The sequence below is a fragment of the Acartia tonsa genome, chromosome 10 (assembly GCF_053477335.1).
Source record: "Acartia tonsa isolate MP-2025a chromosome 10, ASM5347733v1, whole genome shotgun sequence".
NCBI classification, from domain to species: Eukaryota; Metazoa; Arthropoda; class Copepoda; order Calanoida; family Acartiidae; genus Acartia; species Acartia tonsa.
In genome coordinates this window covers 21,956,300-22,028,388 of record NC_137269.1, presented here as the reverse complement: position 1 = coordinate 22,028,388, position 72,089 = coordinate 21,956,300, and the positions used below count along the sequence as shown (strand labels likewise).

The 72,089-nt window shown below is 33.5% G+C and overlaps 1 protein-coding gene across 1 annotated transcript; it reads left to right on the top strand.

Moving 5' to 3' along the window:
- The first annotated feature begins 26,251 nt into the window (after positions 1–26,251).
- Positions 26,252–46,321, top strand: LOC145329632 (uncharacterized). Its single transcript, XM_080173950.1, has 2 exons — positions 26,252–26,515; positions 45,372–46,321. The coding sequence occupies exons 1-2, from the start codon at positions 26,363–26,365 to the stop codon at positions 46,185–46,187; spliced, it is 969 nt and encodes a 322-aa protein (XP_080030076.1). The 5' UTR covers positions 26,252–26,362; the 3' UTR covers positions 46,188–46,321.
- Positions 46,322–72,089: the final 25,768 nt, after the last annotated feature.

Genomic DNA, 72,089 nt, shown 5'->3' with positions numbered 1-72,089 from the left:
TTTTAAGCATCTGCAGCTTATATTTCCCAATAAAATTTTAAAAGATTCATATGTACTTGTTCTCTATAATTTTCTACATCAAAGGATATCAAAATATTTTTTTTACATCTATTAAAAGCCGAGATTTTTAAAGCCAAAGTTTGGAAAAAGTGCTCAAGAAACTGGATATTGCTAAATATTTCTTAGTTTTTTATTAGTATATTACTTTTTATCAACCAATTAAAAAACAAATAAGAAAGAAGAGCAAGTTTACAATTGATACATTTTTTATTGCATTAAAAAACGTTACTTTTTTCATATAAAAAACTACTTTTCAAATTTTACTGAATACATTTTTCTTACAACCATTTTCCCTCAAATCTTATAATATCTCCCACTTATTAATATGACCTTAAATAAACCCCTCCCCAATTTATGCTCATTACCTGAAGGATTAACGCCACCTTTACCAATAAATTCACGCCCACTCATCAAATTAATCTAAGACACCTAAAAATCATTTAAATTATTAAATGTTTAATAAAAGTTTGTAGCTGTAACTTTTTGGTTTTTTAACTTATTTTGATAAAATAAAAAGTGTTTGATTTCTGTTTATGTAAACTTTCAATTTGCTACTATTTTTTATAGGATTTCTTTCTGTAAGGGTGTTTTTGCAATTTACACTAATCTAAAAATGCCTTTTAGAACAAGTGAAAAAAGTGCTTTCAGCATGAAATAAATTTCTTGGAAACATCTTTATATAAGTTTTATAAAAAGTATTGAAATTATGAGGAAAACACGTCATTTCACTTTAAAAAAACATTTTTCTTGAAAAGTTACTTTTTCCTCAGCCACTTTTTCAAAACTTTGGCTCTAAAAATCTCAGCTGTTAATTGATGTAAAAAAAATATTTTTATATCTACTTATGTGGAAATCTACAGAGAACAAGGACATATACATTTTTTGATAATTCATTGAGAAATATGGGCTGCAGATGTACATTATAAAGTGCAATCATAACTTTAGCGCAATTCTCTCGTGAATCATAGTTTAAGATGATATTATTACTTAGAAAAAAATTCCTTAAAATAGTTTTTTTCTTATAACGATTGTGTGAAGTAAATAACGAACTTTTTTCACACCTATTAGGTTTTAGGTGTTTTTTCTTTACAAATAATTTATTAATTAAGTTAAAAGAAAACTACAAAAAATATCTTTGAGTAGTGGACATACATACAAATAGTAGGACCAAAATATCTTGCAAACCGCTGGACCAAAATGGATCCAATTCTAATAGTAATTATAGGTCACTGAAAGTTTAATCTGATCTATTTTGGAGGAAAGTTCCTCCGCTATTCCATAAGATACTGCCACTAGAAGAAAAAATCACCTCTTCAATTTAATTTTTGCCTTTTTTAAAACTGAAGTGTCATTTGAGGCGTTGTCGATAGCGTTAAAAGAGATGTCAAGTTGATTACTAATACAACAATACAAGTAAAAAAGGGGAATGCATTAGCAAATAAACAGCGTATCTGTAGATAGAATGACACACGGAAAGACAGAAGAAGCTTTTTATAGTGCCTTTACAAAATAACGTCATACTGGCCTAACATTGGTCAATTAATGTGTATACTGGCGTACCATTGGTAATTTAGTCTGTTTATGGCCTATCAGTGGTTCTTTTTAATACATGGCGTCATTTTTTATTGGCACTACAAGGAGCTTCAGTACAGACAAAAGTCATTCGACTTTTTTTTGTGGGAGGTTAAACTTGAATCAATAATGAGAATCTGTTTTTTGCTATCTTGAATCTAAATATTACCTATTTTGTTTGAACATATCTTATATTAGCAATATGGTTTCTTCCCACGTCTATATTACAAAATATATCCTATCTATAATGATAGAGGTTTAAACAGAAAAATTCTTCCGTCCGTTCTTCCGTCCATATCAAGATAAACTTCCCATTGTTATAGAGCATATTTAAGTTTAAATCATCTACTTTTTTGCTACTTTTATCTTTTACAAATTATTTTTATAAACTTTTTTTTATTTTGATTCTGATTTTAAAACGTTTTGTTTCTCTAGATTTTGGGTATTTTGCATATCTTGGGTGTGTATGGTCAGGTTTTTTTCACAATTGTCGTTAATTGTATCTAAATTAAGTTTCCTGCCGTTCTTGGGGATTTTGGTGTCTATAGTTGAACGAACAAGTAACTTTTTTACAATGTTTTTTTAATGTTTTTTATCCGATTAATGGGTATTAGTATTCAAACAAAATTTCCAGAAATTCAATAGGATTTTAGAAATTATAAGTGAACGACAAATATATTTTGAGTTACTTTGTTGATACTTATGGATGTTGTCATCCTTGTTTCTTATTTATTACCATGTTTGATCTATTTAATGTTTTATAATACCGTTATTTAAATGTACATTTGTCTCTGCTTATAATGCATGAAGTAATCTAGTTATTTGACAGCGCAGCAACTCTGTAATTTGCATTATGTTTTTTTAAAGGGGTAGTGGCACGAAATGCATTTAAACTTGAATTTAGTGAACTGCATTTTTTTCTGTTCAATAATTTATTCCACATCTATAGGACTAATATTTGAAAGAATTTTAGTTTTCTACCAGGTAGTTTTCAAAATATCAAGACTTGAAAATCATACTTTTTAAATATATGTAACTGTTCAAAACAACAGCAAGATGACTATTTTGGTGGTGCCTAATTGATTGCTATTTATTATAATACTATTGGGTATATCATAATTCAACAACAGAATTTAAAAACTCTCCTTTCTCTTCTTTACCTTCCTCCTCTATCTCTTTATTTCAATCTTTCTCTCTCTCTCTTTATTCAATCTTTCTCTCTCTCTCTCTCTCTCTCTCTCTCTCTCTCTCTCTTATTCTCTCTCTCTCTTATTCTCTCTCACTATCTCTCTCTCTCTCTCTCTCTCTCTCTCTCTCTCTCTCTATCTATCTATCTATCTATCTATCTATCTATCTATCTATCTATCTATCTATCTATCTATCTATATATCTATATATCTATCTATCTGTCTATCTATCTATCTCGCTTTCTCTTTATTTCATTCTTTCTCTATCTATCTATCTTTCTTTCTTTACCATTCTTCCTCTCTTTCTCTCACTCATTATAACTACCTATCTTTTCTTTCCTATTCTCTCCTTCTCTCTTGATTCTGCGGAGTAGAAAAAAGAAAGTTTCAGAAAGTTATATTATTATTAAAAGCTACAAAGTCAGATATTGAGGGACACGCGTACATATGATAATACAGAGATGCTATGCATCTAAACAAACTCGCCTAAATAAGTCTAAAGATTAAGAACATATGCCCTTAACAATTAAGCTCTTACACTTGAATTAACATACATGAAGAAATTACTTTTTAATATTTCACGTTTACCTATAAGCAGGTGCCAATAGGTTATAACAACCATTCTCTACTTTTCAGAAACAAGGCTACTCTACAATTCCAAATATACACCCGTCCGTTCGTCGGTATGTCTAATACTTTTCTCGGATTTTATAGAATAAATTGAGCTGATTTTTTTGTCAAGATTCTCTAGGCCAATGGGAATCTACTCTACAGCTGTCTGTGGTAACAACATAGAGGAAATTTAATTTAAATGTGGAATATAAATGCATTTAGCTTATATTTGGATATGGTTATGAATTTATTTTGTTATTACGCAGGCCTAGCTGTTCTAAGAATCAATTCTACAAAAAATCACGAAACCTTTGGAAGTTATGTGGGGGTATATCTTGTTTTTTATGTAACTGAAGAGGGGTGGGTAAGAAGGGGGGAGGAAAAGGGGATGGGGGTTGTGGGGAAATTTTCCTTTAGAATTGTTTGTCAGAATCACATTCCCTTTACCCTGATTTTTATGCCCTGTTTTGTAACCTATATAATATATTTCTAATCCAGTATACCACTCGTTTTCTCTTTTAAAATTTTTAACAATTGTAACACATTGAATACATTGATGAAAACATCAATAAATGAGGTGCTGCCACTTAAACAACTAACAAAAGCACAATCACGGTATTTTTGACAAAAAACAAATAATAGGTGTGTTTTGTTAAAATCAAAGGGTTTGTTGTCTGTAGGATGTACCACTATGCATGCCTTTATTAAGCAATATTTTGTTCATATATAACCTTTGTTAGAGAAAAGCTTTGCTATTAATAAAGTTTATTTTCTGACATGCATTCCAATGGATAATGTGATCCTTGTTTTGTTTTGATGGAAATAACATTGCATAAAGTCTTTGCTTTTTGTATTCTCATTGTCTTAAACATTTAAATATTTCTTTAATTTCTTCTTATCCAACTAATTTTTTTAAACAAGGATATCATTTTTATAAGCAAAGCTTATCAAATCATACAAACTTCCTATGCTCCTTGTCCTCTAAATAGCGAAATCCACCCTATAATTTCATATTTCATGGACGTGCAAAAAATTCGCAATAACGTTTTTACTATATTGTATAAATACTTTATTTGTTAAATATATCTCTAAGTAAGCATATCAAAGTTTATATCTTTTAAGCAAAGTATACAAATAAGAAAGGGATATTTATTAGCAAAAGCCAAAGTAATAAACTATTTTATGTATTAAATTGACTAAATATTTCTGTTCTATAAAGCAGTAGTTTTTTTCCGTTTGAATTGAGATATATCTAAAATTCATATACAAATTGGGTTTGTCTTTTCAGGGATGCTGCATATAATTTGTTAGTTGTAGACTAAATCAAGTTGTTAGTGCTTATATGCAAGATGTACTAGCGGATGCAACCCCAGCATTTAGGGGTTTATAAGCCAAAGAAGGAAAGAGGGCAGTAATACAGCCTAAAACCATCCCAGGATCTGTATAAAACTACACTAAAATGGTAAACTCAGTAGCGAAATCTTAGAAAAACAAAATACTATATAATAGGATAGATAAGATGTCTATTTGTAATTATATACCTATGTCTTTTAAGATCTCTATATGACCATCTGGACCAAATGAGATTGCTTTTCAGGTTAGCTTTCTATTTGTATTAAACAAGTAAAATTATTCAGTCCTTATCAGTAGAAAATAATTAATAAATCTTATATTGCTTGTGTATATAAATAGTTTATAGAATCTTTGTAACCAAAGCAGCATAAAACAAAGAAACTATTAAAATACTTGAACTCAGGATCTGAAGGGGTTAGGGATCTCAATATTTCATGCTTAACATAAAAATGAAGCTTACCTGAAAACCACACCATAATTTGTATATGCAGTTAATCACAATTAAAATTATAGGTTAAGGACATAATAGAAAGAACCTTTTTAAAACCGTTTTTAAGCCAAAGAAAAACTAGTCATTTTATAGTGTTTTTTGAGTTAATTTTTAAAATATTCAAAAACTTTTTTCAAAAATAGTAAAGCAAGATATACAATCAGTCATCTTACTACTTAAAAAGAATTGTATTTGTCTGCAGGGATGATAATATGAGAGGTGTTACTCAACCAATGTTTTATCTGTTTTAGAGATCTCTGTGAGCAAATCAACAGAGAGAGAGAGAGAGAGGTGGGACAATGTTTATTACACTTGTCCCCAAAGTTTGATACTAACGTTTTCTTATTCGATGGCTTAACAACTTTGGGGACTTTATTGAATTTTATTGGTTCATTCATTAAGATCAGTATTCAAACGTTTCAACCACTAATTTTAATCTACAGAAGGGGTAATTTTGTGTTACAAAATTGGGGATGTTCATCAATTTATCGGCCATTGTCTTATCCATTTAGATCTCTGTCAAATTAATATAATCTAAAGCTTATCCATTTTAGCCAGACTTGAAATGAGCACATACCACAACAAAGTCATACCAAAATATTTAGCATTCAAATCCAAAATACCAAATCAGTTGCGTGCACAGGTTTTTTGCTAGGGTGGGCACGAAAGTTTTACATTTCACCAAAATTAGAATTAAGTGGGATGTAGTGCTTTACAATGAATGCTCGGGGGAGGGGGGGGGGCAGGGTAACCTATCAACATATCGTATAAGAAGTAATTTTTTTGTCTGTCTTCTATTAAAACCTTGCTTACTACTGCAAAAATAGAGTTTTTTTTGTAATTTTATGGAAACTTTTTATGTTTTAAGATATTTTATTAATTTTAAATCTAGGTCTAAGGACGGTTTTATCTGTTAGCTCTTTTAGGATAATTTTCCTGCCCTCTGTGTCTAAATGTCCTAGAGGAAAAATAATTTTGCTCATTAAAAAAATATTTTCATTCTTTAAATAAAATTTAAATTGTAGCATGGTGTCCTTATTAATTTTCATATTTACTCTTTGAAAGAAACATAAAAATAATTTTTATTGTTCAAAATTAATTTTAATTTTAAAAGTACATTTATCTTAATTAACATGCTTTAAAAGATGAATTACTAAAATGAACTGTTTATGACACATAATTGATAAACTACCTAAAATATTAAAAATATTTTGTATAAAAAAAGTTTATGATGTAAGAATGAAAACTATTTTTCTTTGTCAGCGTGAAATAATAGTTAAAATATTTTTAGCAACTGTTTAAAAATTTCTGTCTATGCATCTATGTACCTATCTATCCATCTATATATCTATCTATCCATCTATATATCTATCTATCCATCTATCCATCTATGTATCTGTCTATGCATCTATGTACCTATCTATCCATCTATGTATCTATATATCCATCTATGTTCCTATATATCCATCTATGTTCCTATACATGCATCTATACATCTATGTATATGGCTATCCATCTTTGTATCTATCTATCCATCTATGTACCTATATATACATCTATGTACCTATCTATCCATCTATGTATCTATATATCCATCTATGTTCCTATATATCCATCTATGTTCCTATACATGCATCTATACATCTATGTATATGGCTATCCATCTTTGTATCTATCTATCCATCTATGTACCTATATATACATCTATGTATCTGGCTATCCATCTTTGTACCTATCTATCCATCTATGTATCTATATATACATCTATACATCTATGTATCTATCCATCTACATACCTTTATAGTATATATCCATCTATGCATCTATATATCTAAATATCCATCAACGTACCTATCTATCCATCTATGTACCTATCTATCCATGTATGTATCTATCTATCCATATATGTATCTATCTATTTATCTATGTATCTATCTATCCATCTATGTATGTATCTATCTATCCATCTATGTATCTTTCTATTCATATTTCTATCTATATATCAATCTATATATCTATCTATCCATCTTTGTATCTATCCATCTATGTACCTATATATCCATCTATGTATCTATCTATCCATCTATGTATCTATCTATCCATCTATGTATCTATCTATCCATCTATGTATCTATCTATACATCTATGTATCTATCTATCCATCTTTGTATCTATCTATCCATCTATGTATCTATATATACATCTATGTATCTGTCTATCCATCTTTGTATCTATATCTATCTATGTATCTATATATACATCTATGTTTCTATCTATCCATCTATCCATCTATGTATTTATATATACATCTATACATATATGTATCTATATATACATCTATACATCTATGTATCTATATATACATCTATACATCTATGTATCTATATATACATCTATACATCTATGCATCTGTCTATCCATCTTTGTATCTATCTATCCATCTTTGTATCTATTTATCCATCTATGTATCTATCTATCCATCTATGTACCGATCTCTCCATCTATTTACCTATATATCCATCTATGTATCTATATATACATATATGTATCTATATATACATCTATGTATCTATATATACATCTATGTATCCATCTATGCATTTATGTACCTATCTATCCATCTTTGTATCTATCTATCCATCTGTGTACCTAAGAATTTACCTTTTTATATAAGAAATAAATATTCGAATATAAAAAAATTAAAAATATATTGTGTTTCATAAATATTTGAGAGTCTATGAAAAATTTTAGAACAAACTCGCCTTACTAAAACCATCAGTATTTAAACAAAAAACAGCAATAATCATTATTTAGCTATTTTAGGAATTTAGAAAATTGGACAGTTTTCAATCAAAGTCATCCGAGTAAAATATTTAATTGCTGTTTGCTTATCATATTGTTTGATAACCAAGCGGTTTTTTAGAAGCTGTGGCCGCTGTATTACTCAATCAAACAGCTTAATTGATATTGAAGTAGCAGCCTTAGTGCGGATACGAGCCAATCTGCGTCTCAGGCCACAGCCAGCCATCCAAAGCCACCCTCATCCAAAGCTGCAATCTTATATTCAGCTGCAACCTCAGCTATCCTGCAGTTTAAATCAAACTTTCCACGCATTTAAAAATTTTAAAATTGACCTCAAATTAAAAACAAAATATTATGATTTTAAAAAAATTTATGTAACTTTTGTGGGTTTGTCATTCTTGTTATAAGATTAAATTATGTATTGTATGTTTTGCATATTTCCCTAACAACTTATATTAAAAAAGTAGTAAATCTAAGATATTCTTTTAATGAACAAAACGAACATGTAACATAAGAGAGTAGATTTGACGATAAAAAATATTTAAAACCTTAGGTTGATGACTATATACAATATATAATATACTAATACATTTTTCTGCTGTTTTGTTATAGCGTTTCTAAAGCACACAATACTATTTGAAGGTTACTAAAATATGAAAAATCTTCAAAGAATTTTGGCTCCACCAATACATTGATAAGGCGTAACCGGAATTTTAGGCGAAAATCTGACATACATGCTTCTTTTAATTTTTTTTGTTTTTACTTACTAAAAAATTTTAAACGAAAGGCAAAGGAGAAGGAATAACTCTTCTTTGATACGAATAAAACTTACAAAAATTATGGATAAATAAAAAAAACCTTGTCTGATAAGTAACATCGCTGCCTTACTTACAGGCAGACGGACCAATAACAATTTAGGTTGCTAACATGTAAATTACTTATTGGTCAGTTAGTTTATCCAGGAGGGGAGGGCATGGGGTAAAGGTGAGTTGATGGGGGGGATAGTAAGTTTAGCCAGCTACTAGTTTATGAGTACATGACAATCATAATAATAAATCCATTGCTATAATGGACTATGCTAGAAAAAGTATAAATTTCCAACAAACATTTTTCTTTAAAAAACATACCATATTAAATAAAGAATTTGACTTTAAAAAACTGGCCATTGGATAATGTAATCCTTATAGATCTATCAATTTTACTAATTTTCTGTGGCCAATTACAACAGCCTGAAAATCAGTTTTGAAGAAAGAAAAAAATATTTTTAACAAAATTTTTTGAGCAAATCTAGGACTATTATGTTCATAATAAGCGAAAATTTAACTAAGAACTGTAATTATATGAAGAAAGAAAAAACTGTGTATAAGGACCATTGTTATCTATAGCATCTTATCGTTTTCCGCGGATGGTAAAATTGAAGTTTTTAGGATTGATTCCAGTTATGAATTCTCTAAGGGGGATAAAACTATATTTAGGTAAAGGGCGTTCGGACAATTAGACAGACCTTCTGACGTACAGATATCCATTAGTTACAGAGTTGCTGCGCTGCTGAGATAAAGATGGATCACAGGGTGAAACTTGGCAACTTAATTTTACTCAATCATCTCTCAAAATTTGTATATTTTTAATTCTTTGGGTAAACTTAAATTTTAAATTGGGTTCTTTTATTAACTTTAGCGACTTAGCTACTGGCATCTAATACATAATAACAAAAACCATCCTAGGACTTTTGTGAACCTTCCCTAAAATGGAGAACTCAATTGGTTCAATAGTTAAATTAGGGATATTAGGTGACAAAAAAAAACTTATTGCTTTATATAAAAGAATGTCATAAACTTTTTTGCATTTACTATATAAGATCAATTTGAATATTTTGTTTTTATCTATAATACAAAGTAGAACGATGTCTGTCTGTTTGTTTGTGTGTTTGTTTGTAGCGAAGGATCTCGCTAACCGCTGAACCGATCGGGTTCTCCTTTACAGGATAGTTTCTCATAGTTCCCGGGAAGGTTTATAACTATTTTCTTGGGGGTTGGGACACCTCCAACCCCCCCAAAAATGAAAAATACCCCCCCCAAAAAAAAAAATTTCTTTTAAAAACTAAAAATAAAATAGTGGGGTCGCCAACCCCCCCCCCCCCCTAAATTTTTTTTTTTCTTTTTCTTTTTATTTTAAATCTAAAATACGAAAATTGGTTTGATCAAACCTCTTGGGGCAAAGCCCCTAGAGGCTAGGGGCGAAGCCGCTAGTCCTTATATAAAGTAACAGGATGTTAATCTTTAGACTAAGACCTCGCTAATTGATAAATAGATATAGTACTACTTTACAGTAAAGTATCTTATCGGTCCAAAGAGATTATTTATTTGTGGGGGAGGGGTCTGGACACCCTCCCCCCTCCCAACCCACCCTAATTTTTTGGGTAAAATAATTTTTCGATTCAATCCTAAATCATTGTCGCCCCTATTCTACAATTTGTTTTTCCATATGCATGTCTATGAACAAGATATTCAATCTAAATTATTGGCTGTAAACCAATTTAATATTTTCTCAATGGCTTTTGATCTGTTTTCAAGGCAGCATACTATGCATCACTATAATAGTCTGGTTCGGCGGACTAGATTCAGGCTTTTACTTTATGTAATATCTAAAAAGAAGACAAATTTAATTGGTCACAAAGCATAGGATAAGACTAAGGGCGATAAATTGATGTACATCCAAAATGGTGAAAAATAATGTTTTTGGCTGAAAGAGAATTTATTGGAAAAAAACATTAATTTTGTAAGCCTAAACAAAATTATGCAAAAAATTGTTGTAAAACTGCTTAAATATTGAATACTGTATAAGGACATGCCTTTTTTTAGGATTTATTAATAGCGATACTTCGCTTAAAATATTATACCTTGTTGTCCTAGGAATAATTATTACACAAATTAAGTTTAAATTATTCCCTTTTTAAAGTTTTCCCATCAGGCCATTTTTGGGATTTTAATGGACAAATAAATACTTTAGTATAGATGATTACGATATATTTTTACTCCACCTAAAATTTATTTGTATGTGTGTGTATAGGTATGTGTGCGTGTGTGTGTGTGTGTGTGTGTGTGAGTGTGAGTGTGTTTCCTGTCTGCTAAACCACAAAGGTCAAGTCTCAAATAATTTGCACCTCAGCCCATCAAAACAGCAAAAAAGATCTTTTGAAATAATTTGAACGATAATAATCCATGAGAATCAAATACTAAAAAAAATTTCATGTTAAAATTTTGCCTAATGTGTTCTATAAGTGTACAACTTTTATTATTTATTATGTAGTTAGTAATTGGTAACCTTTTTACTATAAGTCAAATCATCATCTACATAAACACTCAGTTGGACCGCTTATTATTTTTCTGTGCCTCGCTACTTGCGGTAAATGAAAGTGGCCTTCCATGTTTTTGTTTTTGTAAATTGGCCTTAACTAATAAATGATTAGATTACATTTGATGATATATTTATAAAACATCTTTTCCTCGCTAACATTTATTGCATTAGCATATTGGTATTCTAAGAAAACCACAAATTTTTTGAAAATAGCAAATTCATGTTACCAACTTACCACATCGATAAAGATACAAATATCTTTAACCTTATTATAGTTTATGATAACATCGAGGGTAAATTCTTAGGATAGTTTTAGTAGCCCCTCCCCTTTTCCCCCTTTCATTTGAATACAGAGTTCTTGGAGGCTAGAGGCGACGCTACTAGAAAACACATAATTCAACTCGGGTAAATGACCAAATTATTAAATCTACACATAAGAAATTTCTTTTTTTAGCTAAAAATATTTTTTTGATTTTTTGTATAAACATAATTGCATACATCTTAAGCAACCCAAACTTGTTTAGGACTCCGCATATTTGTGCTAATTCACAGGGAAGGGGCATTTTGATATAAACTAGTGGCTACGCCCCCTAGAAGCCTCTAGGGGCACTGGTAGGAGGGGGAAAAGTTGACCTTATCCCATTTTAAACTTGAGTTTCAAAAGAGTTAAAAAACATTTTTTTTTGGGGGGGTAGGGGGGTGTAGAACCCCCCCCCCCCAAAAAAAAAAAATAGTTAAAAACCTTCCCAGAACCTATAAGAAGCTTCACTGCAAAGGAGAACAATATCAGTTCAGTGGTTAGCGAGATCCTTTGGGACAGACAAAAAACGTTTACTACTTTATATAATAGGATATTTGTATGTTTATATGTTTATGGTATAATCAATAGTTCTGGTAGTCGGCTGTGGATTATTGACTTTCTTAGCGGGCTGCTTCTACCACGGATTTTGCTGTGAGCTGCTGTTTTTAATCCTGTGATCTCACCTGCTGCTTTATATTATTAAAAATAATGCAGCTTGAATGCAGCTGCAAAATGTCCAAATAATTAAGATGTCTGCGCTTGTTTTCTAGAATGTTTGACCCTATCCTTGTTAAATATTTGCAATGAAAATTTCTTGTCTGATAACTTTAGCTTTAGGCATCTTGTTAAATACGAAGCTTCTCAATAATGTGGGTCTGTACGTCATTTTTTGCCATCAAAGAATGGTCTTATATATCAATAAGACTAGTGGTGACTCAACACACCCATTCTAGTTTGTAGGGCAAGTCTTCCCCTCGATTCAAATTTTTTTGGTTTCACATCCTTCTGGTGAAGCTATGTGCACGCCACTGAATTAACCTATTAAAAATTCATGAGAATTTATGAGAATAAACTTTTTACATTTAATTTGTAACTGGACAAATTGACTCAAAATCCTCCATGTGACGTCATAAAAATTAGGGAGATGATAGGAGAAGTGAGATAGAAAACCCCCCTAAAAAAGAGATGGATAATCACTCATTTGTCCAGTTACTTTAAATTGTCAAAATATACCATAATCAAAGTAGTTATTCTATAATAAATTTGGTAAATTTGTTAAGTTTCGCTTTTATTGATTTTACCATCCTTGTTTTTTAAATGTATATGTTACAGGTATAGTGGGATTGGAAACTATAACATACATTATATTACAGATGCGAGGAATAAATCCACAGTAGAGCATATCTTATTTGTAGTGTAACTGTGCTAGTAAAAATGTGTTTGTAAATAATAATATTACGAATATTTTGTGATTTACTGATCAGTTTATCCCGTATGAAGGCCCTAATCTGTGGGCCAAATCAAATTGGCACAACAAATTCTAGGATTATTGTATACACTTTTTACTAATACTAGCGACTACACCCCTAGATGCCTCTAGGAACACATGAGGTAGTGGGGGGGCGATATTCCTCCCAATTTTATATTTTAGTTTTAAGAAGAAAAAAGAAAAAAAGGGGGGGTCATTTTTTTCCAAAATCGTTATTATTTCTTTCTTTGACCTATGAGAAGATACATTTTAAAGGAGACCATAAAGGTCCAGCGGTTTGCAAGATCTTTCGGTACACACACAAAGATCCTGTTACTTTAATATACTAGGATTTTAACGTCCTTACGAAGCCGTCCTTTTTCTTCAATGCTTTTTGTTTGTCCGACTGTCTGATTTGCTTAGCTTAATTAACATAACATTTGCAGAGATATAGCTTGAAACTTAAACAACTTTGATAGGTACGGATCAGTAAGGGAGGGAGGGGACATTGGGCTGTTTTTGTCACTAATCCCCAAAATTTTATAATAACGTTTTCTTTTCGGTATCTTCCCAACTTTCGAGACTTTTATTGAATTTCAATTAGTTGATTCAATATATCGAGTGACCAAAAGTTTCAAAAACTAATTGTAATCTACAGAAGGGGTAATTTTGTGACTCATCATTGAGATGTAAATGAATTTTTAAGCCATTGTCTTTTAGATACCCGAGTACGGATACTTAATTGTCATGGTTTGTTATATCACATAGGTTTTTAAAATTTTGTTTTTATTCCAATATTTATGAATAATGGCAAACTTTTATATGTGTAAAATTATTATTTTAGTAAAGCTACTTTGTGATGGCAAATTGTAAGCCTAATAAACACCCTAGCTCAGCGCAAAATTCTATGTATGGATACTGGATGTAATAACACTTCATTTTAAGGAGCCGGCTTCAAAATCCAGTTGACTCCAAAAAAAGTGAGTCAGAGTATAGTAAAGTAAACAATATTTAATGACTTATGCCTTTAAGTCCTTTCGATTAATATATAATTTAAATTAATCATGTTTTCTAAATGGGTTAAATAATATGCGGTAGTCTATGGCAAAATACCAACATGTTATTTTTTAAATACTTATTTTTGGCAATATGTACGTTAATATTATGGCTTTTTAAAAAGTGGTAAATACTGACTCGATATCGACAATCTAATAACCTCCTAACTACATTATAGTTAAACTCCCATGAAAAGCAATTAAAACTATCAAAAAAAATATTGCATATCCATTATTTCTAGATCTTCTATAGCGTACATTAAAGAAGTCTAATACTTAAAGGTTGAAAATATGGGTATAGTCCCTTTAGTTTATTTAAAAGTTTTTTAAATTGGAAGGCAGTTTCTTTCCTTTTTTTAATTGGACCACAATCATTTTTTTTTTAATTATTATGTTTTTTTTAGGTTAAGTAGAGGTTAGAAAGCCCTGCATCATGCAGGGGCGTCCAAGCTTTTTTTTTGGGGGGGGTAAAAAATTTTAGGGGGGGGGGGTAATTCGTGTCTGGGGGGGGTAAAATGGCGCGCAAAGCGCGCCGAAATTTTTTTTTACCCCCCCCAAAATTTTTACCCCGGGGGTAAAATTTGATTGGGGGGGGTAATTACCCCCCCTAAAGTCTGTTGGGGGGGGTAAATACTCCCCCCAAATCTGTTGGGGGGGGTATTTACCCCCCCCAAACTAATTTACCCCGGGGGTAAAATTTTTTGGGGGGGTAATTTAATTATGTAAAAAAAGCACCTACCTAATCTAGGTATTAAGTTAATAAGTACTATCCTATAACATAAAGTAGTAAGTAAGGTTTATTTGACTATAGCTTCAGATTTCATTACTTTTAATACTGAGTTCTCCTTTTTAGGAAAGCTTCACATAGATCCCATGATGGTTCCACACTATTATAGGTCAATCCTTTGAGTGGTTTTAGGCTATTTTTCTCCTCCCTTTTTACCCTTTAGAAAACACGAGTTCTTAGATGCTAAGGGCGCCACTACTATTCAAATATATAGTAGTATCTCATTCTTTAGAACATAAAAATACAATAATTAACTCACTAACCAATGAACCAATATGATTATACTTTAAAGTGAAGCGTCTTATAGGTCCTGGTAAGTTTTATAACTAGTTTTGAGACACCCTGACATCCTCCCAAAAGAAATCGCCTATAGAAATTCTTTTTCATTATTTAATGAAATATTTAATTTAGTTAGGTATCTATTTTATGGAATCTTCAGTGCTTTACAATTACATCATAGATCCCCCCCCCAAAAAAAAATTTTCAGTAAAATTTTTTTTCATTCATTCAATTTGGGGGGGGTAAATACCCCCCCCCCCAAAATTTTTTTTTAAAGAACATTTATTTTTTTGGGGGGGGGTAATTACCCCCCCCAAAATCGTTGGGGGTGCCTACGGCACCCCCAAGGTAGGGGTAATTTTTTTTTGGGGGGGGTATTGTTCAAAAAATTTTGGGGGTGCCTACGGGCACCCCCAAAATTGTTTGGGGGTGCCAAATGGCCCATTACCCCCCCCCCTTGGTCAGTACCAAATTGTTTATTACCTAACCTCTTCAATTAAATTATACCCTATCAAATCGGAAAGCATTGTATCGACATAATATTTTATTTTATGGCGAATATCGAGGCGTGTTCAGCGATTCGCTAGAGTAAAGCTTTTAGGGGGAGTGTAGTTTCAACATACAATATTTTATTTTTTAGAAGTTTATTGCTTACTCATACTGTGAATGTCATTCACTTGAAAAAGCAACTTACATATACTTTTCACAATCTAAAATTATTGAATGTCTATATTTTGAAACCTGACGTAACTAGTCCATGGAAATACTATTGCAAGGCAATGTTTGCAATCTTTATTGCTTGGCTATTTTCGTGGCAATACACATTGCCAATATCCACCTTTTTAGAATTGGAAACCTTTAACAACCACCTAACAACCTTAATACGCGCGATGCTGCGAGGCCGCCATGACACTCTAACGTCATGTACAACAAAAAAGGATAACTTAGAGGAGCGCAAATCTCTCCTTTTTTGTCCAAACACCCGGGTTATTGCGTTAAGTAACACCCAACAGACAACCAACTCTTTTATTGCAAATCTCTACTGTACTTGGTAAAGAGTTGAGCCTGTTTTGGGCCAAGGCAATTCCCCTACTCTAACTATTGTTGTTGCAAACCCGACATAGTAGTAGGAGAAACCGTTTTTCACGTCATTAGTTACGACGTGGTGTTAAGCAGCTGTTTAGCCTTTTGGCCGCCATCAGTCTGTAAAGTTCATAGATTTTTGGATATATATATATATATATTTGTGTATAAATAGATAGAAGTTTAATAGATATATGTATTCAGATAGATAAATTGATTATAAATTATAGAAAGAGTGAAATAAAGCTACAAAGAGAAATAAAAAAAAAAGCTTTAGGGAGAAGAAAATAATTCAAGTGATAGATCGTGGAGTGAGTGAGAAAGAGGGGGGGGGGGTGTCGACACGACTTAAATTTTAAATTGGATAATGCCTTTACATTTCCATATACTCTTTTAATTAAGCTATAAAGTAATTTATTTGCTTATCTAGAACAAAAAAAAGGCTTTTTTGGTGACATTACAATATATATGCTAAAAGTTTTTGTTGAAATTCAAAAATCTTCTTGAAAATTTAAAATAAAAGCTGGAGTAGTTTTAATTGATAAGGTTTGACTCATAATTCATTTTTTGCATTATTTTATAAAGGTAAGTGTTGAAATCAGGCTTTAACGGACTGGACTAATAATGAGTCGTAAAAAATCTGCCCACATTCCTGAAGTTTCTAATGGATCTTAAGGGATAAGACAAAATACCTTAATTTTTTGTATCTATAACCCTAATCAACTTTTTTTGTGGAAAAGTTTGGACACTTTTAGTTTCTACTAACCAATCGAGTTTTGATGAAAGTTCCTTAAGTTTGTAAGCCAACGATTAAGAGAACTTTTGAGACCAATAAAATGTAAGACCCATGAGTATTTTGACACTTTTTAGTTTTAAAAAATCTCGCAACCTTATCCAAATGATGTTCAAACTTCAAAGCAGTAAGAAACTCAGAATAACAGGATAACAATAGTATTGATTTGATAGAAATAGAACAGTATACTGTAATACTTTTAAAGATGTCCATTTGGGTAGAGTCTGTGTTGTATCATATAAGTGCTGTACAATTCAATAGTTATTACGTTCTGACTTATAGCGGTGGGGGGACAATGTGTCTAAAAATCAGCCATGTGACGTCATAAAAATGAGGGAGATGAGAGGAAAATAAGAAATAAAACTCATAAAAAGAGATGGATAATCCCTCATTTTTAGGCACATGGCTGATTTTTGAGACACCTTGTCCTTACTTATGGAATATCTATGCTACCAAAATAGCATGATTTGTCAGTACGGACTAATAAAGACATGCAAACGCATAGAGTAGCAACGCTTAAAAAATTAAATGAAAATTTGATGAAAAAACGCATAAAATGTGTTTTTAATCTTTCCAAAATCATGATGTCAACCACCTTGAACTTTTCAGGACTTTTTCAGCAGAAAAAATGTTTGGAATCTAAAAATTTTGTTTAAATTTTGAAGATAAAATGTCTATTATTTAGTAACCAAAACTATATACTTTGGTAAGCAGAAGCATTTATTACGCAGGGAAAGTATTACAATATTGTCAGAAATCATTGTTTCGGCCGTTTTAGAGATATAAAGTATTAAACAGCCAGACATCCTGTCTGTTTCATTTTATTATTTATACAATATACAAGTTGCTTGTTGAAAAAATGTGGAAATGAAACTTGAAAAATTGCAAAACAGCTTCCAGACAGAGCGGCACAAGTTTTATTATAAATAATATCCAAGTTATTGAACTTTGACCAATCTGAACCACCACTCCATTGCATTGGTTAGTGGTTACCGAGATCTTAACTGACATAATAGGTTAGGAAGCAATATTAATATCCTATCCTATTATATAAAGTAGTAAGAATTTTTGTATGAAGCTTAAGATCTCAATAAGTATTGAACTGATTAAGTTCTATGTATTTTTTAAGGTAAGCTTTACATATATAGGTAATGTGATGGTTTTAGGATATATTTTTGTAAAATTTATGTCAGACTCAGAAAGTTTTAAAATATTACTTCAGCTTCTTCGAATACAGAGCTCCTAGAGGGACGTTGCCGTTCCTGCAACTGGCAGAAATACAGTGGATGTATTTTTGTCAAAATTGTTTGTCTGGATGTAAATTCGTCAGTAATTTGCCATATATCGTAGGTACCATGACAAATATACATCTAACACAGGCATTTAAACATCCAAAATTGTCAATTATACATCTATTTCTTGCCAATTTCACATCTAAATTTTTTTATATGTCAAAAATACATCTTGTACATTTTTATCAATAATATACAATAGTAAACTGTATAGTAGATATTTATACTACAAGAATATACATAATTAATATATTAGATTATGGCTAAATGTTTAAAATCTTTATTCTATAATTTATTCCTTTTTCCCTGTTTACCCATTTCACGACCTAAATCATTGACACATAACAACAACAATTTGTACAATATTTTACTCATATAATAAACTCTATTGGCGGTGAAATTGTAAATGTATATATACTTAGAATTATGATAGTTTTATTTAGTTTGTTATTATGTCTGAAGAAGAAACAATTCCATTATTTTATGTTGTTTTTAAATTAACAGGCAAACAAGTGCATAAGTATATAGTCGGAATACATCACTTTTACCGACGTGATTTGAAAGCAACAGGCTATGCCACTTTTAGTTGCAGTACTGCAGACTGCAAAGCTACAATGTCCTGTAGATACAGTTCTAAAGAATCTGGTCAGGAAACCGAAGAAGAACCACAAATATTAAGGTGAAAGTTTATTTTCATAGTAAAATATATGTACAATAAATAGTATGTCGATTCTTTGCAATTATAGTTAAGTGTAAGAATATTGTGTACATTCTTTCTATTATGTTTACAATTATAGTTATCAAAAGTGTAAGAATTATAGATAATACTTACGTAAAATCTAATCAGTGAATTACAGAAATATCTATCTATCTTTTTAAATTCTTTATTTTTTAGAGTCCCAAGAGAGGAAGATCATATTTTAAGAAATGGGTTGTTGCATTTACCTAGCCTTGCTGCAGAAAAAGTGATAGAAACAAGAAGGAAAATAAAAGAAAATATTGAGAAGGAACCTCTTGGGTTCGTAACAGCGATTTATGAAAGAACTGTATCAGAAATGGAAGGTCTACTTTCAATGAATCATCGTAGTAAAGCACTGTCAATCATGGAAGTTAGGGCCAGCCTAAGGGAAAGACTTAATGCAGGACATATTGATCTAAGAAGATTTCTTAGATCCATGGGATCATTAACCTCAAAAATTGATTCACATTCCAAGTATGTATTACAATGTGCACGTAACACTGTAGCTACTACTAATGCTCCTACTGAAAATGCTGCTATTAGACATGTTCTAACAAGTGTTAGTGGCAATTCTAACTTTCTAGCTAATGGGCGAGGCCAAAGGGGCAGACGGGGACAAGGTCGTGGACGTGGTGCTATTAAAAGTGTAAGGCAAGATTGTCAAACCTGTGGCAAAAACTATTCAAGGGGTTATCTGCCACGGCACAGAGTTATATGTAAAGGGCCAATTACTACAGATCCCACCACTGTAGAAGATGCTCCTGCTGCTCTTGATAATGTGACTGCAGAGTTTGAAGGTGTTGATAGCCGTAATGTTATATTTTCATTTGATATTGATGATGCCATTAACACTGACATTACATTGTCTCAGATAGATGAAGATGTGTTTAATCTAGAGCAAAGCATTATCCATCAACAACCAGGGCCTAGTGGACAAATACAACCTGATTTTTACCCACCCAGGCAACACAATAGATATGGTAGTGGGGACATGAGTGATGTATTAATTGATGACTTTGGTGTACCCATTGGTAGAATTATGACAAGATCTATGTAAAGGTCATCACAATCAACTGTATAAATTAAATTTTGATGATTTTAAACATTTAACTATGATTTTAATATAATATTTATTCATGTTCTTGTATTGATAATAAATGTCTACTATACTGTTCACTATTGTTTATTCTTAATTAAAATGTATAGGATGTATTTATGACATATAAAAAAGTTTAGATGTAAAATTGGCAAGAAATAGATGTAAAATTGACAATTTTGGATGTATAAATGCCTGTGTTAGATGTATTTCTGGCGGTTACTTTAAGTATGACTGTATTTTTGGCAGAGGTTTTTACATTTTGACAAAAATACATCCAGCTGTAATTCTGCCAAATGCAGGAACGCCATGTACCCCTCCTAGACAATACAGGCGTTGCCGCTAGTTTTATTATATTAATATTAATAATGCAATATTATTAAGACTTTCAGTAAAAAAGTCTTTTATTTAAAGGGTTTTTACATATATAAATTTGTTTAGCGTTTTTCACTATTGGAGGTAGGTTTTTATAGTTCAACTTAAGTTAAATCGTCATTAACTTAACAGGTTTTTTCAATAACCTACGTCTATGGAAATGGGCAATCATTCAGAAAAATATTATGTAAAAAAATCAATGTTTATATTAGGTGTTTAAAAGAAACCATCCCCCATTTCAATATAATTTTTTTAAATTCCAGCGTCTACCCATTCCCTCCATCAACTTCTCTTCAAAAATTCTTAATTTAATGAATTAGTTGTTTTCATTATTCTAAAAATATGTTTCAGAATAAAATTGCATGTCTTTTCAAGCATCTTGCCATAAAGACTTGGGTGTGTTTTGTTTTTGTGTTACTCTTAGGGGATAAGACGTTGAAGCAATGAATGCCTCCAATTATAAGAATAGTTTTTTTCTCGCATCGTATTATAAACGGCTTTCCGCGGATATAGAATGTACAATTATAAGATTAAAACTAGTTTTTTTAGCCCCGAGGTGCCGAAGGCACCGGCTACAAAAACTGGTTTTAATCTTATGATTGTACATTTTTATATTCGCAGAAAGCTGGATATAATACGATGCTAGACATAGTTTTTTCGTATGGATGAGAACCGGTTCCTATCCACTGGATTCGAATGAATACGAGAAATAAACTAACTATTATTGGTAAAGTTTTGACAGTTTTTGTTTGATTCAACCAATCACAATTTTAAACCAACGAATGAAAACGTGTTTATGAAACTAGAATACGACAATGGAAGATAAATTAATCTTACCCTACATATTCTAGGTCATCATTTGCATTTGATCCCTTTTCAATATTGGATGGAAGTATTGGATCATCATTATTTTATCTGCCAATGCCATTTCCCTTCCTCCCAGGTTTTGTATACAAGATTTGTCTGGAATTTTAAAATTGAAAAATGCACTTTCTTATTTAAAGCGAAGCTTTTCAATAATAATCAGGGTCGGACCGTACGGCGTCCGTACATCCGTCCGGGATAGTTAGCTGTTTTAGCCAATTTAAACAGGTTAAAATTGTCCTATCGCCTTTAAACTGTGCATGATGATTCTTATAACAATTAGGCACGATTTAAGAAGCATAGCAACTCTATGATAGTTACCAGAAAGTCCGAACTTCCATTTAAAAGATTTACTTACAATTTGTTTAGACTTGTGCATTAATATTCTGCATATTAGTTTGTCTTACAGTCTCATAGCCTCGCTTTTATGGATTTTATCATACTTGTTTTTTTAATACTTTAAAAACATGGACGATTGTGTCTAACAGTGACAAAGACAAATAAGTGAAAAAACAACCAGTGGTGAACACATTTGCCGTTGGGAGGTGAACCTGAAGGGGTAAAAAGGGAAGGCTCTGAATTTAGGTTTTTTTCGGGGGAGGGGGTGCAACACCCTACACAAACACTCTTCGCACATTCCTGAATCTAATCCTGTACAATTTAAAACAGCAAGTACTATGTTACAATTAAGAATGTGCATTAAAGACAGTCTGATCAAAACAGTACGAGTAACAGAGAAGCTTTGCTACAAAAACTGTTTATATATTTTACGAATTTAATTTCTAACAAACCTTTTTTGAGGCCTCTTATATTAGAAGTCTACCATACATATGAGTTGCACAGCGCAGCAATTGTATAATCAAAGTCTGTCCGTACGTAACTATACGTCATATTTAGTTGATAAAATTTATCAGAAATTCCATATTTAACAGTGAGGGAGAAGACATTGGGTTGTTTATTAAAATAGTCCCCAAAGTTTTCATATTCGTTGGCTTAACAACTTTGGTCTTTAATTGAATTTTGATTGATTGGTTCATTAAATTGAGTGTTCAAACGTTTCAGCCACTAATTGTAATCTATGGAAGGTGTAATTTTGTGTATCACTATTGTAAATGTACATTAATTAATCGGCTAATGTCTTATCCCTTTAGATTCCTGACCTTTAAATGTTTTAAATCAATTTTGTCACTTATCTCTAACATTAAATGAGGTAATGAATGATCTAACTAAACCCAGAACCACTTCATTATGCAATCTACATTTTCCTGGATATTTTGTCTATGGTAGTCCATAAGTGTACAGCTTTATAGTACATTGTTTCTATTTGTTAAAGCAACACGTATGATAAAAGAAAAAAAATCTTTTTAAAGTAAAATGCTTATATATCAATCAAAATCTATAATTTTGTATTTTTTACCGATCCACTTCATTATGCAAATCAAAAGAAAATCAATGAGAAAACGTTTGTTTTGCCCTTTTCTCCTATTTTAAAAATTAATTCTGATAAAATAACAATTTTTTAAGGGATTTATGCATTAACTATAATGAAAAACAGTTTAAGGTAGATTTTATTGATTTTTCTAAATAAGAAATAATTGAAATAAAGAAATTCTATCCCTATCACTTTAGAGGACAGCTGCCGACCCCCAGTCTTATGGATGAAGCTAAATACATGTTAAAAATAAAAATTAGCCTGAAAAGTATACAAAAATGTTTTTGGATGTGTTAAAAAAATCCATTTTAAAATCTTGATTTTGAGGATGATGGCCTTTAAGATGCTCTTACTGGTGGTGATGGTGAGCTAAATGTTATCAAAGTGCATGCCCAAGAAGAAAACTTATATATTGAACTATGGTCCAATTTTTGTAGTCATAGCAGCCTCCAGCCAAGCAATGTTAAAAAAGAAAAGAATTGTAATTTTAATTACTAAAATTCATAAAGTAAATAATGTAGTTTTTAGATAATGGTTATATTTCATGTCGAGAGGCTCCACTGGAGGCTGCTATGACTACAAAAAACGGTACATAGGTTAATAGACAAGTTGTTGTAATGGTCATGTACTTAGATAACATTTAGCTAACCTTCACCACCAGTAAGAGCATCTTAAAGGTCATCATCCTCAAAATCAAGATTTTGAAATAAATTTTTTTAACACATCAAAAAATATTTTTGTATACTTTACAGGGTAATTTTTATCATAATAAGACTGGGGGTCAGCAGCTGTCCTCTAAAGTGATAGGGATAGAATTTCTTTTTTTCAATTATTTCTTATTTAGAAAAATCATTAAAATCTACCTTAAACTGTTTTTCATTATAATTAATGCATAAATCCCTTAAAAAATTGTTATTTTATCAGAATCATTTTTTAAAAGTGGAGAAAAGTGCAAAACAAAAGTTTTCCCATTGATTTTCTTTTGATTTGCATAATGAAGTGGATCGGTAAAAATACAAAAATATAGATTTTGATTGAAATATAAGCATTTTACTTTAATAAGAATCTTTTTCTTTTATCATACGTGTTGCTTTAACAAATAGAAACAATGTACTGTAAAGCTGTACACTTATGGACTACCGTAGACAAAATATCCAGGAAAATGTAGATTGCTTAATGAAGTGGTTCTGGGTTTATTAAAGCAAAATGAAAAAAAAAATCTTTAAAAGCCAAGCTTGCTAAAAGACACAGTTGTCCTTGTTTATTCCATGCCTACGCTAATGGTTTCCTTTAAATAGGCCCATCCCTATACCTACATTTTTAGGATAAACGCCCAAAACGGACAGACAAACAGTAAGACAAGCAGTCATGCATACATTAGGCCTTACGCACAGTCATAGGCACTAACAAACAAGCGCGTTTGGATAAAACAGAAAACATCATTCGAGAAAAAATATAGTGACTTATTTTTAAAAATTATAATTTTGTTCTCTGCTACTTAAAGGTGTTGTCATCCTTGTTGATAATAAGAACAAGGATGACAACATCCATAAAAGCGAAGCACTGAAACGGTAGGACAAACGGACATTAACACTTGTATAGTAACTGAACTGAAAAATCGGAACATAATTGTATAAATGTCGAATCAAAATTGTAGGTAAATTTGTTAAAAAACTGCTTAAAAACAGGATAATGTTTATGGACATACTTACATTTTTGGACTTGATTATAGAGTTGCTTCGCTTATAATATTGTTCTTTGTTGTCCCAGGAATCAATATACCAAAAATCAGATCAAACGGATAATTAAAACACTTGAAAATTTGTTGTTAAAAAAGTAGAAAAATCAACATGTTTAAAATGGACATTCTGGTAATGATTATAGAGTTGCTACGCTTTCTAAATCGTACCCAACTACTACAGGAATCAACATGCAAAGTTTGAAATCGATAGGACAATTCTAACATGCCTAAATTAACGAATAAAAGCTATCTATCTCGGACGGACGGACGAACGGACGGACGGACGGACCTACCCTAATTATAGAAAAGCTTCGCTTTTAAAAACTATGCCATTATGACACTGTCATATTAGGTAATTTTGTTTTCAGAAAACTAGTCAAAGCCACTGCTCCAAATAAAATTGTGGAACTCTTAAGTTTTCCTCGCTTGGTAGTAATTTTAAAGGCAAAGCCTAAAACGCGCTTTTAAGCGCATATACACAAACATACGCGCATAGACCGACAGACAGACACATATACAAACATGCAGACCTTCCTTATCGAATTCTCTCCCTACGAGAGGCCAGAGACAAATATTCCTAATAACATTTTTAAAACAACTTGCATCAAATGAAATAATAGTTATTTCTCGCATCGTATTACAAACAGCTTTCCGCGGTTATAGAATGTACAATTATAAGATTAAAACCAGTTTTTTAATCTTATGATTGTACATTTTTATATTCGTAGAAAGCTGGATATAATACGATGCTAGACATAGTTTTTTCGTATGGATGAGAACCGGTTCCTATCCACCGGATTCGAATAAATACGAGAAATAAATTAAATTTCATTATTATTATTAGCATAAATGATACAAACGCTCACATCCCGAAGACATAAAAGCAATACAATAGCAAAAATCAAACATTATAGATGCAGACATTTAGAAGATATTACGAAAAACAAGGAAAAAATAACACTAAAACATCCAGCTTCCAAAATATCAGGTTAAGCATGCTCTAGCATGTTTTTAACTGCAAAAATATGGAAGCTAGGCACTCTTTTAATAATTTGCAGCTGCAGTTATCTGCCCCTCAAAAAAACTGCCATACATCTTTAGGATAGTTCCAAATTTCATCCAACCCGTTTTGTTTTTTAGAAATTCCTTCGCTGTCCCTGAAAATTGGTACAAGCACCCTTTACACTATAGGGCCCATGTTTTTATTTCCCCCATTTCTCGCCCATTTTTAACCAAGGAATGGAATTTCAAGAATTTTTCCACTTGCACTTTGGGCCATTCAGAGGAAGGGGGAGTGGGCTTAAAGTGGATAGTGGGTGGGAATGAGGATAATGGGGGAATTGTGAATGGATCAAAAGAGGAAGAAAAGGGGAAGGGCGCGTTGGTCTATTCACTTAGATAGAACTCGGAACTTAGTGGATAGATAGATTAATAGTTACACCTCCGTCCGTCTGTCCGTCCGTGACGTGTGTGTGCGTGTGTGTGCAGTTGTAGTGTGTAAAAGAATTTAGTTTTACCTAGACTTCAAGCAAGTCTACTGTGAGCGAGCAGTAACACAATTTAATTTAATATTATTAAAAATATACAAATGTGACTTACTAAAAAACAAACAAAGTGAATAATAATGGGTCGTTTTAGCCTGACCCGGCTGTTAATGTGCGCCAAATATGAAAGGTTAACCACCGAAGATTATATTCGTCTTGGTCTCTGTGATTTTCAAAACTGCCAAGATTGTAATAATGGCATTGGTCATTATGTTAAAAATAATCAAAAATTGGTGAGTATATTTATAATGATTGTTATAAATTTGTAAAAATACCCATAAAGTGAAGCTTAAAATTGCTATTATATGATGTATAATTGAGTAAATTTGCTCAAAATATCAGGGCCAAAATTAAGTAATCAATCTTCAATCTAAAAAGATCAAATACACTTTGGCATTTTATTGGGTTAAATATTGATAATATGTATTGTACAGGCTTCTAAAGTTCTAAAAAGAGTAGCTTTGCTTTAAACCAAGCTATATCTTTAATCTACTAGAATAGACGTACAGACAGATAATAGAAAAGCTTTGATTTTAAAGTTAAGGAAGCTGCTCTATGATTATACAAAATCAAAATTTTAGAAAGCCTTTGGTTTTTTGATAATTATTAGTTATACATTATTTAACCTTTGACTTTATCTTTGGTTTTCCTACAGCTTTTTTGCCCCTATCTTACTCATTTTATGATTGTTGCTATGTCTGTATATTGGTTGATAGGCATAAAAGGATATTGTATTTTCAAATTTAAATTCTTGCCCAGATGGGCATTAAATAAAAGCAGTTATATGGATGGATATACGAATTTTTAATTTTTATTTTAAGTTAAAAATCTTACATTCAAAGACAAAAAATATAAACTTTAGTCTATTAAAAACAGCTAAACTGCGTTTTAAGAATGAGTTTTGTACCTCTATAACTTCAACCCCCTTAAAAAATTTACTTGAAGCTAAAATAATTTCTAATACAAATAGTAAGATTTAAGATTGTCAATATTGAATAATGAGAAAAAAGGAAAAAGGATCGGAAAATTAGCCTAAATATGTAAGAAAAAAGAAAAATGTTTTAATCCTTTATTAGGTGTATATATATGTCTTTATGCCAGAAAAAAACTCACAAACGGCTGTACCAATAAATTTCGTTCTTTTTAATGAAAGCTTTATATGTATGAAATTTTTTTTATTTAAGATGTAGGAAGATAAAAATATCACCTCTACTTATAATTTTTGATTCTTTAACTTCTAAATTAAAACAAGAAAATTCTCTGTTTTTAAAGTCCTGATAGGATAGGGGGCGAAAGCATTTCAAGCTCATTTATTGTTCCTTTGATTTCCATACGGAATTGCCCCCCATAGAGTACCTACAGAGTTCTAAAAGTACCTCCTTCTTTGCTTTTTTAGGACTTTCTTTGCTAATTTACTTTGACCTCTGGTATTGAAGAATTTACAACATTTTTTTCAAATTGTTGTGTATGAAATTAGCTTTTAAATACCACAAAATAATAAAATTGCTCATTTAAATTAATTTTAAGCTAGTAAGGAACATTCTAAAACTTAAACATAATAAAAAGTAGTACAGCATAGAAAAAGTTTTGATTAATTGTTAATTTTCTTAGGAATAAGCGAGGAAAAAGTTTATGAAGAATAATTTTTAAGGAAGTTATCTTATGCAATTATAAATAACTCCAGTGTTTTTGTCCTTTTTCCAATGTTTAATTATAAGTATAGCGCACAAAAAAAATAACTTAAACACATATTGTTGTTATAATTAAAAATGTCTTATAGTTTTGGTAATCTCCACTGAAAAATTCAGCTTCCTATAATATGAACATATGAGCAGATTGAAAATGTTTAACAATCCGTACAACGTATATACTTTAATTATAGCTTAGATATGCAACTAATAACAAGGATGACAACATCCATAAAAGCGAAGCGCTGAAACGGTAGGACAAACGGACATTAACACTTGTATAGTGTCAGAACTGAATACCTAATCAGAATATAAATGTATAAGAGTCGATGCAAAATTGTAAGTAAATTTGTTGAAAAAATTAATAATGTTTATGGACATACTGACATTTTTAGGACTTAATTATAGAGTTGCCTCGCTTATAATATTGTATTTTGTTTTCCCAGGAATCAGTAAACAAAAAATCAGATCAATCGGATGATTAGATTACATAAAAATTTGTTGTTAAGAAAGTAAAAAAATCAACATGTTTAAAATGGACGTACGGACATTTTGGTAATGATTATAGAGTTGCTACGCTTTCTAAATCGTACCTAAATACTACAGGAATGACCATGCAAAGTTTGAAATCGATAGGACAATTCTAACATGCCTAAATTAACGAAAAAAGCTATCCGTTACGGACGTACGGACGGACGGACCGACTCTAATTATAGAAAAGCTTCGCTTTTAAAAATACTATATCCCCCAAATTTCCCATACCCATTACCCATGCACCTAAAAACATCCTGTGATCCAAAAACTTGCTCCACCCAAGCACTTTTTAAGCTATAAAGTGTTTCAGCATATCAGCAGATGTTGCTATTTTTTCATTTTGTTTTTAAAAAATTACCAAACAATTCTAAAACTCGAATAAAAGTATCTTTAATTAAGTCAAACAAGCAATGGCGTGCATACGATTTAAGTGGAGCTGGGGGGGGGGGGTGCAATGATCACAAATTTTAAGGACCGAACAATGATTTTAATCTATATAATACAATTAACTATTTGCTTTAAAATTCAGTGGTAATGGAAGAACAATTAATGAGGAACACGAAATGAAAGAGATTTTTTATTGTGGTGTGTAGTAAAAGTGTATTTCAACAAGACCGCAAACGGTTATAAATACGTGAATTGGAAACCATATACTACAATATAAAGTAGTAAGATTTGATTATCTGAAGCCAAAGAGCGGGAAAAATATACCCTTCCCTGGCGGCTAAGGGTGAAGCAACTAGTTGTTCTAATATTGTTTTCTGGGAAGGAGAGGAAATTTAAATAAATGGCGCTATTTTACGATTTTAATTTTTATATGAGAACACTTTCTAAAAGAGATTTACAACCTGGGTTGGAATGTGAAAAATGGGGCACCCATGGGAAAAATTATCCCCTTAAAAATTGAAAACACTAAATATATACCTATATAACAGTTAGGGAGTTGAATCCATTTTTATAGAAGCAGAAATATAATCTATGATTATGGTTTGGACCCTCTAAAACTGTAATCTACCCTTCCACTTTCCCCTCTCTTGGTGAAGATATCTTCACCAAGAGAGGGGAAAGTGGAATCTTACATTTCAAAAATCGTATCGGCGTTGAAGATATCTTCACCAAGAGAGGGGAAAGTAGAATCTTACATTTTAAAAATCGTATCGGCGTTGAAGATATCTTCACCAAGAGAGGGGAAAGTGGAAAGGTAGATTACAGTTTTAGAGGGTCCAAACCATAATCATAGATTATATTTCTGCTTCTATAAAAATGGATTCAACTCTCTAACTGTATAAGCTACAAAAATAAATTAACTAATAACGACCACAAAATGATGTTTGTTGGTGTAATAATAGCGATAGAAAATTTGAAATAGGGGTTAAAATGTTTATGTTTTTATTATAAACGCTCCTAAAATTTTAAGTTAAATAATCATTTTTAATAATGACAAATGAAAAGTTTTTAGTGAGATTATTTTTATTTGATATTGTTATTCATGTACTTTCTTAAAATTTTAATCAAGCAGTGAAGTGGTGTTAAAGAACACCTTAAGACAAATATTTGATTTGTAAAAAAAGATTTTACTAAAAAATTCTTTACTTTTATTTGTTTTATACATTTTTATTGAAACGGTTTAGTTTTAACAAGAACAACTATGTCCGTTGTTATGGCAGCATTCTTAGTAACCACTGAACCGATACGATTCTCCTTATAGTGTAGGTTCTTGGAATGTTTATAGCTATTATATAGGGTGACACCCCCTCCCCCTACACCCCGCCTCCCCGAAAAAAATTCCCCCCTCTAAATTATTTTTTCATTTTGAAACTAAAATAAAAAATATTATGGGGGGGGGGGAGAATTCAAGCTCCTATCACCTCAAGTGTCTGAAGGTCTCAAGGCCCTATCCGCTAGTAATTATATATACTAACTGTAGAATGGCAACTCTATTTAATTTATGTTTAATTTTGACAAAACGTATTTTGTTTTAGTGTCTTTTGTATGCCGATATATTTTTGTATTCTGTATATTAAAACTTTTTTGGCTTGATTCTTGATTAACAAATAAAATAAAATGCACGACATTGAAGTTGGGATGTACTCAAAAATGGCGAATTTTCAATATGCATGCTTCAAAACTTGCCCTGTATGAATTTCCAAACCTTACCTTGAGTAATGAAGACCAAGTTTATGCCCTAACTTTTAAACATAGTAATGAATTAATTCAAATATCTGTTAGGTATGAAATTTTAAAATAACTAAATTCATCACTTTTTAAAAGTGAACTACTAATTTCAGACCAATTTTTGAGTGTATCTTTTAAGAATAAATAAAATGTTTGGCACGGGGCAGAATTTATTCAGAATAGAACTTTGTTTTTTGTTATTTCTTATTCTTGCTTCTTGTCTGCTTTAACAGATGAATATTCAAATATTTAAAATAACTTATTTAAATATTCAAAACTTAGATACACACTGTTTGCCTGATATTTTTAACATTCTGCTATACTGTCGAGCCTTACACATACCAAACTTTCTTATTTTCATCTGTGATTAAGCCCTTTTAATTTACTTTTCTTGGATTAAATTCTTTCTTGTTATTTTGACAATAAATGAGATAAAATTATCAATTTATTTTGCATTTAATAGATTAAGTCATGAAAGAATTATTTTTGCAAAAAGTGTATTAGGTCATAATTTTCAGGATTTTTAAAAACATTTCTTTAATCAAAATACATATATAGCAACATCTACAACAATCCGATTCTATTTTGCTGCCTAAAGTTGGTCCTAAGCCGAGTAAAAAAATAAAATATGTGTTTCGTATTTGTTTTAAAGTAATTGTTACTATTTAAAAAAACATATAATTTCTTTAATCAATTAATAGATATTAAAATTTGAAATAATTACGCTTCAATTTAATCTTAAATAAATCCAATATATCTTTCAGTTTTTGTGATATCAGCATTTTTAATTTTAATCGGATTTATTGCATTTAATTTAAATGCATAGTTCTGCGACTTTCCTAAAGATATATTGAATAAGTAATTTTGTTTTAATTTAATATTAAAGGTATTCAAGTATATAATTTAGTAAGTTATTCTGTGATCCATAATCGGTTTTGCTACTTATTCATTTTTGTCATCCATGTTCTTTTTAATAAAATTGAAATTGCTTTCCTCTATGAAATGATCTAATGTAAGGATGATGTTTTCAATATTTTTGCAAGCAAATTCCGTTGGGTTTTTGAAATGTAACTTATATTCTCCTGTTTCATAAAAAGGATGACAAAAAGTAGCGAAAAAACATATTAATTATTAAGAATTTGATGACAATGGCCTTAAAAACTTAATTTCCTTCGGAAAATATGCTCGACTTATTTTTTTATACTTACACCGCAAAATGAATAAGTATGACAAGTTTTATAGCTGTCAGACAATTATATCATAATCAAGAATACTTTTAAACTATAGAATAAGTGTTTTTTTTTAATTATACCTTCATAATTCTTATGTCAGTTTTACAAGAACATTTTAATTTCGTATCTAGATCAAATATGAATTGTAATTTTTTCATTGGTCATCTCATACAACAACAAGGCATTCGAAATTATATTCTTTTAAAATTTTAATGTAAACTAAATACCTATAACATTAAATTTTCTATTCATTTACTTTTCTAGAAAATCATAAAAAAACACTCATTTACTCAACTGAATATGTTTAATTCTACTCCAAATTATGTGGGTGTTGAAATAAAATCTGTTAAAACATTTAAAAACATGAAAATAGAACTTTTATAATGAAATCAGGATTTAAAGTATTAAGAATATGTAAAAAATTTAAAATTGTATTTTTGTGTTTTTCTTTTATTAATGATTATTTTTTCAACCTATATTATCTCTCTCTAATATTTATTGATCGCATCGTATTATTGACAACTTTTGGCGGATATTAAAATTTAAGATTATAAGATTTATGAGTTTTATTTTCGTGGAAAATTGTCTGTAATACAATGCTATGCATGGTTTTTCAGTATGCCTGAGAACCGGTTCTCATTAAGTGGATATCAATCGTTTTCGAAGATATATTGAATATTTTTATAGTAGCAATACTTGAAACTATTATCCCTGAAAAGAAAAATAACAATTCACACCCTAAGCCACCCACTAGCTATTTGATTGAAAAAATGCAAATTTCGGCCATTTTCACAATTTATTTCAACACGTTAATGGAGAGATACACTTTACCTTTACCAAAATGTGCCAATAACATACAGAATATACATAATTGTTATTTTATAACAAGGAGTATTATTTTCAAAGAAATTAAAAAAATTATTGACAATATTAAATTTTAAGGGAAAACATTATTTTGGGCGATTAAATTTGTTGAGACAGATAAACTATTCAAAAAACAATTTTGAATTTTTTATTATTCATTTTCCTGCTGCTATAAAAAAAAAAAATTAAGTAATCGAAAATCATCTTGTCTAACTCATATTCTGCGTTAAATTCTGCCTTTAGTAGCTTGTAGGGTATAAAAAGGACTTTAGATCAATTCTACAGTCATTGTTCCATTCCTCCCTGCAAGCCCCAGATTTTGGTTGGAACTCTCGCCTCGTTTCACAGCTGGAAGTTTAGAGATTCAATTAAGGATTCTCTATCCATCTTATTTTTCTATCTTTTTTTCTTGACATCTTTTTAGTTTTTCATTTACATTTTTCTTTATTTAGAAACCCTAAAAGTTTCGTAAATCTAAACACCGCAGTTTATATTGAAATATGAAATATAATTTGGAAAAACCTATTTTTAATGGACCATTCCATTCAACTGTTTACTATATCTTACTGGTCATGCTTAATAGTTATCCTAAAGTACCATCAGAAGCTGTCATACCTCTCTGCTTTCGATTAAAAAGTGTTATTAATGGCAAACTCCTCAAAAATTTCATAGACAAGCCTATAAGTTTTGATTTCCTAAAACATTCATAATAGTCCTTTTATTCTATTTAGGGCATAGACTACCTTAGACATTTTTTTAGGATTTGGCCTTAAGTAATGTTCCTTTTTAAATTAAAAAAAATAATGTACAAAGAATTCTTTTTATGATACTTATTCAAATCTTTTTTTGTCATGTTTTGCCTATTTTTATCTGATTTCATCCTTTTTCTTTGCGCAATGCAAATTTGATTCAAAATTGAAAATATTTGTAAGACAGAAAAATTTAATTTTAAAGTTTGGTAAAAATAGTTTAGCAAATCTTTTAGATGCATAAACTCTGAACCTGTTTTAAATTAAAAATATTCTTTAAAAGTTCAGATACCATTTAAATTTTCGCGAATACTCTATAACTTTTCTTAATTTAAAATTAAATTGAAATTTATTTAGTTTAAACTAAAAAATTTGTAACATTATTGTTTTAGTTTCTCATATGTAATAATTATTACTGCTCTGTCTAATGACATATGTTTTTTTTCAAATTTTATGCAATTTTTATGATTATTTGTAGAACAGATCTATAGTATAGATGTATACACTGATAACTACCTCCTTCCCCTTTTTCAATGACCTTTTTCTTCTGCTAGCAAATTGTTTTCTGCAACTTGGCTGTGTTAATAAAACCGAAACCACAAGGCACAAGGACACTGCGATGGGGAGATACAGTTATTTAACCCCTGCCTTCTCCTAGTGTTTTACTTTAATATTTGTAGTACTATTGTGCTAATACTTTTCTGACTTAAGTTACTATCCCTAAAATAAATTTGTCCCTCGTACAAGTTACAAGACAACTAATTTCTTAAACATTCTCAAACATTGTTTAACATTTGCACATATTTTAAGTTTTCATGTTCTAATTTGTACCTATCCCATTCTATCCTAGCTCAAACCCCGCTTTCCAAAATGTATTCATATAATGTACCTCAAAAAACTGCTAAAACTTTCATAAAAATCTTTTAGTTTTACTTTACAGGACAAAGAAAGTTTATTTAGTTCATCAAGGTGAAGGTAAAAATACCTTCGGTTAGCGTCCTTATAGGCCTCTAAGGGCACTTGAGGGGTAGAGGGGGGGGGGGGGTGATCCTCCACTTTCAACAAGTATATTTTGGGGGTTTAAGTCCTCTCGTCCTAAATAGTTATGAACCTTCCCTAAGCCTAAAGTTTTCTTGTAAAGGAGAACCATTCAGTTTGTGAGATTATAAGGTACAGACAGATAATTATCCTATAATTTTTATAAAAGGACAATACTCTTAAAAGAATAATAAAAAGGTACATGTCTCAGTTATAAAATTAGTTTGATTTAAAAAATACCAAAGAAATTTGCAGTTAAGGTGTGGAATATAAGTTTCTTGGTCAGTTTATTTCATGTATAAAGTTATCTTAAAACATAAGCTTTAGTTTCGGAGGGTTGCTGCTATCCACAGATTTTTTTATAATGAACTCAAAAATATTTTGTTGAGGGGTGGGGTCTTATTCATGTATTCCTAATCTCCAATGCTTGTAAATTTGTAATTAAGACTAAATTATATATCTGTGTCAACTAATATATTTAGTAATTTACTTTATTTACTAGAACTTCAAGAATCTAAGCCAAAATATCATGAATCAAGCTGATTGAAAAATAAAAATAAAATAATGTTTTTAATCAATTATAAGACTTAGAATTTTATTGATAACGCATAAGAAAAAGTTAACAATTATGATTATTTAAAATAAATTGGACTATTTAAATGAATATATTTACTTTAATTAAAACTGTAAACTAAGTATCCATGATAAGTATTATTTTTTTACTAAAGCCCAATGAACTAAGCTGAAATAGAATGTATGGTTGATGTCTAAAGTTAAGATTTCCCCCATAGTTTATGATCATGCATAGATTAGGCATGTATGCACCTTCACTGCAATAGAATTATTATTAATTATTAGCTAAAAGATATACATATGTGTCTCTTACATTTAAAATTTCTTATTTTAAATGACATTAAACTTGCAATCTAGTAAAAGGTTTTTTTTTACAAATAATGACATAAAAAGTTACTATGCTATTTGTAATAGAAAAAAAGGAGTTACATATTATAAGCAATATTTTTAACTATTGATATTTCTCCCTTGATTTATTAGTAGTATCGTTTTCTTTTTCTAAACTTTTCAATGTTTGCTACATTATATAAATGTGAATTATGTACACACCAAAATATAAGCAAGAAATTTGGGTAAAAAGCTTAATAAATTATAGGGTTTCATGCCTTTTCTCTTTTCCAACATTTAAAAAATTTCAAATTATTTCAAGTTAAGAATACTTCATAAGGAAGTGTTATTTGTTATTAAATAAATAAAAAATAAAAATAATAATGATACAGCAAAAAAACATTGTAAAATATCTTTCAAATATGAATTGTAATGAATGAATGGATCGTGCTCAAATCTCATGGTCAAATATCTAAATTTTACAACCCCCCCCCCTTCACCCCCTCCTTTAACTATTATTTACCTATCCACATGTCAAGAGCTGTCACAGAATGCATTATTAGGATCTATCTTAAAAGTTTGTCCGTATTGGTTATTTTTTTCTTGCAAAAGCAAATTATTCTTTAAAAAAAACGATTTTATATTTTCATATATTTCTTTATCGGCTTTAAAATCACTTTTATATTTAAAATATGAATCAAAATTTCATGAGTTTTCGCTTGGTCAGATATGAACACATGGCAAATGCGCAAATAAAAGTATTTGGCATTCACCCATCAATGCACAAATAAAAGTACGTGGCATTTGCGCGCACAGATGCATAAAAAAAGTAAATACAATACAAAATTCATTCATACATTCATAGTTTTTTTGTCAAATATATACAAAATTTATGACATTCATATATTTTACCACTTGATTTACTTTTAGATCTCATAACTCGCTTAGTAAGACAAGTGACAATGCAATATTTTGAAGTTAAATGGAGTAAAGGTTTAAATTCTTTTAAATAATCTTTTAATTTCCATCTATCCAAAAATGAATAATCTTAATGCATTGTTTTTACAAGAACGAAAATATTTATAGAAGCAATAGATGTTCTGATAGACAAATAACACTGTTTCTTACAATTACAGAGCAGACCAATTGTTGTCATCATTAAAAATATCCGTCTATCTTGAAGTTCAAAATTTATAGAGTATTTCAATCATGCCTAGGCATATATATCAAAAGACAACAAAAATGTTACTTATAGAAAGGTTTTGCTTTAAAAAAGTTTTCTCTTCCTCCACCCACACATAACCAAGGATAGGTATAGATATTCGACAAACTGCTAATATAATTTAACTTTTGAGTTTATGTGTTATGAATCATGCTAACCCCTGCAGATTTACCAGTGACCTATAGAATAACCTAATCTAACAACATAAATGCTTAAATTACTCTCTAATGGTATTTTAAATGCCACATTTTCCAATATACATGATTCCAATGGATTAAAATCTCTGAATGTCCTTCCCTGTCCCTGAAGTACAGCCCACACCCACCTACTCTTTGAAAATATGTGAATGAGTATATGAATGTCTGTAAATGATAGAAAATAAAGCTATTCTCATGATGTAACCAAATTTTGTTGAAAATAGTTTTTTAAGCAGCAAGGCAAAAAGTCTCCCATTTTTTTCAATTTATATGTCTGTCTTGTGGGTTGAGATTTTAGTATAAAGTATATTTTCCAATGGTTACCTTCTATTTTTTAAAACTTTTGCTTTTCACTCTTCTCTTAAAGTAGTAATACTTTTTTCCTCATTCCCCATTCTAAAAGTTTTGTTTGTGAGCAATTTTTTTCGAAATTTTTGCTTTTTTTACTTTATCGTTCATTTTCAGTAAAATCTAACATCAAAAATAAAGATTTTAAATAAAAAGCAATTTTTCCCTTTTTTGTATGAAGTTTAAAGATAAATATATGCATTTTTTCTATACCCACATCACATACAAATATGGCATAAAGGTTTCTCTTTTTTGGCAGCCACAACCCTGTCTTTTTATTCTTTTGATTGACTGCATAGTTATCTTTTAACCGAGGAGCGTAGCAACTCTTTAGTATAATGTCTCCTTACTAATATAAGAGTTTTTAATAATGTTATTTTTTAGTAAAAGTGTTGCAAAATTAACACCTAGCCCCTAAGGACTATGACCTTCCCTGAACTCATAATATTTTTTACTAAATAGATGGACTAATCAGTCCAGCCTTTTGTGAAATTTTACTGGACATTCATTTAACTACTTTTTTATTTAAAGGATCGTTGAATTTAAATATCCTTTTTTTCACATTAAAAAACTTAAGGAAAACCAATTATAATCAATGAAAATAAATATCAATAAAATAGCCAAACCCTATTAGAACTTGAAAAGTGTATTTTTGAAAATGTGTTTTTTTATTATGCAGTTGTTAAGTGGGGATAAAAACCTAGGATTAGAATTTAAGAACCTAGGATCAATATTTTAATATCTTTATGGATAAAATCAGTGGCGTGCGAACCGAAGGGGGCATTTGGGGCAATCGCCCCCCCCTAGCGACCAAAACGCCCCCCCTGCCCCCCCCTAGCCACCGCCCCCCCTGCCCCCCCTAAATGTTGAAAAATGCCCCATTTTGCCCCCCCCCCTGGTCAACAAAAATGCCCCTTTTTGCCCCCTACCCTACAAAAAGCAAAACTATCCCAGTTTCCAAAACAAAGATCAAGAAATACTCAACAACAAAAAAATTTTTTGGCGCTTCGCGCCAAACAGACAGTTACTATTCATTTAACCTTACCAAATTTTTTAATTAGTGTAGAAATTAGGTTAAAATCTTTTTTCACTGAACATAACAAACCAGGTAATAGGAAGTATTTTATTTGGTATAATATAAACTTTTTACCAAAGAAATTTTGTACATCCCCAATGATGATACACAAAATTACTCCTTATATAGATTACAATTAGTGGATGAAATGTATGGAATCTCGACTTAATTAACCAACCAATCAAAATTCCATTAAAGTCCCCAAAGTTGTAGAGCCAACGAATAAGAAAATTTTGTATGAATTATTTGGGATTATTGTAATAAATAGCCCAAAAACCCCTCCTTCCCTGCATATTTGAAGAAAAAAAATTGTGCTTCGCGCACTTCCAAATGGTTTCTGCTTTTTATCACATGCATTGTATATTTTGTTTTTATTTCTATAAAAACATTTGTAAACAACAAATATTTAATCAAAAAGTTATTTTATATAAAAAAGAAACAGCGTTGATATTTATCTAAGCCTTTTTCTCAACACTGTATGTCTGTCTAAATGAATAACTATATATGAAGTCATATTATTTTCAGGATAAGTTTATCATTTTTTTTGTTTACATACCCTTACAAAAAGACATGTTTTTTATGGCAATTTTCATTAAAAACCCTTAAACCTAACTACACTCTATATTTCTAACTTGATAAAATACGCCACTCTTGTTGTCTTTAATTGATTTTAGTTCAAAGGGGGAGTAAATATTTTTAGGTGCGCTTCACGCACCGCCATTATAAATCCTTGGAAACACCACTTAATGAAAAATTAACAGAGTTTTAAAGTTCCATTTAAAGAGGGTAGGATTAGTTGATATAACTTTTTAGCTTCTCTATAATTCACTATGGCTGTCAGTACGTAATGCTAAGGGGGAAATGTGATTTTTTCCACTGCAATTAAAGATAGAAGGCTAAAACTAAATGTTAACATTCCCATCATTATGAAGTATAATTAACTATTAAAAATTCATGGATGTCGGAATGCTTTTCAGGACGTTTTTGGCTATTTTTGAATCTTTTAAATTTCGGGTATAGTCCCTTTTGTGACATTGCCTCTTAAGGTGCATTTCGTCGTATTTTCACAGTAGCTTTTCCCCTATTTATAGCTCCTGCGGGGCCAATTGCCTAACCCTGCGGGGAAATCACCTGACCTAACTTAACCTAGAATAACCTATTAAAAGCTACTATGAAAATACGACGAAATGCCCCTTAAGAGGCGTTGCCACAAAAGAGACTATACCCCAAAGTTTCCATATTTCTAAGAGATTTTTATATCTGTAGATGAAAGGACAAGTAATTTGGTATTATCCTCTTAGAAATTTTTTTTTCAATATTGAAAATTTGAGTACCCCCCCCCCCCCCCCCGACAGCGAACTATGAACTCTGGCCGCAGCGCTCGGCTCCCTAGCCTGCCTAGCCGCAGCGCTCGGCCCCCTTGCCTGCCTAGCCGCAGCGCTCGGCCCCCTTGCCTGCCTAGCCGCAGCGCTCGGCTCCCTAGCCTAAAACCTAACCTAACCTAAAATAGTTGTTCGTCGGTAGTCGGGGGGGGTACAAAATTGACAAAAAATTGAAAAAAAAGTTTCTAAGAGGATAACGCCAGTAATTTTTTTTATTTTTTACATAGTTCTTTATATCTTTGGTTTTTATGGTACAATAAATTTTTTTGTGGATTATAATATTTAAAAAGATAAAATTTCTTGCTGTTTCGAGCATCCAGTATGTAATTTACTTTGACTGTCATCACACAATATGCAGGAAAAAGGATTTGTGACTTTTTCTACCTAAAATATATATTTATTTCAACAGATGCTCTTTAAATCTACTTGTCTGTATTCTTATTAATGATTTTTTGTGCTTTGCTACTTAAAGATGTTGTCATCCTTGTTGTCATACAATAAAGAAATATTTAAAATCAGTTTTACATATTAGGTTAATTTTTGGTAAATTATTTCCAAAATGAGTGTTTTTATCTCCTCCCCCCCAAAAAAAATTTTTTTTAATGGGGTTATTCATCCTTCCTGCTGAGATTTTACAACATCCCCTTCCACCCATAAAAAATGTTTTGTGGTGGGGGGGGGGGGCGGGGGGAGGTTAAATTATATTCTGTACTTTTTTTTCGAAGATGCTTTCTAGCTCCCTTCCCTTCGGTCATTGCAGGGTGGGGAGAAGGGATGGGGGAAAAGAGATGGGGGGGGGGAAGAGATAGGGGATATAAACGGGAAATAGGGATGGGAGAAGGGATGGGGAAGAAGGGATAAGGACTAGAAGGCCCATAATTAAATAATCCCACCCCTTAAAACGCCCTTATTTAAAATTAGTATATATAATCAAAATGCCCCCCCCTAAAGCAAAGTGCCCCCCCGGGGCACTTTGATTTAGGGGGGGGCAAAATTTTACAAAATCTTCAAAATGCCCCCCCCCTAGCCAAAGTGCTTCGCACGCCACTGGATAAAATATTCTTTTAAGGAGGCATGCACCACATACTTTTTGGGGCTACACCACCCACTTAAATTTGCCATTATGAAAAGTAGAAAAGTTTCTTCAATAAGATTATTTGACACCATGGAAACTGTCCCAATTTTGTATAACTTTTGCGGAACATGTTCCAGTTACGTCATATTTTTCTTTCCCGAAAAAGGGAGGGGGGAAAGAAAAAAAAGGGAAGGGGGGAAGAAAAAAGAGATGGGAGAAAAGGGGGTTTTCCCCATCTCTTTTAAAGAGATTTTCTTCCCCCCTTCCCTTTTTCGGGAAAGAAAAATATGACGTAACTGGAACATGTTCCGCAAAAGTTATACACAATTGGGACAGTTTCCATGGTGTCAGATTATTTGCACTCGTATTTTTAAAATATATAAAGAATGAGGAAAGTGAAAAATAATTGGATTAAAGCAACTTTGTGGGACCCCCATCTCATGAGGCAAAGTTATTTCCTATTTAGATGATTAGTTACTTCGCAGAGGAAGTCAGGAAAATGGCTTAAAACCATCCCAAGTTCCTTATTAAACTTACCTAAAAGTACAACCATTTCAGATCAGCAGTTTCCGAAATCTTTAGCTTCAGACAACAAAAAAATCTTTAAACTATATAGTTTAGAATTATAGTGTATCCTTTTAAATATCCATTTTGCAAAGTGCATTTTAATTTATTTGCGTAGGACGATCTAATTGATTGGTTGATTTATTGCAACTGTGTAAAAAAGGATATCTCATCAGAGCTAATAGAAAACCCGTGGCGTTAGCGTAAAGTGTAACGCGCTTGTTTTATTTATCCGCGTCAAATTTACATCATTAAACAATTGACTATGTGTAAATTGCTTAATAGTGGTCAATATTGAGAGGAAGAAGGTGTGTTGATTAATTTCATAATTATTGCCCTGTTTCTCATAAGTATATTTTAATCGTTTGACATATTATTATCAATAGAAATAATGCTTTGATACATAAAATGTCACATTAAAAAAGTTGTGCAATGCAAAAAATGGTTTACGTTTGAAATCTGAAATTAAATTGTTTTTCTTTTCAATATTTTACCTCCGAATCAATTGAAATTAATTTCAAGAACAATCGAATGAAAGTTTGGAATCAAAAATTTAAAAAGCCTAAATTATATATCTTAAAATAACTTTTTATTTTAAAAGTTTCTGGTTAAAAGTAATTAGTTAAAATGAAGCAACTATCTGAGGCATGCCCTCATTTCCGTACATAGCCATATTTATCAAGTGTTTTATATTCGCAAAAAGATACAATTGAGAATTGTTAGTGCTTTCCCTCAAAGTGCGACGCGACAACCCCCCCCCCCCCCCCCCTATGGAAGAGGGGTGAGTTCTTCCATAGCCTTGTAAGGCCTTTACCTGCAGAGCCATGTAACCAATATTATCTAACCTAACCTGAACTAAAGTAAAGACAAACAAACACCCCCCCCCCCCCTTCCGATTAAGTCTTAAATAAGGGGGAGGAGGCTCGGCTAGGCACTTTGATGGAAACCACCATTCATTTCAAAGATAAGAGTCAAGCTAAATTTTATGTTATAACTGGTGCTGTGGTAATAATTTGATGTTTTGATAAAGTGAGGCATTTTGTGAAAATGATATTGCTCCACAATTCTACTGCTAACATGTTGCCCATGCGGGAATGTGAAGAATTTTACAATCTTAGTTTTATCTAAGGAGTTATTTATTTCATACAAAACCGCCAGTTTCAGTAATAAAAGAGTATAAATTTGTACCCGAACACGTAGAAAAAAACATTATGTCAAAATAATCATTATTGTGAATAACGAAAATTGTCTCTCCAATACATTTCGAAGCGTTTTATAGTGTCTATAAAAAATGACCTCATACTGGCATATTATTGGTCCAAAAAATGTATACTGACCTGCCAATGGTAATGTAGTATGTGTATTGGCCTATCATTGGTCATTTGTATTGTATGACGTCACTATAAAGAGCTTCATACATTTCATTTTATTTAAGAGAAAATAGCGTAAAGGTTAAGCATAATTAATGCTTTGCTATTGTCGATTTTTTCCATTTTGTATGTAACAATATTTCAAGTTAGGAAAGAAAAGGTGGGGTTTAGCATAAGGGAAAAAGTAAAACATATAAATTTGAAAATTTTTACGCAAATAAAGAGACAATTTTTAAAAGTAAAAGTCATTTATTTGAATTACATAATTTTGATATTTATAAGTAGTGAAGCAAAATGAGAAAAGCCATATAGATAAGCTACTTTTTTTACATGCTACGCTCCTAATACTAAAAGAAAGTAAAAAAAATGCAAAATAATCTTAAGAAAAATTATTTACCTATCCTTTTAGAGCCTGACTTAGGGAGAATTTAAAAGTTGGTAATTACCAGTGTTTAATGAGCGTACGGGCGTCTAAAATGGCCAATAATTAACCCCTTGTCACACACATTTAAAAATTTAAATACATTTCTCACAGATAACTTGAAAATTTCGAGGATTTAAGGGATAGGTCTGTGTTTCACCAGCAATTTATATTGTTAAACTTTATTTATATGTCAAACAGGAAATCCTTTGCCCACGAACAATTTCAAATATTTGATTTTTTGTAAAAGTGGTCTACAAGGAACTTATTTCTATTTCTTAACGATACACTATTAATGGTAATGAGGTATTGTTCAATCCATCCCCCACAATCCTATCCAGAATGTATACATTCTTGGCAAAATTAAGGAGGGTAGATGCACCCATCATCCATGACCCATAATTGACAGGGATCAATATCCCCCTTATATTCAAAATTTTCGGGTCGGCTTTAAGCACTCCCGTGGCAAAACTCAGTCCAATCCAATCCAGTCCCTGTAAATCTAAAACTACATATATGCACTGAAATAGTAAGCAGCTGTAGGCTATTTTAATAATTCTTCTTTCTTTAAAATAATTAAAATTTTTAAAATCTTTTGTTTTGAATTACTAGAAAAGAAGAAAAAGATTTTGTTTTTGCATTTTATTTAAACAATATTTAGCAATTTTAATTGATGGAAAATAAATAGACACAAATAAAATAAAAAAGTTAACATGGAACTTAAATTATCAAAATTAAATATATGTTTATTATATTTAAAATGTTTGTTTTTAAAATTTGTGCGTTCATATAGCATATAGGGACAGGTTAAAAAACATGAAAAATCAAAATATTGCTTTCTTTATTTTGACATATAAAAAATAACAAGCTTAGTGTTCTTATTAACTGTCATATTTGTTGTGTAAATTAGCGAATATTGATTTAAAGCACAATATAAGACAAAATTTGCCATACTTGTCTTTATTTCTGACCCCGCGGGGCACCAAACCATTTAATCGCATCCTAAATTAACTAATTAATGGATTTAAATATGTGGAGATATTTTCTTGACTTACTTTTGTAAAATATATTTACTACATGTTTTTATAGACAGTTGTTCATCGCGGATACCTAGGTGAAACTTATTATATTTTTCTCTTTTTTAACAAAATATTTTGAACCGATTTTGCTATTTTATCCTATTCACTGTAATGAAAGACTTTTGAGCTTGCCAATGGATAGCCTGATATCTAGTTGCCGAATGTGTACGCAGTTTCCTGGGTGTTTCCTCATCCTCGCTCAATATTTACTACTAGCTACAAATCTTCAAACTTCCCTTAAAAAAATCAAAATTTGAATGTGTAAACGATTTATACAATATACATTATAAATTTGAATTTTTTAAATTTTGATTTTTTTTTTTTGAAGTTTGAAGCTTTTTTAGCTAGTAGTAAATATTGAGCTAGGATGAGGAAACACTCAGGAAACTGCGTACACATTCGGCAACTAGATATCAGGCTATCTGCCAATGGGTTGAAATTAGAGGGCACTGAATAGGTAGGGGCTAATTGGTGTCATGGGCTTTACAAAGAAGCTGAAGGGGTGGAGGTGGGTAAGTAAATGGTTTTAGATGGGGTGGGGAGGAGGAGATAATAACTCCCTATCAATATTGTTTTGACAAAATGACATTAGTTAAATGGTAAAAAAACAAGAAATTATTATTGTTTTAATTCTTGACCTCACTTCATGGAGTAACTATTTCAAGAACTTACAACATAAAGAACACTAGAAAATCCTTATTCCTACCCAATAAAATCTAAAGCTTCCTCGAAATTATAATATAACCATTTTTGAGATCTTAATGCACACACGGACACACAAATTAAAGTTATGGGATTAAAAAAATTTTGTGTGTTTAATTTGAGTTGAGTTTAATTCATTAAAATGGTTATTTTGTTAACATAATTAGGGGTTTACATATATTCATCATCCATTGTCTGAACCCTTAAGATCCCTGGTCAATTTTGAATTACTCTTTGAAAAACAAATCCCTCTTGTCAACAATATGTAATATCAACAAGCATTTCAACCCTCTCCCATTTTTTATTATCAACCTATGTTTTCATTTTATATATTCTATATGATTTTTATTTACGTTTCTTTAGACAATAAATTAAAAACATTTGTTTAAATTCGTTTTATTTTTAGCCAAAAGTTAACTTTCAAAAGTTGTTGTTTTTCGAATTTTTAAAATAACCATTTTTATATTTTTTCAGGAAAGTGATAGAAGCCCCAACAACCTTCTGAACAACCAATGTTCACCCCCTTCTCCAACCACCACCAGCTGCACCCCACCCCCGGGGCTACTTAATAACCTATCCCGGGGGGAGGTGGACGAGACACCCCCCTGCAATAAATGCAAAGAGGAGCAAGATTTGTTGGGAGTTAAATCCGGGGGCGGCAAACAAGTAAATAATAAATTTTCCTCCCCCGAATTATTAATAATTACTAAAAGTCGTGATTTAATAATAAGTGATAATGATAAAAATACAACAAGACAAAAAAATAAATTAACCAAATCAAAATCCAATTATTCTCTGGATAAGAGTTGTAATGGGTTTATTAATTTAGCCTTTGTGGACAATGTTAGCGAACGCGCGGCGTGGTATCAACCCGCCATTAGCCGCGACCTGGCGGTTAAAGTTTTAGCCGACTGCCCAATTGGTTCTTTTATTGTACGGTGCAGCCAAACGGCGCCGGATCCTGGAAGTCTAGCGTTGACGGTTCGAGTCCCGAAAAATTTTGAAGCAAGTGGCATTGTTCATTATCTCATTCAGTCAACGGCCCAAGGGTTCAGAATCAAAGGATTCACAAAAGTCTTTCCCAGTCTCGCCGCCTTGGTTGTGCATCATTCTGTCATGCGGGAGCATTTGCCCTGCCGGCTCATCTTTGAGGACGAGGGATCGTCGGCCGGCTGCAGTCCGGTCAACACGGATCAGGATCAGGATTCGGATCAGGATTTTGCGGATTTGGATTCTGATCCTGAATTTCCCTATCTGGTTGATAGGCTGAGAAAACAATTAACATTGTAATTTAATTAAAAACTCCAGAATTTAAAAGTACCAAGAATCTACCAATAACCAAGAGTTTAAAACAGTCAAATACTTTCAGAAAAAGGTTGTTACAATCAAATGAACTTTTCTTGTTAATGCCAATCAATTTATCAACTTCTAAAAAAGATTTTTTTTAATATTTCAATTTTGCAATGCTTGTTAATTTTCTAGTCTTTAACAATCACCCCCTTTAACCAATTCTCTTTCTTACCCTTTTATTTCATACAAACATTGCATGATTTAAATTAATTAAAATACTAAATAATTAAATTATCCGTAAATGATATTAATTGTCTTAACCATTGAAAGAGCTTTGTTTAAAAACCAGTTTTTGTGATTTTTTTACCTGGTTTTTCTCTATAAAAATACATTTTCAGCATATTATATATGTTGATTAATTGTTTTAAAATATTTTTATGTTTTGTTTATATCGCCATAAAACATACAAATTATCATAAAAAGTTTCAAATTTCAACATAAAAATTTAATTTGATACTTTGCAACTGAGTTGGCAAATTTGTTTTAAAAGGTACTGGCCATGATTTTTTAAATATTAGGACAGGGATGACAAAGATTATTTTAAATGTTTAATTTTTATATTTTCCTGAATTTCCTTAATTGTCTTTAATACGATGCTATATATGATTTTTCAGTATGGCTGAGAACCGGTTATTATCCAGCGGATATTAATTGGTTTCATAGCCACAATAGAAAATAATTTAACCTTATATTCCTAATAATTATTCATTCTGTTTTTACATTTTAATTATTATGTATTATTTCTTCAGGGTTATAAAAAAGGTAAATGATTGATATTCGCGCAAAATTAGGCTATTTTATTATCATTAGATATACAGGAATATTTGATTGTGAGATAAATTTTATTTTTCGACAGGAGAATTGTTTAAATTAGGCTTAACATGATTTTTAATGCGCGAAGTTTAATTGTTTACCTCGAAAATATATCCTTGATTTTTAATACTCTTGTGATTTTATCCTTTAACCTGTCAGTTCTTTTATACAAGGAATTTTTACATAACGTCTAGCAAATAATTTTTCGCGGGTAAAATTCCATGTTTTTTTATGATTTCATAGAAAGTTCTTCCTTCTTTTACTACTCAGAACTGGTTTTTTTCCAGTGGAAATTAAGCGGACTTAGAGCTATTATGGAAAAGTTTTACTGCAGATACATATAATTTATAGTGTTTTCATATTTCCTAACTTTAAGGATTAATTCCATATATGCAAAAACTTAAGCGCTCATTTTAAAACACAATAGTCATTATAAATACTAGAGCAACAAAAAGCGTTAACATAAATGGGTAGGGAGGGTGGGGTTTCATAATCACCCCCCCCCCCCATTCCCTTGTAAAATTGGAAAAGTTCGTCGTTAAAGAATAGTTATTTCTCGCATCATATTATAAACAAATTTCCGCGGATATAAAATGTACAATTATAAGATTAAAACCAGTTTTATATTCATAGAAAACTAAGTATAATACGATGCTAGACATAATTTTTCAGTATGGCTGAGAACTGGTTCCAATTCACCGGATATCAATCGGTTTCGAAGCGATACGGCAAATAAGATTATCAATTGGAGTGGTTTTTTTACGATGTAGAGTAATTTGTAGGCGTTGGGTGGGTTATTGGCCCAGCGGGGCTGGCTAACAAATAGTTATTTTAGTTTAATTAACATGGGGTGTACAACATTGTATATTTTTATAGTTGCATTCAACTTTGAAAACAGAATTACATTTAAAATTTATATGGAACATGATTTTGAATTTATGAATGTTGTCTTGAAAGAGACACAATTGTTGTAAAAATTAGATGGTTGCCACATTTTACTTTACTAAACTGATATACTACATCAAGAACCTTTCACTTTTTTAAAATTTTTAGTGTTAAGGAACCCAGTAAAAGTGTCTGACTATGACGTCAGAAAAAATTAACAATTAACCAATGAGAGACCGCTATATATTTTACCATTGGTCAATTACAGTGAATACTGGCTTCTCATTGGTTAATTGTTATTTTTTCTGACGTCATAGTTCGACACTTTTACGAGGTTTGTGTTAAGGAAGGGGGGGGGGGGTAACCTAAATTTTATATTATAACTTTCCTGGGGTTATTGTAATCATTGTGAAGATGAAAGGGTTGTAGAATAATCCAATTACTATTTTCTCTTAATCAGTTGTTTCCATTTTTGTAATATTTGAGTAGATTGTTAATGTACATTAAAATATTTATTTGATATTTTAAACAATATGAATACAAACAATACCTATACAAGAAGGATTTATATTAAGGTTACATAGATTTTGGATTAAATGAACACAACAGAAACAAATTATTTTCATTAGATTTTAAGATTTTCGTTACTGATTTCCAATTATCTATCTAAAGCAGCTAGTAGACTGTAAATGTAACCATCCAAGATGAAGGCAACAAACATGTAGTCAACAACATCTATTAGTATTCATACAATATTGAGAAATAATTTGAAATATCCAGGCTACTTCTTATTATCAATCTTCTGATAAATACTGTCTAAAATTTTAAAATATTTTTACTTTTCCTAATTTCTTTCATATATTTTTGCAAGCATTTGTCTCAAATTACTTTTTTTTGATGACAATACCTGCAGTTTAGAGGGAACACCCTTGATATGTCATGCAATCACCAATCCTTTCATCCACCCATTGTCGTACATTTTGTCGTGTGGGCTCAAAAATAGCAGAATCTAAGTTTTTCAAAATGATAATGTCTTTTCAACTTATAGCGCTTGTTTTATAAACATAGACTTTTTATATTTGAATTATTCTTTGGAGAAAGAGAGAGAGAGAGAGAGAGGGGGGGAGGGGGAGAGTAATAAATGGATAATAAAAGGTTTTTAGATTATCTTGCAAATATTGAGCCACACCACATCGCTTATATTGACAACAACCCAGGCAAAAACTTGCATTTTGCCACGGTCGAGTTAAAGCAACGCCTAAGAACTAAATTTTTTACTAATTTATTTCTAGTTTATAAAAACTTTTCTCGTATTCATTCGAATCCGGTGGACAGGAACCGGTTCTCAGCAATACGAAAAAACTATGTCTAGCATCGAATTATATCCAGTTTTCTACGAATATAGAAATGTACAATCATAAGATTAAAACCAGTTTTTTTAGCCGGTGCCTTCGGCACCTCGGGGCTAAAAAAACTAGTTTTAATCTTATAATTGTACATTCTATATCCGCGGAAAGCCGTTTATTATACGATGCGAGAAATAACTATTCTCGTATTCATTTGAATCCGGTGGCTAGGAACCGGTTCTCATCCATACGAAAAAACTATGTCTAGCATCATATTATATATCCACGGAAAGCTGTTTTTAATACGATGAAAGAAATAACTATTCTTATTTTTTCTGGTAATCCCATAACATAACTTGGTTTAATTTTTGTTTTATCTGTTTTTATTTCTTAATAAGAAATTCATGGTTAAAAAATTCCGATTTCAGTCTGTTTATAAATGAAGAATTGGGTTCTCTTTCTGATTACTTTTTGTTATCCTTGATAAAGTCAACTTAAAGGCTATCAAACATTGACTAACAAGGACAATTATGTTCATCAGTGGCGCAGCAAAAAAAAAAGATTAAGTTCTTGATTTGAATGTAATATAGTAAAAAAAGCATATTAGAGGTAGTCAAAAAGTATTATAATTACAAAGTATCTTAAAAACGATAAAGCTTTTCTATTTTGCTTGAAACCCAAATGCCTCTTGAAAATCTCTGTAAATGCTCCTAATATTCATTTAGAAATTGGAAGCAAATCATTATTTTTGAAAAGGCCTAAAATTTAGTGAATTTTCAGTTTATTATCTATATATTAATTAGCTAAAGCATGGTTTTTAATTTTTAAATTCCATTCTGATGACGTAATTGCTTTGTAAAAAAACTGTCAGGTTTTTATTTCTTGTTTTTATCTCTAGTCAAATTAATTTTATCATTTATCTGATTTTAAAGTTGGGTACATTAATGGATATTGTATATCGTGTATGAATTTTAATAGGAAAGATAATATTGAATATTCTATCCCAGATGTATGATAGAAGTATGATATTTAAAGGTCTTTCTTTTATATTATTCTTTTGATGAATTGATCCAAAGTTGTTCAAGCTTTTTTGGGGATAAATTTGATATGGTAACTACTTTTTTTAAAAATCTATGGGGTTCCCTCATATTTTACCCCCCCCCCCCCCAATGCTTCTCTTTGGACGAACCTTAATCTATAAACTGTAGGTAATATTAATTTGTGTACCTAACTTTTTTCAAAATTAAACTTGATTAAAATCTTGTTCAGTTTATTACTATGACATTAGTAAGTTTTTGTCAAGTTTTCAAAGATTGGTTTTAATATTAATAAATAGGAAAAAATAACAAACAATAAATCTTTATTTTTCTGTTCTTTTGTACTATTAAAATTAAAATAGAATTCATAAAAATCTATTTAACTATGTATGTGTTATGATATACCTAACTTATGTATCCAAAATTAATTATTATTTTAGTTTGATTTGTAATTTTATGATTTTACTGTATTTTTGTTATTGTTGTTTTTTTTGGCTGTGATATTTTACTTGATATTTTATATGGTTTTGTTCTTTCAATAAAAATTATATCATAATATTTTGATTAATTTGTTTTATTTCAAGTATTTCTAATTTTTATTTTACTTTTGTATGTTTGTCTGTATGTTTAGAATCTACGTTAGAATTTACATTTTTATTGCTTAAACAAATCTAAATATGTTTGTCTAAGATTGTCGCGGGCAGTGGGAACTTGAGGTAATATAAAAGGAGAACGCTGGTTTCTCCAATTTGATTACTCAGAGAGATGATGTCACCGGCCCTTTATAACAGAAGTAATCACTTTTTAAGGTCGCATGAGTTAAACTTTACTAGCAATAACATTAACCCTCTTTTTATTATAAAAGATTCTTAAGGATAAATAAATAAAAAAAACTGTCTAAATCAGCCTATAGGAGAACAATAGAGGTACCTCTCAGATAGACATTGGTTGAAATTGAAACAGATTTTGGAAGTAAAGGGCATATTTTTTCATTTTATTCGCATAATGAGACAGTCATAAAAAGTCGCATTTCTAAAGATAAAGCTTTTCTTGGGTAAATTATATCGTGTATGAATGATATTCCTATGTAGTGTGAAGCACATGACAAACCTATAATAAGTTAGCTATGAATAGTTGAATTCCTTAGGATAAAATTAGCTTTAAATATCCACGAAAAATTTCGTCGCTTGTATCACTTAAAAGCAAAAAAAAACAAAGGTGTTTTTTTGCTATAAAAATCCTTTTTATTTTGGGACAGATGGAACATCTATACATAATGATTAGATATAATAAAATCTTAATGTAAACATAAAAAAACCGTGTCAATCCGAAGCCATATAAAAAGTATTTAAATTAAATTAGATTATCATTTCATTATAATGATACAAAATGATTTTGGTTAATTCAAAATACTTCATCATTTGCAAAATATTTTACGCTTTTAATATCGAAAGGCCACACCTCTTAAGTTAAATATGATGACCAGGGGGGAAATTGTCGTCATTTTAGTTTGCTAACATGGAACTCATTTATTGATCAGTTCGTTCATCCAGTAGGATTGGAGGGTATGGGGTAAATGGGGAAAACCGTTATTTTAGCGTGCTACGTGTTTCTTCCAAAATGTTATATTTTAGTAAAATTATATGTAAACTTATTTATTGTAATGCTATACAAAAATTTCAATCAAATTCGTACAAAAGATATGTCTGTATAAATTAACATCAATAAAACATGAACAAAAGTGTTTCTGGTGTAATATCCCTTCCGTATATAAACAAAAAAATCAACAAATAATTAAATGAACGAAAAAAAATTTAACGTCTATTTATTTGACCCAGCGGCTGCGTCCTTAGCATCTAGCGGGAAAAGGGCAATAAAATGTCATAAAAACAACCCAAGACTTACATAAAAAATTGAGTAGCTGGAAACAACCTTAACTGAACTAAATAAAACTTTCCTAATATTCAAATACAGAGCCCCTAGATGCTAGTGGCGCGGCCACTAGTTTACATATAGTTTGGTTGATATATTAATTTTAGTTAATTGTATTTATGCGTTAGTGATGGCCCATCATAAAAGTATTATGTCCATGTTATGTTGTTATCATAACAAATAAAAATCAAACCCCCATACATATATTTTCAAATCTTTAACTCATGAGCATATTTTGATACAAGGACAATTATGTTTATATTGGCGCAACTGTATTGTAAACAAAAGGAAGTAAAAGACACTTAGACAGACTGATCGACACACTAACAGCCTTCAGTCAAGGAGTCGTTTCACTAATTGGGGTAAAATTGAACTTCCATGAATCCATAATCATTTCTTAAACTATTTTTAACCCACATTTGTTAAGAATAATGATATCAATTGAATATTTTTTTTTAATTTTCATGATATTCAGCAAAAACTTTTTCTACTGATAATATGAGATATCAGAAGAAGAAATTTAAATTCATTTTAACTGTTTTTACAATCTTCCAGTAAAAAACTGGGGTATAGTCCCTTTCGTGGCAACGCACCTTAAGGGGCGATTCTTCGTATTTTTCACAGTAGCTTTTCTCCTATTTCTAGCCCCTGCGGGGGCTCTAACCCTGCGGGGCCAATTGCCTAACCCTGTGTTGCAATCACCTAACCCAATATAACCTAACCTAACCTAAAATAATCTATAAAAAGCCATTTTAAAAATACGACTAATCGCCCCTCAAGGGGCGTTACAACGAAAGAGACTATTCCCAAAAACTGTAATCAAAATACATATATATGCCTTACTGACATACAGGCAGACCAACGGCCATGCGTTGTTAGAGCAGATGCGCTACTTCAAAGACATTGTATGTATTGCCATAAAGAATCAAAATACAATTTTATTTTGCTTCATCATTTCATTATTCACAATAACTCCCCCCCCCCCCCCCCAACCCTCACTTTTTAGCATCCCGCCCAATGCAACTTAATCCCCTATCATACAGGGATCTAAAGGGATAAGACAATAGCCGATAAATTTATGTACATCTCAAAATGTTGACACACAAAATCACCCCTTATTAAAATTGGTAGTTGAAACGTTTAAACACTCAAGTTAATGAACCAACCAATCAAACTGCAGTAAAAGTCCAAAAAGTTGTTAAGCCAACGAATAAGAAAACTTTATTTTAAAACTTTGGGGACTAGTGTAATAAACAGACCATTGTCCCCATATCTCTGCCTATTATGTCCTAATTAAAAATAGTAAACGAATAAATATGACAAGAAAAAGCAAAAACTTTGAACAAATTTATTGTGATCTTGCTAGTAGAATATATAAAACTGCTATGCTTGTATTATTGGATTTAATAACAACAAACGACTCCATCAAACAGTTATTCAGACCGAAAAATATTGTATATTTAAATAAAAACTTTTCATAAAGTAATAATGGAACATGTGCCCTAATAAACACTAAATTATAAGTAGCGCAGATGCTCTAAAATTCTTTTCTGTCCAACATTCACTTCCACAATACCATTTTCTCAGCTGTCTGATGATATAGAGCTCTAAAAGTTCTTTTAGTCAAATTGCACGCTTTTATATTCACAAATAAATGTTGCCTTAATGTTTTGGCTGCTTATCATCAATTTTTTTTTCTTTTTATTCTAATAATGTTAATTAAAACTCAAAAACTAAAATATAACGGGGAAAAATGTTAACATTATTTTAAAATCTTTTTCTGGGATTTTTCTGACGTATAGGATCATTCAGTATAAGAAAAATTGTAGCAAAGCCACGCTTTTCAATCAGATTGTTTGATATTTATTATTTAAAAGCAACGCTATGGAATTCATAGAAAGGGAGGGGAGGGAGTGGGGGGGGGGATATAAAATCCGTTCAAACTGAACATTTGTTATAAATTAGAAGAATATGTAAAAATATAATTTATTAGTATTGTTCTACTAAATTGGACATGTTTCTACGATAATGCAATTAAACTATTTTTTTTAAATAGTATGGATACAAGCTAAAGGATGGGACACTTGAAAAAAAATTCTTTAATTTTTCTTGGTGAAAAATTTATAAAACAAGGATGACAACATCCATAAAAGCGAAGCTCTGAAACGATATGACAGACGAACATTAACTATTGTTGAGTGTCAGAACTGAATATACAAAATATGAAAATATAAGGTTTGACAAAATTATACGTAAATTTGTTGCAAAACTTATTAAATGCAGAATTCTGTTTAAGGACATACCGACATTTCAATACTTGATTATAGAGATGCTTTGCTCATAATATTGTACCTTATTGTAATAGGAATCAGTAATAAAAAAATCAGATCAATCAGATGATTTTATCACATAAAAAATTGTTATTAAAAAAGTAAAAAAATCAACATGTTTAAAATGGACGTACGGACATTCTGGTAACGATTATAGAGTTGCTACGCTTTCTAAATCGTACCTAACTACTAGAGGAATCACCATGCAAAATTTGAAATCGATAGGACAATTCTAACATGCCTAAATTAACGAATAAAAGCTAACTATCTCGGACGGACCTACCCTAATTATAGAAAAGCTTCGCTTTTAAAAAAGAATCACATTTTTAGGATTAATCTACACATGATATGACTTTGTCTATCCATTACAATGCAATGTAGGTTCTGTATGGTCTAGACGTTATTTACTAAGTATATTTGCGATTACTTTTATTTAATGAAATCTTCTAATTTTTAACATGTACAAAACGGCCTGCTGTATTGCATCAAGATCCATGACAGATCTATATAGGAAATAAACGTCTATAATCGAGCTCGAATTCTCCAAGTAAATAATGTTAAAAACTCATAGTGCTCCAATAATCCCTATTAAATTCTCATTGACCAGAACGATAAGGCCCATTATTCTACTTTTAGCATCATTAATTCAGTTTTTTTAATTCATGTTGCTATTTGAATAACTTTGAAGTATTTGATTTCTATTCATAACACAGAAAATTTAAATTTATAATAAAGTAAATCTAAGAAAACTTAGTTTTAATATAAATTGATTCGTGCGACACTCCCGTAATGTGGTCTGATATTAAACTAAACATTTTAACCCTTTCAGGACAAAAATTTGAAATGAAAAATATTAGGTGTATATTCTTTTAAAAATGTTAAAAAAATTAAGCAAAACGTTATATCGTGTATTGTTACATTAAATATAGATAAAACAAAAAAATACTGAATAAATCAGTTAAACAGATATTATAAAATAAGACATTAAAGTCGTAATCTTTATGTGCAACTTAATATTCTTAAAAGAAAGAGAGAGAATGGGTCAATAGAGAGAGAGGGACAGAGAGAGAGAACGAGGGGATAGAGAAAAGAGAGAGAGAGAGAACGGGGGGATATATATAGAGAATGAACAGGGGGATAGAGAGAGAGAGAGAGAGAGAACGGGGGGATAGAGAGAGAGAAAGAAAGAGAGAGAACGAGAGAGAATTAGGGGATAGAGAGTGAGAGAGAGAGAGTGAGAGAGAACGGGGGGATAGAGAGAGAGAAAGGGGGGAGAAAGTACATATTGAATTTTTGTATAAAATAAGATTTGAGTAAATATATCATTAAATAGCTTAAATACAAGATATTTTATTTGGACATACTAACGTGATAGAGCAGCTATGTAAAGCAATGGAAAAAAATAAAGATTTTGACTTTGACTTCATTGAAGGACATAACAGTTTCAAAAATTTTATTGTCGAGTTTGAATTCAATAGGACAATTCTAATATGCCTAAATTAACAATCAGAACTATCTGTTAGGGATATTCGGATGGACAGACCAACCCCCACTGTAGAAAAGTTTTGCTTTTAACAAGAAATAGATCATTAATATTATACAATCCCTTTTCAAACTGACCAATAAATGAGGTCCATATTGGCAAGCTATGTTGGGAATATTTTCACAGTTTTTCAGCCATTGATTAGTAAATGAGAAAATCACATTTTCCCCTAATCCTAGCCAACAGACGAACGGACAGACATTTTGAATTATAAATGAGATTCGCTACTAAATAACAGCGGAAAATGAATTTTGCAAATGTTCCATTATAATCTTGATAAAAAATGTAATCCAAAACAAATATTTTAGCTGTAGGCGTACAGAAGTGCATTGCTTTCCAAAAAATTAAACCTTCTATATTAAATAGCAGAAGGGAAAATAAACATTTCTCCTACAGTAATTTGATTTATTTCAGAGCACTTAAGACAGAAAGTAAAACTTTTTAAATTTAAATTTATTGACTTCGCTACTAACATTTAACAGATAAATAAGGATGACAAAATCCATAACTATAGAAGCTCTTGAATCAAAAAAATAAAAGGCAAAGCAAATGAAAGCAAAAAGGGTGCACAAAAGACAGATATACTGAGTAATGATACTTAGTGGTATTTGAATCTTTACACAAAAAATATCTTCGATAAAAGCTGGGAAAATTATTTAAGAGCATTACCGATAGACCGACAGACAATATTATTCTTAGAGTATACATGCATTGGTCAGCAAACATAAAATAAGCCTTCTGTCTTAACCCTGAAAGATCGGGCCCTCTACAAATTCTTAATACATCGGATTTTATACCTTAATATTTGCATCAGCCTTCTACCTTTCCAGTACGGATATTTAATATTCTCAAGAACATTACAGACCAGTGAACAACGTGAGCTGTAGGCTAGTTGTAGATATGCTGCACTTATAATACCTTATAAAATCTTATAGGATAAATGGTAATAGTATCTTAATAGAAGGCTTTGAGAAGAAGTAAAACTTCCAAAAAATTAGTTACATAGTTGATAAGCGTTTAAAGATAAACCTTATTGTAACAGGAATCAATATGCATTATCTTGACGGTTTTAACATGCATTTAAGATTATAGTTTTGAATAGCCCAACGTACGAACGTTACGATATGTAAATCTGCATGATTGTAGAAACATAATTTGAATTGTAAAGTTATGAATAAAAACTAATAATCAATAATAGTTAATTGGACACATGTTTCAATGTTTGGGGTTATTAGAATTATCATAGAGATGTATTGGAGGCGCGTGCCTAGGAAATGTTACATAGGAGGGGTGGAGGGGGGGGGAGGGGGGATCCCATAGATTTAAAAAAGGGGAAACGTTTTTTTGAATATATAAGTAGATAATTTATCAAAAAAAAGTTATTTCTAACTAAATAAAATAAAGTTACAAAAATAGCTCATTTCAGAAATAATTGTACCTAATACTTTTAATATCTAAATCATGACTGTACAAAAATGACCCTTAACATTTGTTCCTTATTTTTTTTTGGTAATTAGCGGCTTAGCATCTAGCATCTATGGGCAGGTCGTTTTTAAAAGTAAGTACAAAAATTCTGAGTTGGGTGAAATATGTTCTTTGAGAATATAATTTAGTATTGATTGGATAGGTTGACATTACCCCCTCCCAAATGGCAAAAGGCATGTACTAACAAGACTAGATTAAATTAAAATTTTTCCTTATAAATTGACGACTAATCAGTATTCAAAAAGAAAAAGCAAAAATGATAGATAAATAGAGAGAGAAAGTAAAGAAATATGGAAAAGACAAAAGAAAGAAAGAGAGAGAGGGAGAGTTGATAGTGCAAAGAGGTTGATAAACAGATAGAAGAAGAAAGAAAGAGAAAAGAGAAAAATTTATAAAAAGAAAAAGGAAAGTAAGAGTTTGAGAGGTTATGGGAAGAAAGATAAGATGAAGTTTTCAAGATCAAACTTTTATATTGTTGTTGTTTGTGTGTTGTTTTAGAAGCGTAACTACACTATAATCGTGGTATGTCCGCAGGGATCCAATGGCCGATAAAATGATGTACATCCCAAATAATGATACAGAAAATTACCCCTTCTGTAGATTTCAATTATTATTTCAAGATTTTTATCCTCTCCCTCTCTGGTATGTCCGACACACAGTCAAAATTGTTCTTTTGACTTTTTTAGTAATGATTTGGTCTGAGTTGCTGCGGTCTCCAAATTGTATCTATCTGTTACAGGAATCAGTTTTCCAACTTTTTAATTGATACAATAATTGAAACATGTCTAAATTAACGATAAAAGCTATCATTTACTGCCGGAGGGAAACTTATTGAAATTTTAGCGCTCATTTTCTTAAACTATGTTATTGGTATTTTGGTATGTTGCATATGCTCTACGATATTATATTTGTTTGTCTTTGTTAAGTTGTTGTTGTGTGAGTTGTTATATATTAGGTCAGGGAGGCAGGAGCAGGCTGTTTATTACACTAGTCCCCAAAGTTTTATAATAAAGTTTTCTTAAATTATGTCGAATATGATTGGTTGGTTCATTAAGTTAAATGTCCTAACGATCCAACCACTATTTGTAATCTAAAGAAAAGTAAATTTGTGTATCATCATTTGGTATTTACATTAATTTATCGGCCATTGTCTTATCCCTTTAGATGCCAGATGTTAGATGCATGGTTAGGAATAAGAAAGATACAATAAGCCTGTAGATAAAGGTTTTGTGGTAATACGGCAACAGACGGACGGGTAGTTTACAGAGTTGCTACGCAGTGGCTTATCATGACAAGCCTTCTGCACTAATCCTATTATATCACCATTCACCTCATGACCGCAGATGACCCCGTTGCGCAGCGGTCAAACTGGACTGGCTAAATAGGGGAGGGGCACGGACACGCAGCAATCACGCGCCCCTCATGCAACTATACAACCGGGAGGCGGTGCCTCCCCTTTTACCACAGCTACCCCCACAGACTGTCTACCGCCGCGGGCTACGCCCTTGTCCCCCACACCCCCTTCAAACCTAACCTATTGTTATAATCTATTTGTATATATATAGTAAACATCCATTGTAAATGTATTCAGTTAAATATATAATTTCTGTATGACTAAATCCTGCTAGTTTGTTTTGGTAGAATACTTCAAGGCTAGGGCTCGTTGGATTCGAACTCGCAACCGGTGAGCTGAAACGCTTTGGCTTACCACATCTTGGTGTCAGCGTGTTTCAATCGAGCCCTACAGAAATTAGCCTATTCTACCTCTGATTGGACCCTTTTGCAAGTAAGGGGACAGTCAGCTGCCAACTGAGAAGCCAACTGACCCGTGAGACGGCCTTTTTAGGTCGATTTTCCATCAATTGAACGCATTATGTAGGCCTCTGGCCTACGGCAAGCAGATTTAGCCTGCTAAAAGCGCCAGTTTACGGCGTTTTTTTCCGTACCATGTAGGAGTAGCGCTAGGTGCGCAGCCACGGTAATCGGATAATTTAGCTCAGACGGCTACAAAACTGAGTCTAAATTGGCAAGTGTAGCTGGGACAAGCCCCAGGACACCCAGGCCAAACCTACGAGACGGACAGCTAAGTGCTGGTCTCCCTGAGAAGGCAATGTGTGGCTGCGAAGCTTCAGCACACAAGTAAGGCCTACCACTGCGACGGATAGCAGAATTTGAGCCAAAGGCACGGCAGGACGGGACATTCCCTGCCGCTGCCTCCCAGGATTCGAACCCAAGGCGCTGCAGGAAGGGCCATTCCCTGCCGCCACCTTTCGGGATTCGAACCAGCGGCGCTGCAGGACGGGACATTCCCTGCCGCCGCCATCCATCTGACCCTTGCAGGACGGACATTCCCTGCTGCTGGTGCTTCCAGAATCACACCTAGAGCTCCTAGTGATAACTACACATAAGTGTGTATAAATGTCAACCAAGTGATAAAAAGAAATATAAAATTGTTGACCCAGTGATAATTGATAAGCTCTAGTGATTCGAAGCTACAGTATAAGCCACCACCAGCGGTCTACACACACACACCATGGTAAGCGATACTACCATAGCTGCGGTTCGGCCACCGCCGAAGTTTCTGCCGACCCCAGCCGAGCGGGAGGCCCCCCTGTCTCAAGGGCAGGACCTCCACTTCCCCTGCCACATCAGGGTGAGGTTTCCTACTCCTGACCCTGCCCAGCACGTACAGGTTGATGCCATGGTAGATTCTGGCAACCGTGTACCAGGGTCTGCCGTCATTTCTGAACACCTCATGCACGCAATGGGCGTGCAGCGCATGTTGGTTCCAGACAACACCCAAATCCTGACTGCTAATGAGGAAGGGCAGCCCCTTCAGGTAATTGGAAAATTATATGAATTATATATGGCAGTTTCACACACTCTTATACTCCATCTGTACCACGTGACTGTGGTACGGAATCTCTCACACCCTCTGAACCTAGGAGGGTATTTTCTCAAGGAGTTCGGAACTAGGCTCTGTTTCGACATGCAACCCCCCTGCTTGTGGGTGCGTGGGGAGTTTATCCCACTCCGTGGCGTCCCCATCGACCGGGAGACAGCCGAGAGAGAGTTGAGTTACGAGGGGCCTCTGCCAGGCCCACTGCCAGAGCAGCCGCGTGTAGTTGAGAAAGGCATGCACTGGGTGGATGCTGCACTGAACGCCCACAGGGGGACCAACCTGCTAGCCATGGGGTTGCCCCCAGTGCCCAAGGTGCCTCTGGAGAACCTGCCAACGACGTTTCCCGAGATTTCCAGCCCTCCAGAGCCTATCTTCTCCGCCGACACCTTCATCAACGGCCAGCCGTGTCCACCTGGCCCCCTCTACCTGGGGCCCCCAGCAATCCAACCGGCCAAGTCTGAGTCCAGGCCCGTCAAGTCGCGGTCTGATGCACCCGGAGCCACGCTCAACCCCCAGGAATCAGCCTCTCCCGGCGCCGTGCCCGTCAAGTTGTGGCCGGACGCCCCCGGAGCCACGCATGGCTCCGATGCCTCAGCCTCTCCCAGCGCCGAGCCCGTCAAGTCACAGCCGAACGCCCACGGAGCCAAGGCTGGTCCCGGCACCCCGGCCTCTCCCAGCGCCGAGCCCGTCAAATCGTGGCCGGACGCCCTCAGAGCCACGCATGGCTCCGACACCTCAGCCCCTCCCGGCGCCGAGCCCGTCAAATCGCGGCCGGTGGCTCCCGGAGCTGAAGCTGACCCCGTGCCAGCCACGTACAGGCTAAGCGCTGTCACTCCAACCGATGGCCAACCACCCCAACTCTGTACGGCCAAGAGGGTGGTCTTGCCTGGCCGCGGTGTCATGGCTGTCCCTGTTGAACTAGTGGGACACCGTACCAAGGATGCCATCCAACTATCTGCCCCAGAACAGAGGTTTGGGGAGTATCTTGTCATCCCAGAAGGCCTGTATGCACACAGGCCTGGCTCCGCCAGCGTGTTCCGAGTGCTGGTGGTAAATGAGGGGGAGATGCCTCTCCTGCTGAACGCCGGCCTCCCCGTGGCTGGGGAGCTGGTAAAGCCCGACATTCTGGAGGTTTCTGACAAGCCTCCCCCTCGTATCCATTCGTTCCAAGAGCCTGTTGAGCCCCCAGATATGCAGCAGCTGTGGGCAGCCCTTGAGATGGAGGAGAACGAATTTCTGCGCAAGGACCCCCTGCTCAAGAAGGAGGTCTGGACCATGTTGTCAGAATACAGAGATGTCTTCTCAAACTCTACCCCCGGCTGCACTGATGTAGTAGAGTTACAGCTGCGCCTCAAGCCAGGGACCCAGCCGATCCGCCAGAGATTTAGGGATCTGAACCCGCGGCAGGAGGCTGAGCTGGAGAAGCAACTGGACACCTGGCTGCAAGAGGGAGTCATAGAGCCTTCAGACTCCGCCTGGAGCAGCCCCCTGGTGCCCATCAAGAAGAAGGACGGGAGCACCCGCTGGGCCGTCGACTACAGGGCCCTCAACAAGTGTCTTGAGCTGGACAGCTACCCCTTGCCCAGGATCCAGCAGCTGGTAAAACGAGCCGGGGGACACCGCGTCTACAGTGCCTTAGACGCGGTGGCTGCATACTACACCATCCGAGTGTCCGAGGACAGCCGGCCCTGCACCGCCTTCACCACCCCCAGAGGCTTGTACCAATGGAAAAGGATGCCCTTTGGCCTAGCTACAGCACCATCTGTCTACTCCAGATTTATTGCAGGAGTCCTGAACCCATTAGGCACGGCCAACCTCCAGTCATATCTTGATGACGTCCTGACCTTTCACCAAGATACCTGGGCCCACCTGGCTAGGCTCCGGGAAGTCTTGGAAGCCCACCGCAGGGGAGGAATCCGCCTCAAGCCAGCCAAGACCAAGCTGTTTCAAGCCAAAGTAGACTACCTGGGCCACACCCTCAGCCGTGAGGGGATAGCCATGCAAGAGGATTATATTGACCATATCCTTGACTGGCCGGCCCCCATCACCCCCAAGGACCTGCTGGCGCTCCTGGGGTTCTTCGGCTACTACCGCCTGTTCATCCCAGAGTATGCCGACCTCACCTACGAGATGAATCGGCAGAAAACGGCCAAGACACTGACCTGGACGGCTGAGATGGAAGCCCAGCTGGTACAGCTCAAGGACAAGTTTTGCCCCCATCCGAGTGCCACCCAGGTTTGACTTACCGGCCGTGTTCCAGCTCACCACAGACTTCAGCAGCCGCGCCATCTCTGCCATACTCAGCCAATGCCAGGACGGCAAGGAGAGGCTTATTGCTGCCGTGGGGCGCAAGACAACCGACCCCGAAACTCGCTACCCATCCTGGAAGGGAGAGATGGCCGCCATCATGTATGGAATTCGGAAATTTCACGGCATCTTGTCCTACCGTAGTTTCCAGATCAACACTGATTCCTCAGCCTTGCTACAGATGAAGTCGCTGAACACATCCACAGGGATGGGGGCCCGCTGGCAGGAGGAGCTAGCGGCCCTAGATTTCACTGTCTGCCATCGTCCTGGCACCCAGAACACCAATGCTGACGCCCTCAGCCGCCAAGAGGACGATAATATGCCGACAGCCACCGCCGAAGAATTAGCAGAGCAGGCTGAGTACCTTCACACCCTTTGCCAGCTAGGGGAGCCCGCAGCTGGTAGACCCTCCGCAGCACGGCTGGACCCGGCCAGAGTCTTAGAGGCACAGACACAGGATCCCCTCTTGCTCTGTGTCCGCCAGTGGGTGGCCGACGGAAAGGCCCCAACTAAGGCTGAGCTGCGAGGCAAGGACCGGGACGAGCAGCAGTAAGCCAGCCGCTTCGCCGAGCATGGCTGCCTCACCACCACCGACCAGACCCTGACAGGAGAGAGGACAAGATACCTGCTGCCTTCGGCCCTCCAGCAGGACGCGTTTTTCCTGGCCCATGGGACCCCCATGGCCGGGCACTTTGGAATGGACGCCACTATTGCCCGCATCGCCATGCATTTCTGGTGGCCCAACCTGTCCCGTGACGTCCGCCTGATGGTGCAGACTTGCCCTGAGTGTGTACAGAAGGTCACCAAGGAGAGGCTGTAGTTAGGGATACACGTGCTCTCCCGCCAGGGGTATCCACAGCAAGTCCTGTTTATTGACCTGGTGGGGCCCCTGCCAGAGACACCAGCCGGGAACCGCTACATCCTCACCTGTCAGGATGGGTTCAGCCGGTTTGTCAGCCTCTACGCCATCCCCAACAAGCGCACTCTCACGGTGGCTGAAACCCTACTGCACCGCCACCTGGCCACGTTCGGATGTCCCCTGAAGATCCACTCCGACAATGGGATGGAGTTTACTGGCCAGGTATTCAAGGAACTGGCCTCCAAGCTCGAGATTGGCCTGACACATCCACCGCCCTACAACCCGCAGTCCAACTGGGTGGAGAGGTTCCATCGGACGCTCAACACAGGCATGCGGCTGTTCCTGGACAGAGACGACAACAACTGGGAGCCACACTTGCCTGCCATTGCCTTCGCCTACAATACCAAAGCCTGCAGATCCACGGGCGTGACCCCGTTCCTGGCCTACTTTGGGAGAGAGGCCAAGCTTCCGGTGGACATGGTACTCCGGCTGCCAGACACTGAATATGCCTCAGTCCCAGCCAACGTCCAAGCTCTCCTGCAACGCTACCATGCCGTGTACGACGCAATCCAGCAGCGAGAGGAGGGAACCATCCGAAGGAGCGCGGCCGCCTACAAAGGCACGGCCAAGTACGAAGTTGGAGACCTGGTCTGGTATCTGGCCCCCCGCCTGGTGCCAGGGAAGTCAGCCAAGATTACCAAGAGATGGACTGGCCCTTGGAAGATAGTGAGACAAGCCACAGACGTCCATTATGTCATCAAACCTGCCTCTCCAACAGCCAAGATCTCGGAAATCACCGCGCATGTAGGACGACTGCGCAAATACAACGGAGATGTAACTGCCAAGCAGATCCCAACAGACATCCAAGGCGACCTGGACGGCGACGAGGACGCCACTGAGCTGCCAGCCGGAGCTGCGGCGCTACCAGCTAGTGACCCAGGACAGTTTCCAGTGTACCAGCCGGCAGCCGCCGCCCCACAGCCTAGCGGCCAGGATTGTGACCCTGTAGAAGAGAACCTGCAGCACCAACCCAACGAACCACCGCTGCCGCTGCCAGCCCCAGAGCCACCTAGGGATGCAATCTGGAACCCTGATGCTGACATGGAGCCCCTGCCGGCCAGCAGCGAGCCTGCAGGAGGAGAAGCGGCCACTGAGATGGAAGTGGCGGCCCCAGAGGGTGAAGCTGAAGCGATGTGTCCCCTACTGATGACAGCCGTCCCCATCCGAGTGGGAGCTAAGAGGCCAAGCAACCTGGACCAGGCAGGCGCCCCCATGGAATTTTACGCGCCTTCCTCCATCGTTATTCCCCCCTTGGGAGCCTCCAGAGTGAGCCTAGGCCTCCGTGTCCAGTTACCAGCCGAGACAGAACTAGTCCTGCAAACAAGGCCAAATTTCCAACGACGGGGCCTGGCTGTCGCCAACCCGCGGCTGGAAGCCAACCGGGAGTTGACAATGCTGATATCCAACCACAGCCAAACCGAGCAGCGAGTGTCCCGCGGAGCCTGTATAGCCAGAGCTGTCCTACACCGAGCTGTGCCCCAGGAAGATGTTGTCGTGCGCAGACAGAGGCTGCCGTATCCCCAGGTTCAAGGCCTGGTGGCTCGGGAGCCCCGCAGCCCTTGAAGGGGAGGTTGTGGTAATACGGCAACAGACGGACGGGTAGTTTACAGAGTTGCTACGCAGTGGCTTATCATGACAAGCCTTCTGCACTAATCCTATTATATCACCATTCACCTCATGACCGCAGATGACCCTGTTGCGCAGCAGTCAAACTGGACTGGCTAAATAGGGGAGGGGCACGGACACGCAGCAATCACGCGCCCCTCATGCAACTATACAACCGAGAGGCGGTGCCTCCCCTTTTACCACAGCTACCCCCACAGACTGTCTACCGCCGCGGGCTACGCCCTTGTCCCCCACACCCCCTTCAAACCTAACCTATTGTTATAATCTATTTGTATATATATAGTAAACATCCATTGTAAATGTATTCAGTTAAATATATAATTTCTGTATGACTAAATCCTGCTGGTTTGTTTTGGTAGAATACTTCAAGGCTAGGGCTCGTTGGATTCGAACTCGCAACCGGTGAGCTGAAACGCTTCGGCTTACCACAGTTTCATCACTAGAGAGACTGCGTTCCTAGCCTTTACAAGCTTTGCCATAGAGGAAAAGACATCCGTACCTTAATTATTTCAATTAACAAAAATAGCGTAAAACCTGTCGAACATCAATTAGATTAGCCCAATAAGTTGAATGAAATGATGAAATTGGGAAATATTTTCAAAAACTTTTATGTTATAGGGATGATCTATCTACTCCTTTCTCTTTCCTCTCGCAAAATAGCTTAAAACATGCCTTAGACCAAAGCTTAGCAGATTTCGTTAAATTACTAAATACACATACAGGCAAACATCCAACTATTTTATCATAAATAATTTGGCAGGTATAATGATTAAAACCCCATATTTCTAACTACAATGTACATAAATGTTAAAGGTGCATTGAAAGTTTGAAATAAATGATCTTCAACAAACATTAAGTGCAATTAATTTCTTATATGTACGTACATAGATAGATACAAAGTAGAACAGTAAGGTAAAATGCATTAACGTCAACCCGTGATTTCTGCTTATCCGCGGGACGTTTGGGATGGTAATACATTCGATTCGCAGCTTAACACGGTGTCATAACTATAGATGTTAAAAATGTTTTTTTTCTCCTGTTGCATGAACTAAAAAATTGAGTAGGAGGGAACGCCTTGGCCCAAAACTCTACACAGTAAGGACTTCCACAAAAACATCATAAAATCAAAGGGTGTGTTTGTCTGAAAACTGTCTGACAATTTTATCATGCACATAATTAGGCAAGATTTGGTTCTGATATACACCAAAATAAGAACTCTTTGTGAATAGGCTACCTGTGCAGACGAAACATTGAGGGGCGGGCACACATTGACTCTCTTATTATAGAGCTGCTATGCTGTATGAAAAAAAAAATTAGGGGAAAACATACATCACTAATGGTTTTGATTATACGATTATGATTGATGGTAAAAAAATGTTGAAGATACACGTGTTTTTAATTTTTATAATTGATTATTCGGTATAATACTCCTGTGTGTAGTTCACAACACAAGACCCCCCCACCCCCTCCCCACTTCCTTTTCTTCACTTGTGTAAACTAGCCCTGCAGGGTTTTCCTAACTGAAAAAATTGCTCTCAGTCAAATATAATTTTTGGACCTCCGAACCCCAAACAATTTTTTTAGTTCCTACAGGGTGGAGGGGGGGGGGGCTCTAACAATGCAGGGTCTTATTTCTTCGGGGTACTATCCTTGCGGGATCCTCATCACCTTTATTTATCCTACCCTAACCTAAAATTAGCATCAAAATTTCGTTTGTAGTCCAATATGCAAATTGAAAGAGACGAAATATACATGTTTGTGTTTAGGGGGAGGGGAAAAGTAATTCTTTTTGATTAAGCCCCTTGAGGCTGATGGCAAAGTCAATATTATATATATTATGTAAATAAGTATGTAGATTCAACTGTAATGAATCAATAGATTGCTACTGAGCTGCGGAAATGCAGATTTATCAGAAAAGTATTTAATGCACAAGATTATGGGGAATAGGGTTTATAATAAAAGTATATGGTTAATGTGAAGGTGTGTTTAGTAAGATCCCGGAAACGACCTGAATAATATATCCCCACAATTCTTAGGAAAGGTTTGTATTAGTCGCGTTAGAAAGGGAGATACGTCCTCTTCCCTAACCCATCCCTCCCCCCTCTCTCCCAGAAATAAATTTTAAGAATATTTTTAGTTCAGAAGCTACTCTATAACTAGTCCATAACTCCTTTATCTATATGTAAAACATGGTCTGCAGAAGGTAAGTTTATTATAAAACAAAATGAGTGGATAAATGATTAAAACTAATATAAGAATAATTGCTAAACATTATTTAAAATGATTTTGAATGACCTTCTATTCGCTAACTAATTGTAATAGTAACGTTGTTCTAAATCTTTTAAGATTAATTCACTATAACTTTACTGATAAATTATATTTTTGTAATCCTATAAAGCAACAGGATGTATCAAAAACTGCTGGACCTTTCGTTCCACAATTTTCAGATAAATTGACAAATTTTTGTGAATATTTTACTTTTATTATTTTAATTGAATTAACTAAATTTTTGTATGTACACTTGTTCTCAGTAACTAGCATATGATTTTGAGTAAGGTTCTATGGTGTTGACAACCTAAATTGAAACCAAAAACCATAAAAAAAAGTTCATTATTACCAATTCTTTGTCTTTACTACCTCCATCGAGCTTCAAGCACAGCCTGAGTTAAGTGATGTTAAAACAAGGATGACAACATCCATAAAAGCAAAGCCCTGAACCAGTAGTACAAACGAACATTAACACTTGTCAAAACTGAATAATCATAATATGATTTTACAAGTATAAACAAAATTGTAAGTAAATTTGTTGCAAAACTAGTTAAATAAGGGATGGTATTTAAGGACATACTTACATGTTTAAGACTTGATTATAGAGATGCTTCGCTTATTGTACTTTGTTCTCCTAGGAATCAGTATTACGTTACGGACGTCAGGACTTGCGTTCAGACCTATCCTAATTATAAAAAAGCTAAGCTTTTAAAAAAATATTTCATGTTGAAATAATAGTATTAAGAAAGGATGACAACATTCATAAAAGCAGTAAAACAGATATTAAAATATTGTTTAGTTTAATATGAATGAAAAAACTTTAGAAACTTATCATACATTTCCATTTATAAAAGTAACAGGATGTCTATTTGTTTCTATGTGTATCTGGTCCTAAATATCATCTTAAATCAGCCGCTAGTACAAGATAGATACTAAAATCATTTAGATATATTACCTAAAATAGGTTTAAAAATCTGCAAAATTGCTAAAATAGTCAACAATCAACATGACTTTTAGAGTAGCTTCGTTGCTAAAGAAATGACTTAAACAAATTGTCTGTTTAATTTTGGTAAATGTAGTTTAAATGCCTTCAAGATACATTAGTAACAATTTCTCATGGTGAAAGGGAAAGGTAAACAAGGTTGCCAAGACTCAAGCTCCAGAAAGTCGAAGCCGCATACAAATCCTCGCTCTCAAACATTTGATTATGTCCTCCACATTTGCTGGTGTTAGATAACAAAGCCGCCGCCTTTTTGCAGATAATATAAATAGCAGCTTCAAAATAGTTCAGTTTAAAACTTTGTTAAAAAAGCATAATTTAGCAGAAAATATGTTTTATAGGTAGGAACCTTATAACCATTCATTAGCAGTAACTTAATAATAAGGGTTTGTCCGCCCAAATCAAACAGTTTCTAGTATGACATCAAAACCGATTGATGTCCGCTGGATTAGAAGCGGTTCTCAGCTATACTGAAAAATCACGTATAGCATGGTATAACAGAAATTTTTCCACGAATAACACAATAAAAATTATAAAATCGATACCAGATTAATTAGCCAGGGCCTAAGACAACTCGGGACCAACAAAACTAGTTTAAATCTTATATTTGTTTATATTGATATCCTCGGAAAGCTGTCTTTAATACTACGCGATAAATAACAATTACATTGATCTTACTATCAGCTTAAATCATTACTACTTACTAGAATATAACTGAACTTTGCTGTTCTTATGTCTTGCATTTGCTGCGCTACTTATGAACTTGAATAGCCTGATCTTGAATGGTCAAATATTTTAAAGTATGACTCTTTTATCCATGTATTCTTTCTACTATTCTACCATGTATTTTAAATCTAATTATTTCAATTACAAGTGTTTCTTTTACGAAAAAAAGAGTGATAATTTACAACAATTTTGTAAGCAGAGCTACTTACGAGAAAGCCTAAAATTTCACGTGTGACGTCATAAAAACCCGTCTCTTTTTTGGGGCTTTTCTTTCCCACTCCTCCTCTCATCCTTACTTATGACGTCACGCGTGACATTTTAGGCTTTCTCCTACTTTACCATTGGAAGTCTTTTTTCAATTGGAAGACATTGCAGAAAATATTTGCTAAAATAGAAAAGAACATAAATGTAAACGGTATAGTTCTAGATATGGCTTATCATTTCAGGAATCTTTTTTTTCGGTTCAAAATCAAAAGGACTACTTTAACATGGCAAAACGTACACTTAGCTATATGTTTTGACTAAATGTATAATATCTTCGCTTTAAATACTCCGACCTTGTTCGAAAATCTTTGAACGTTATGTTAAACGCAACCAAAGTCTGTGGTCCATTAGAGTTTTATAATTTTCACACAAAAATTTTTATGATTCCTTAAATTATTGAGTTTGTACATGTTGAACATTTAGCTTCAGGCGAAGCCCCAAAAAATCCATATTTTTCAACATAAGGAGGAAAAATATGCTTTACATATTTGAAATGATAAAACCTATATTGAAATGTTAATAAAATGGCTATTATTGACATTTTATCCACTTGAGCGTTATGAGCGTTAATCCATCGGTTTTGTTGGACCCGAGGTGTAAAAACTGGTGTAAATTTTAAGATTTTTTTCTATTATTCGAAGAGAATTATCTGTAATGCGATACGACACATATTTTTTAAGCTAGGCTCGATACCAGGGGTTTTAATCCAGTGGATATTTATTTGTTTAGTAACCATTAAGATATATAAGTTTTCCGGAATTTTAATGTTAGGGGGAGATTTGAAATCTGCATCAAATTTTAAGGATTTTTTATAAAATTCGTTTTTTGTATAATTCTTTATCTAAAAGCGGAAATGCATTTTAAGTTAATTAATTTTGACCAATAGGATAGGTGGATTTTAAACTACCTGCGCTCTAATTGGTTGAATGATGTACGCCATCCAATCAGAGCGCAGATTTTTTAAATCCACCAATCACAGATGCCAAAATCAATTAACTTAAATTGCATTTCCGCTTTTAGATAAAGAATTACAAAAAAAACGAATTTTATAAAAAATCCTCAAAATTAAAATTCCGGAAAAAATTATATCAAAATCTTCTCCCATCCCATATTATCTAGCTTTTAATAGAGTTAGAATACAGTCTTAGTCCAGAAAAAGAGGGGACAATGGGCTGATTATTACACTAGTCCCCAAAGTTTTATGATAACGTTTTCTTATTCGTTGGCCCAATGAATTTGAGGACTTTTAAGAATTTTGATTGGTTGATTCATTAAGTTGGGTGTTCAAACGTTTCAACAACTAATTTTTATCTACTGAAGGGGTAATTTTGTGTATCACCATATGGAGAGATTATAAATTTATCGGCCATTGTCTTATCCCTTTAAATCCTTATCCTTAGTCATAATAGTCATTATATGTATTTATCAAAATGATTTTTTTATTTAATTGAAAAATTTTTGTAAATATTACCCCCTGAAATTGAAATTGTAATTACATAAAGCCCCGCAAATTAGGATTTTTAGTTGTGTAGCTATTATTTTACTAGCTTTGTCTGTTTGTTCAAAAAGTATTGCAGGGACTGACATTAAACTTGTGCACAAAAACATTCGGTACGTTTATTAAAGCGTCATTTGTTTAGTTAAAGCTTACCAATCAATATTTTGTTGGTCAATCCCAAAGATGACCAACAAAATTAATCAGTGTAGATTAGTGGTTGAAAAGTTTGGGCACTACTAGCTTCTATAAAAATTCAAAATAAGATAACATCGTGTTAAAATGTGGGTATCAATGTAATTTACAATTTAATGTCCCCTTCTTCCCTAATTGTATGTCGATTCAATGCTGAAAGATAACATCTTTATGAAATTTTGGGTACCCGTGTAATTTTCAGTTCAATGTCCCCTCCTTCCCTTATTGTATGTCGATTCAATGCTTAAATTGTATGTGTTAGGTAAGTTAAACAGATACTTAAAAAAATATATACTAGCTAATAGTAAGATCTTATGGGACTGACGCACAGGCAGACACAATATTTCATTTTTTTAGAATTGAATTAAATTAAGTACTTAAAGATAACTGTCATTACTATTACCACTTAATTGTTTTTTATGTACTTGATGTTTTTATTATCTTATTTCATCACAACAACAATATCAAAACAAGAACTAAAATGTCCACAAGTAGCGACTTACAGATAATAATAATTTGATAATAGTGGACCGACGATTAGACGACAAGACAAAGCGAATTACAGAAATAAGGCTTTTCAGTTTCAGTTAATTTTCTAATTTTACAGTTAATTAATAGGTCAAGGGAAGGTTTATTACTATTTTGCGGAAGAAAAAAAACCTTACTCTTCCTTAAAATCTGAATCGACCCCCCCCCCTCCCCCTACACCCTCCCAGGAGTTTTCCTAGAGGCATATAGTGGCGTAGCCGCTAGTAAAATAATAAAGTAA

What these genes read in the sequence shown, in the direction of transcription:
- LOC145329632 (XM_080173950.1), top strand. Translation starts at nt 26,363, where the DNA reads ATGGGTCGTTTTAGCCTGACCCGGCTGTTAATGTGCGCCAAATATGAA. An exon ending in TTAAAAATAATCAAAAATTG is followed by an intron (nt 26,516 to 45,371) that starts GTGAGTATATTT and finishes ATATTTTTTCAG; the next exon opens with GAAAGTGATAGAAGCCCCAA.